This window comes from Vigna umbellata, chromosome 5 (genome assembly GCF_029865625.1).
Source record: "Vigna umbellata cultivar VRB3 chromosome 5, Vumbellata_1.0, whole genome shotgun sequence".
In the NCBI taxonomy this organism is placed as follows: Eukaryota; Viridiplantae; Streptophyta; class Magnoliopsida; order Fabales; family Fabaceae; genus Vigna; species Vigna umbellata.
In genome coordinates this window covers 48,379,847-48,451,935 of record NC_142169.1, presented here as the reverse complement: position 1 = coordinate 48,451,935, position 72,089 = coordinate 48,379,847, and the positions used below count along the sequence as shown (strand labels likewise).

Genomic DNA, 72,089 nt, shown 5'->3' with positions numbered 1-72,089 from the left:
TTCTTGATCTTCAAAGCCATGCGTGGGAGTTTTACGTAACAAGCTTTTATACCTATCCCATGCATGTCCAAGTGATTCTTCCATGCCCTGCTTGAATGAAGATATCTCTTGCTTTCCCTTAGTCACTTTAGATTGTGGGAAGTATTTATTCAAAAACTTTGCAACCACTGCTTCCCACTCCGTGAAACTTTCTTCTGGAAAAGAGTTCAACCAAAGCTTAGCATTGCCTCCCAATGAGAAAGGAAACAAGCTAAGTTTGATAGCTTCGTCTGGCACCCCATTAATCTTGACCGTGTTACAGATCTCATTAAATGTTGTAAGGTGCTCATATGGGCTTTCATGTGATAACCCATTAAATTGATTACTCTTTACCAGTTGAATTAATGCTGGTTTGACCTCCATGTTGGCTGCATTGACTCTAGGTCGAGCTATGCTATTGAAGTGCTGAGGTCCAGCAAGATTAGTGTAATCTGCAAGAGTTCTTCTAGCATTATTATTGTTCTCCATACTCCCTGTGCTATGAACAGAACCTTGTGGTGATGATTGTAGGAGAGTTTCAGGAGAAGGGAAAAGTTCTCTGGACGTTCTGATTCTTCTCCTCCTTCTACTCTCGTCTAGCCCTTCAAGTAGTGGTTCTGTTGTTTTCTTACTTCTAGTTCGAATTGCCTCCTGCATGCACAAGAAAACAAAACCCTAGAAAAGATTTGTTAGCACAAAAAGATATAGAAGAAAATAAAGATTGAAAAGATATAAGAAGATAAAAGATTTAGAAGATAGAATCAAATAAAATAGAATAAAACCTAATCTAAAAAATAAAATCTAATCTAAAAGATAAAATAAAATAAAATCTAACCTAACCTAAAAGATAGAATAAGAATAAAATAAAATCTAACCTAAAAAAAATAAAAAAAATCAAATAAAAACCGAAAAATAAAAAAACAGAAAATAAAAACAGAAAACAGAAAAACAGAAAACAGAAAAATAAAATAAAATAAAAATTCGAAATTAAAATAAAATCTAATCTAAAAAGATAAAAATAAAATCTAACCTAAAGGATAAAAATCAAATCTAAAAAAATAAAAACAGAAAAAATAAAAACAGAAATTCAAAATTAAAGTCAAAGATAATCAATAATCACACAAATTAACCAGTTAAACCACGAGTCCCCGGCAACGGCGCCAAAAACTTGATGGACAAATTTGTAAGCACCAAAATATGATGTCACAAACTTGTTTCACAATCGGCAAGTATGACCGAATCGTTCAAGTAATAAAACTTGGTAAGACCAAGTATCGTTCTTCCCAAAGGACTCACGGCCTAGTTTAGTTATGTGGTTTCTTGATTAACTAAGACTTACAAACGAAATATTTGGGTTTAAAATGCAAGACAGAAAATAAACATGTATGCATGAATTTTGATCAATGGCAAAGACAAAAGATAAACACTTTCAATGGAATATATGAATGAATATGTTGTTGGGGGTCAATTTCATCTCATCCACTCTCATACATTTTAGGAATTCAACATTCAAATCATCATTGTTAATGCCACTCTCTAAAGTACCATTCTAGATGGCTTCTCCCTAATCAAATAGTTCATACAATTCCTAGCATTCCTAATGATTAGTTTATTTTGCGCAGGAGCTTAAGGCAACCAATATAATATTGTCAGTATAATATTGGGAGAAATTCCCCGGATCTAGATTTCCCCGTACGTGTCCGTATCAACAAAACCAATAATCATGCATTAGAATGAGTTAAACAATGCAAGCATTGAGCAAAGAGGAAAAACCCTAACTAATGATGAAAGAAAGCATATGTCTTAATTCAAAGATGTACTCAACAAATCCATATATGAGAGCTTCAAGAGATTACTTTGATTCCCCAACAAACATACAAGGTTTAGTTCACCATATTCATGGTGAACCTAGATGAATTACAATGAAAGTATGAAAGAATAAACCCAATAAAGGTGAAGAGGTAGCCTGAGCATCCAAGATCCTCCTTCAAAGGGGTGAAATAGAGAGTGTTTGCCTCGTTTCTGCCAAAGATACCTAACTATAGGACGTGCAAGCCCTTATATACTAATCTAGAGTTACAAAAGATTACAAAAGTCCAAGCCCAAAAAGTGCCGCTCAGCGGTATTTACCGCTCAGCGGTGATTGCGCGTCTTCTTTCTTCCCCTCAGCGGCCATTTTGCCCCTCAGCGGTTCCAACGTCACCTCTTGAGTGCCGCTCAGCGGTAGTTTGCCGCTGAGCGGTGCCTTCGACTTCTCCTTTTTGCACTCTTTCTTGTCTTTTCTAATGTCCTCTCTCTTATTCTTCACTTCTTTCACCAAATTCACCTCAAAACCTGCACAAGAACACTTAAATCAAGCATAAACCTGTCCAACTCTCTTATTTCTGAAAATATAAACAAAAGGCATGATTTCAAGCTAGTTTCTAAGTCTAAAGGTTGCTTTTAGTATCAACTTTAAGCATGAAAATAACAGTTTTTCAACTGTTATCAACATGTGAATCAAACACGTCGATGCCTTCTTCCCACAACAATTTCAAATCATCAATTAAAGGTGCTAAGTAAACATCAATGTCATTTCCAGGTTGTCTAGGACCCGATATCATCATGGACAACATCACATATTTTCTCTTCATGCACAACGAAGGAGAAAGATTATAAATCATCAACATAACTGGCCACGAACTGTGTTTGCTACTTAAGTTTCCATAAGGATTCATACCATCAGTTGCAAGTGCAAGCCTTAAGTTTCTTGGATCTGCACCAAATTCAGGGAATTTGTTATCAATCTTTTTCCATTGTGGAGAATCAGCAGGGTGTCGACGAAGATTATCGCACTTTCTTTCGTCAGAGTGCCATTTAAGGTTCTTTGCATCTTCTTTAACAGAGAACATACGTTTGAACCTAGGTATTATAGGCAAATACCACATCACCTTAGCAGGTGCACCATCATTACCTTCATTACCAGTGACTCTGTCAGATTTCTTTTTAAAACGGGATAAACCACATGTTGGACAATACTTTAACGAAGCAAACTCCTTTGTGTACAAAACACAATCATTAGGACAAGCATGTATCTTTTGATATTCAAGACCCATTGGACATAAAATTTTTTTAGCCTCGTAATTACGAATAGGTAGAGTATTATTTTTTGGAAGCATCTCCTTCAACAACTCCAACAACTCGGTGAAACTTTTATCGGTCCATCCATTCCTTGCTTTTAAACTAAACAACTTTAAAGTTGAAGACAGACGTGTAAAGTTCGAGCATCCTGGGAACAACGGTTGCTCTGAATCATTAATAAGAGAATCATACAAATTAGCCCTTCCAAAATTATCTTCACCGACATCACGTGTCATGTCCTCTAAATGGTCACTCATCCATTCTTCCACATAATCCGTTCCTCGTGACGTGGTAGGCTGCTCCAGTAGTTCTCCATGCCAAGTCCAAATGGTATAAGTCCTCATTATGCCGTACATGAATAGATGGTCACGCACATTGCCTAAGTCTTGCCGTATTTGATTAAGACAATGCACACAAGGACAAAAATATGTCCCGTTGACAGACTTAGCATTTTGTTCAACGTATTGCAAGAACTTCGAAACACCCTTCTCATATTCTTCACTGATGCGACGTTCCTTCATCCAGCTTCGATCCATACTATGTTCGTAAAATCATCAGTTCAAGTGTTTTAACTCTCACAAGGTTAGGCCCTACCCATTCAAAAAAATTAATTTTCATAATTTGCTCAGCCACGTGCATTGAAGTCTACATCATAAAATTGATAAGATTTCGGCAGCATTTCGCATTGGTCTCCGAAATACACGAAATGAGAGTAGTCAACTATGACCACAATCAAATATGCATCCGGAGAACAACACAAGTACTGAACCGAAATTTTATCAATCTTATCCTTAAACTCCAATTGACATGGTATTGCAAATTATGAAAATTAATTTTCTCAAACTGTCCAATCGGACAATTCAAAATTTAACACAAACGATTAAAAGATTAATCGTTTGCCTTAAATTTCAAACGGGAACTAAGTGTCACTCAATGATTGGATACTTATAATAACACAACTAATACAGATATATTCAAAAGCCAATTACACAGTCACATTTTACAGTAAAAAGCGTGCATTCACAAAACTCAATTACATGCATACAAAAAATTTTCAACCAACAAGCTAACCTGAAAAGTAGATTCGAAATGAAAAGGAGGAAAATGGAGGAGTGAACGGCCTAAAACGCAGTCCAAAAACAGTCAAAGAAGCCGCCCAAGAACACGCAAGAGTCTGCAAAAAAACGGACCGAAAATGATTTTTAATCGGTTCAAATCAAAGGTATTTCATCACAGAGCAATGTAATCGGATTGAAAATCAATTTAAACGGTCCAAAAAAGAGAAAACGCACCTGGAAAATCAATGGCGCAGCAGCGTTTTGCGGAGGAAGACGATGAACAGTGTTTTCGCGTTTCTAAAAGTGAACTGGTCACGGGTTCGCGGGAGCACTATTAATAGTCTTAGACGTCCGGTACGCTGGTGGACGGACGTCTATAATATTATAGACGTCCGGTTCGTCACTAATATGACGTCTTTGAGGATTTAAAAATGATATTCGCGGGTGGGTTTAAACGTCCGTCCTGGGTCGCGCTGGACGTCTATCATATGATAAATGTCCGTTTGGGGGGGGGGCTGATGTCTATTATACTGAACAACTGAACGTTTCAACTCCCCATGGCAGCCACTAAACGTCCGTCCTAGGGGGGCCCGGACGTCTATAATATTATAAACGTCCGGCCCCCTAGATTGGACGTTTAAGGACCTGAAGACAATTAAATGTCCAACCACCCTGTCAGTACATTAATCGTCCAATATGCGGGGCCGGACGTTTATAATATTATAGACGTTCGGGCCCTCCCAGGACGGACGTTTAAGGTCCCTACTTGGGGAATTGAAACGTTAAGTTGTCAGCCTCGTAGACGTCCGTCCCCCTAACACGGACGTTTAAGGGCTGGCATGGGTACTTGAAAAAGTTCAGCCTATTAAACGTCCGTCACCTAGGACGGACGTTCACAACATTATAAACGTCCGTCACCTAGGACGGACGTTCACAACATTATAAACGTCCGTCTCGACCAAGGACGGACGTTCAAAGGCTGACATGGGTTCACTTCTTCAGCCTATTAAACGTCCGTCACCTAGGACGGACGTTCACAACATTATAAACGTCCGTCTCGACATGGGACGGACGTTCAAAGGGCTGACATGTGTTCACTTGTTCAGCCTATTAAACGTCCGTCACCTAGGACGGACGTTCATAACATTATAAACGTTCGTCCCATGTCGAGACGGACGTTCAAAGGGCTGACATCTGTTCACTTGTTCAGCCTATTAAACGTCCATCACCTAGGACGGATGTTCACAACATTATAGACGTCCGTCTCGAGAAGGGACGGACGTTCAAAGGGCTGACATGTGTTCACTTGTTCAGCCTATTAAACGTCCGTCACCTAGGACGGACGTTCATAACATTATAAACGTCTGTCCCTTGTCGAGACGGACGTTCAAAGGGCTGACATGTGTTCACTTGTTCAGCCTATTAAACGTTCGTCTCCTAGGACGGACGTTCACAACATTATAAACGTCCATCTCGACATGGGACGGACGTTCAAAGGGCTGACATGTGTTCACTTGTTCAGCCTATTAAACGTTCGTCTCCTAGGACGGACGTTCACAACATTATAAACGTCCATCTCGACATGGGACGGACGTTCAAAGGGCTGACATGTGTTCACTTGTTCAGCCTATTAAACGTCCGTCACCTAGGATGGACATTCACAACATTATAAACGTCCGTCTCGACATGGGACGGACGTTCAAAGGGCTGACATGTGTTCACTTGTTTAGCCTATTAAACGTCCGTCACCTAGGACGGACATTCATAACATTATAAACGTCCATCTCTTGTCGAGACGGACGTTCAAAGGGCTGACATCTGTTCACTTGTTCAGCCTATTAAACGTTCGTCACTTAGGACGGACGTTCACAACATTATAAACGTCCGTCTCGAGAAGGGACGAACGTTCAAAGGGCTGACATGTGTTCACTTGTTCAGCCTATTAAACGTCGGTCACCTAGGACGGACGTTCACAACATTATAAACGTCCGTCTCGACCAAGGACGGACGTTCAAAGGTTGACAGGGGTTCACTTGTCCAGCCTATTAAACGTCCATCCGCCAAAGCCGGACGTCTATAATATTATACACGTCAGGCTCGACCCAGAACGGACGTCTAGAGTTCCACTTATTTACTAATATGCCACCGGTCAATTATATACGTTGGGGCTTTTGTGGACGGACGTCTATTGGGAGACTTTAAAAGCCAATTATGCACTAGTGATTATACCTGTGGAGTAGCGATGTGCGACATGATCAATGCTCTAGGCCAGGCAATAAATGATCCTATGGCCTCCCCCACAAAGTTAATTTCTGGAGTGGGTACAGGCACCTGAGCCTGGGGATCCCGAACCTCGTCAATGGTCACACGCACATGCTGGGGTAATATGACAACACCATGAATGGTCTGCCCTCCCTCAAGCACTCATCCGACAGCCACAATGCGTGGGGGATCCCCATCAACCAACAGCTCATATTGACCGCTATACTGAGTGGGGTCTATAGTAGAGCATGATCCTCTAGTGCTGACACGAGGTGGTGTGGGAGTTTCATCGGCCCCCATGTTGCCTTGCGTCATGGAATGCAACTTTTCTTCAAGCGCTCTTTGTATTTGTTTTTGTTCTTGTAGCTGCTCCATGAAAATTATGAAAATTAATTTCTCAAACTGTCCAATCGGACAATTCAAAATTTAACACAAACGATTAAAAGATTAATCGTTTGTGTTAAATTTCAAATGGGAACTAAGTGTCAGTCAATGATTTCATACTTATAATAACACAACTAATACATGCATATTCAAAATCCAATAACACATGCACACTTTAGAGTAAAAAACATGCATACACAAAACCCAATTACATGCATACAAAAATTTATCAATAACAACAAGCTAACCTGAAAAGTAGATTCGAAATGAAAGGGAGGGAAATCGAGGAGGGAACGGCCTAACACCTCGCCCAAAAACAGTTAAAGAAGCCGCCCAAGAACACGCAAGAGACTGCACAAAAACGGACCGAAAACAATTTTTAATCGGTTCAAATCAAATATATTTCATCACAGAGCAATGTAATCAGATTGAAAGTCAATTTAAACGGTCCAAAAGAGAGAAAACGCACCTGGAAAATCAATGGCAGACAGCGTTCGTGGGGGGACGACGATGAACAGTGAGCATACTGTTCGCGGGTTCGCGTTTCGCATATTAATACTGTGAGACGTCCGACACTCTAAGGCCCGGACGTCTATAATAGTATAGACGTCCCGCCCGTCACTAATATGACGTCTATGGTAATTTAAAATTGATATTCACAGGGGGTTTTAGACGTCCGTGGCGGGAGGCACGAACGTCTATAATATTATGACGTCCGTGGGAGGGGGGCGGACGTTTAAGGGGCTGAACAACTGAACGTTTCAACTCCCCATGTCAGCCCCTTAAACGTCCATCCTGGGAAGGGGCAGACGTCTATAATATTTTAGACGTCCGCCCCCTCCTAGGACGGACGTTTAAGGGGCTGAACAACTGAACGTTTCAACTCCCCATGTCAGCCCCTTAAACGTCCGTCCTGGGAGGGGACGGACGTCTATAATATTATAGACGTCTGTCCCCCCTCACAACGGACGTCTAGAGTTTCACTTATTTACGAATATGCCACCGGTCAATTATTTACGTTGGGCCTTTTGTGCACGGACGTCTATGGGGGGACGTTAAAAGCCAATTCTGCACTAGTGCTTGTCTACCACTGAAGCTGAATACATTGCTGCTGGAAATTGTTGTGCCCAAATTTTATGGATGAAACAACAACTGGAGGATTTTGATATCTTCCTTGATCACATTCCTCTGAAATGTGATAATACTAGTGCTATCAACCTAACTAAAAACCCCATAATGCACTCAAGAACTAAGCACATTGAAATTAGACATCATTTCTTGAGAGACCACATTCAAAACGGAGATTTCCAAATTGAATACATTGGCACTTTACATCAATTGGCTGATATCTTCACTAAAGCACTACCTAAAGATAGATTCTATGAGCTTAGAAGAGAGTTAGGGGTGTTAGATATGTCTTAAACTCCAAATTTATGAAAATTTCTCAATTCTCGTAAGATCAACCCTTTTAATCGATTATCATAGGATAATAATCGATTATTTTTGGCTTTGGCAAAAGCCTCTTGATGACAAATTTATGAACACCGAAAAACGGCGCCAAAAACTTGTTTAACAATCGGCAAGTGTGACCGAATCGTATCAAGTAATAAAACTCGGTAAGACCAAGTATCGTTCTCCCAAAGGACTCACGACCTAGTTAGTTATAGGATTTGTTGATTATTTAAGACTTGTGAACAATTGATTGTAGATTTAAATGCAAAAGACAGTAATTAAACATGTATGCATGAATTTGATCAATGGAAAAGTGGAATACAAACAGTTTAATGAATTAGATGGATGAGTATGTTGTTGGGGTTATCAATTTCATCTTATCCACTCTCATATACTTTTAGGAATTCATCATTCTTTTCATCAATTGTTAATGCCACTCTCTAAATCACCTTGCAAGAAGGCCTATCCTTAATTACGAGTTCATACAATTCCTAGCATTCCTAATAATTAATTCTGAAGCGCAGAAGCTTATCGGCAACCAACCCTCATATTCCTATGTCTAGGCAATATGCTATTGGGAGAAATTCCCCGGATCTAGATTTCCCCGTACGTTCCCATATCGACAAAATCAATAATCATGGCATTGAATGAGTTAAACAACGTAAGCTTTAAGCAAAGAGGAAAAACCCTAACTAATGATGAGAAAGCATGATCTTAAAATAAGTTGTTAACACAAATTCCATATATGAGAGAGATAGAAAAACAATACAAGGTTTAGTTCACCATATTCATGGTGAAACTAGATGAACAATAATGAAAGAATGAAAGAGATAGAAAAACCCTAGAAAGAGAAGAGGAGAGTCGTCACATCTCCCAATCTACCCTCAAGGGGTGAAAAGTGTGTTTCTGCTTCCTCCCAGCCAAAGATACAAACCCTAGGACGTGCAAGTCATTAAATAGGGCATAAAAATAACATAAAACAAGTCCAAGCCCATAAAAACAAAAGAGAACCGGTCCAAGCCCACTTAGAATGGCGCTCTGTGGTATTTTACCGCTGAGCGGTAATAGCGCATGATCCATTTTGCCCCCAGCTGTTGTTTTTGCCCCTCAGCGGTGATTGTGGCACCCAAAAAGTGTCGCTCAGCGGAACTTTTTCTGTATTCTGGTTGACTTTTCAGCATTCTGGTTGACTGGTTGACTTTTCTGGTTGACTGGTTGACTTTTCAGCATTCCAATCACTCGGTACTTCAATTCTTCTTTCAAATCATTCAATTAGCCTACAAAATCAAGGGAATCTTGCACAAAACCATTAAATTCACTTTCAACTCTCTTATTCATAAAACTAAAGAAAAAATATGAGTTCAAGCTAGTTTCTAAGTCTTAAAGGTTGCTTTTGGTATCAATTTTAAGCATAAAAATAACGGTTTTTCAACCGTTATCACCTCTATACGCAGATAATCGATTATAAAATAGAACAATCGATTATTCATATTCAAACCAAAAACTGGACATTCATGAGAAGATAATCGATTATCTTCATACATAATCGATTATTACACAATTTCAGGAAAGTGACTTATGAGGAGATAATCGATTATCACTTACAATAATCGATTATTACGCGATCTGTATCAAAAATATAGTCGTTGCAGTGAATCCTAACGGCTGGAAACGATCATAAACGGCTAGTTTCTCCATTTTTCTTATAAATAGCCCCCTATAATCGATTAATGCTCACTTATTTGCACCCAGAACACTACTGCACCCAAATCTGAACCTAATCTCTTTATCTTTCTTCTTTCTTTCCAAAGTTTCTCTTTGTCCACTTCTCTCATGGCTGATTCAAGAAGAACCCGAAGGAGGACTGCTAGTGCTTCTTCCTCTCGTTCCCGAAATGTTCGTCCTGCTTCCATCGAAGGCTGGATTTCAAATTAGGAGAAGCATGGTGACTATGTCCATTTCTGGCAAGAACGATGAATCATGGCGGTAAAGTTCATCCGCCTCGACTTTTATCATTTTTATGGCTTTCAATTTCTAGATCTGTTTCATGCTCAAGGACTTACTCATCTCGTGGAGCAAAAGGGGTTCATCTACCCTGATCTCATCTGTGTCTTCTACTTCAATATGCGTTATCGTGACGGCATCATCACAACAAAAGTGAAAGGTGTCCCTATAATTCTGGATGATGACATATGGACGAATGTCGCACAACTCACACTATGGGATGATGCTGTCAAAGTCCATCTTGGAGTTCCGGACTTCAATCGTCTCCTCGCCTTTCAATCCTTTTTGCGCCATCCTGAACAACAAATCAATCGTCGACAGCTGCTTGTGGGTGGATTCAAGGTTGAAGAAAGGATGATTCACTACTTAATTGTGTGGATCCTATGTCCTCGTGCCACTAACCATGCTCAATGCTCGGAGCAAGATCTTCTACTACTATATGGGCTTTTAAATCACATCCACATTGATTTGCCAGCACTCATCTCCGACACCATGGTAAAGGCCAAGAAATATACTTCTTATCATTTTCCATATGCAGTTCTCATCTCTCGAATTTTAGAACACAAAGGTGTAAGTTTAGAAGGCAAACTCACTACTGCCATTCAAGCAATTGGCACTGAAATTGGTGAGACAACGTTTCGCCAAATGGGTTTTGTTGCTCGTGGCCGTGTGATCATTCACAAGGATGATGATCACCACGAAGATGCCAATGACGATATGGAAGCGCATATGGCTAATCCAGTCCCAACTGCTACCTCTGTTGATGCTGGTCCTTCTCACATGCCTTCCTCTTCATCCATGACTATGGAGGAGCATTTTGCAAACCTGTCAAAACAACTGGAGGATATGCATCTCTTTCTACAGACTCACTTTGAACAAATATATGAGTGGCAACAAAATCATGAAGAATTTGTGATCGATCAGTTCAATGACCTTGATAATCGCATTGGAAACATTGAAAATCACTTTAATCTCCAACCTCCAACGAGACCACCAAGTCCTGAATTTTAGATTTAGGATTTTATGTTAGTGCTTTGCCTGGTTTCGTGAATAGGAGAAGCTCGCGTTTCGTATGTCGATAGTCGGAGCGGTTCTCTTCGAGTTGGCAAGGTGGTCATCTTCCGATTCATTCGTCGAAGGAAGGTTTTATCTATCTGTTTTCATTCACTCTTATTGTAATTTGTGAAACTGATTTTAGTCAAAACATTAATCACTTTTTACAGTGATTAATAACTGGACGTAGATTCTTTTGAATCGAACCAGGATAAAAATCCAGTGTGTCAATTTTTCTACTCCGTATACTCTTTACTGTTTTATGCACATCAACTGTTTGACAAATTTTCTCTAAGAAAATTAAATTTCTAAAATAGACCATCTTATTACGAGTTTGGCCGAACACGCTTTCCGCTTTATTAATTTATTCCGTTGCGCGAATCTATAACGGTACCGATTGTTCCGACAACTAGGCCGTGAGTCCTTTGGGAGAACGATACTTGGACTTACCGAGTTTATTACTTGATACGATTCGGTCACACTTGCCGAGGGTTAAACAACTTTTTGGCGCCGTTTTTCGGTGTTCATAAATTTGTCATCAAGTTTTTGGCGCCGTTGTTGGGGACTCGTGGTTTAACTAGTTTATTTGTGTGATTATTGATTATATTTGACTTGTTTTTGAATTTTGAATTTTAAATTTTCAATTTTGAATTTCTGTTTTTATTTTTCTGTTATTATTTTTCTGTTTTCTGTTTTTATTTTTTCGGTTATTATTTTATTTTATTTTATTTTCTGTTTTTATTTTTATTTTATTTTCTGTTTTTATTTTTTTTCAGTTGTTATTTTATTTTATTTTATTTTTCTATTTTTTTTTCTGTTTTTTGTTTTTTTTTTCTGTTTTTATTTTATCTTCTTATCTCTTATTTTATATCTTCTTCTATATCTTTTTGTGCTATCAAATTTTTCTAGGGACTTGTTTTCTTGTGTATGCAGGAAGCAATTTGAACTATAAGCAAGAAAACCTCGGAACCTCTTCTTGAAGGCTTAGACAAAGTAGACGGAGGAGAAGAATCCGTACATCTAGAGAACTTTTCCCTCCTCCGGAAGATCTCTTACAACCTTCACCATAAGGTTCTTACCATAGCACTAAGGAGGTGGAGAATAACAATGCTAGACGGACTCTTGCAGATTACACTAATGTCGTTATCCCTCAGCATTTCAATAGCATAGCAAGACCAAGGGTCAATGCATCTAATATGGAGGTGAAACCAGCATTAATCCAACTGGTTAAGAGTAACCAATTTAATAGGTTATCTCATGAAAGCCCATATGAGCACCTCACAAATTTTAATGAAATTTGCAATATAGTGAAGATAAATGGGGTGCCTGACGAAGCAATCAAACTTAGCTTGTTTCCTTTCTTATTGGGAGGCAATGCTAAGCTTTGGTTGAACTCTTTTCCAGAAGGGAGCTTTACAGAGTGGGAAGCTATGGTGACAAAGTTTTTGAACAAATACTTACCACAATCCAAGGTAAACAAAGGAAAGCAAGAGATCTCATCTTTCAGGCAAGGGATGGAGGAATCACTAGGTCACACATGGGACAGGTAAAAAAGCCTATTAAGAAAGACTCCCACGCATGGATTTGACAAAGTAGAAGTAGTCCTAATCTTCCTTGGAGGTCTTGGTTCACAAACCAAGATGATGCTTGACGCCTCAGTTGGAGGCAATATCAAATGGAAGACTCCAGAGGAAGCCACGAAAAAAATTGAAAACATGGCTACTAATGATAATGAGCTGAACTGTGAAAGAGGAGCTCCTATTCAACAAAAAGGAGTTCTATAGTTGCAATCCAATGATGCCTTGCTAGCTCAGAACAAGATACTAACTCAAGAATTGAAAAATCTCGCAAAAACACTTGCACAACTGCCAAAAGAGTTGAAGACTGTTGCACAAGTTCAACCACAGTTGTGTGAATTATGTGGGGGTGACCATATCAATGGTTAATGCGCTTTTCCAGTAGAAGATTTAGAGGATGTTAACTTCATGGCAAATCAATTTCTATACCGTCAAGGGAATTTCAATCAAGGGTGGAAACCACACCTAAGCATTGGTCAAGGACAAAGTGGGCAAGCTGGGCAAGCTGGACAAGCAACAACCAACCTTATGACAACAGATGTCTATACTTAATGAAAGATCAATAAGGATGGAAGAAACGCTTCAGCAATTCATACAGAAAACTGAATCCCCTCAAAAGAGCACTGAAGCTGCTATTAAGAACTTGGAGATGCAAATGGGTCAAATTACTAAGTAGTTGGAAGAAAGGCCTGACAAAAATTTTGGGGCTAATTAATACTGAGGTTAATTGATAACAGTTGAAAAACTGTTATTTTCATGCTTGAAATTGATACTAAAAGCAACCTTTAACACTTAGAAACTAGCTTGAAATCATACTTTTATTCATATTTTCAGAAATAAGAGAGCTGGACAGGTTTATGCTTGATTTCAGTGTTTTTGTGCAGGTTTTAAGGTGAATTTGGTGAAAGAAGTGAAGAAGGAGAGAGATGAAATAAGAAAAGACATCAAAAAGTGCAAAAGGAGAAGCCGCAACTGCCGCTCAGCGGCAGTTTACCGCTAAGCGGCACTCAGAAGCTCACGGGGGATCCGCTGAGGGGCAAAATGGCCGCTGAGGGGAAGGAACCAACTCACGCACTTACCGTTGAGCGGCACACTTATGGGCTTGGGCCTAAATTTTCTGTAATTTTATGATACAAGAAGGCCTAGCACCATAGGACCCATCACAAGAGGGATGGCCAAAAAGCTCCAAGATGAGTATTCTCCCCAAGGTCAAATACTATTTGCTACTTTTGGATGGAAAATTGGAGAACAAGAAGATGTTACAAATTTGCCAAAACATGGAGAAGGGTAAAGTGGACATTTCCACACAAGAAGGGGTGTGTTTATCCTTCTATGGGGTGGCATTAGTAATTGTTTTCTTCATGTAAAACTCATTTCTCACGTGTTTCATAAGGCTTTCTAGAAGCCACACATTTAGCACATGGTTAGCATTTCAGATCTAAAAAAACGTGTAAAAGGCTTGCTTAAGCTTTGAGATTGATCTATAAAATCTCAGAAGCAAAGCTTGTAGCTCACTTTTGAAGATATTGAGTTTTACTCTGCTGATGCATTTTCTAGCAACCAGAACTCTGCCAAAAGTCACCTCTTAATGAGCTTTCCTTCTCCTTCTAGCTTCCTTCCAGTGAAGGTCGTCTGAGCTAGAGAATCCACTCACCATAGAGCTCTTCCTCCATCTCTGCATCCACTGAATTCACTATTCCGCTGCTGCCAAACCACAATTCATTCCGCTGCCAGCTGCTTCTCGTGAGCCAACTTCGACACTGCTAATGATCCAATTCATCATTTCCCTGCCTTCAACCCACACCTCTTCTGGAGCAACTTCATCATTTTAGAATAGTATATAAGCTTTAGGACGTCCTAGGGTTTGTATCTTTGGTAGAAACGAAGCAAACACTCTCTCTTCCACCCCTTTGAAGGAGGATCTTGGATGCTCAGGCTACCTCTTCACCTTTCTAGGGTTTTATCTTTCATTCTTTCATTATTATTCATCTAGTTTCACCATGAATATGAAAAACTAAACCTTGTATTATTGTTGGGGAATCAATGTAGTCTTGTGAAACTCTCATATATGGAATTAGTGTTTAAACATCTTATTTGAGATACATGCTTTCTTTCATCATTAGTTAGGGTTTTTCCACTTTGCTCAATGCTTGTTTTGTTTAACTCATTCGATGCATGATTATTGATTTTGTCGATACGGGAACGTACGGGGAAGTCTAGATCCGGGGAATTTCTCCCAATAGTATATTGGTTGCCGTTAAGCTCCTGCACTAAAAGAACTAATTATTAGGAATGCTAGGAATCGTATGAACTCGTAATTAGGGATAGGCCTTCTTGCAAGGTAATTTAGAGAGTGGCATTAACAATGATGAAAAGAATGTTGAATTCCTAAAGTATATGAGAGTGGATAAGATGAAATTGATAACCCCAACAACATACTCATCCATATATTCCATTGAAGTGTTTGTATTTTGTTTTAGCCATTGATCACATTCATGCATACATGTTTATTTTCTGTTTTGCATATTAAACTTCACTTATTTCGTTCTTAAGTCTTAAATAATCAACAAATCACATAACTAAACTAGGCCGTGAGTCCTTTGGGAGAACGATACTTGGTCTTACCGAGTTTATTACTTGAAACGATTCGGTCACACTTGCCGATTGTTCAACAAGTTTGTGGCGCCGTATTTCGGTGTTCATAAATTTGTCATCATTAACCCAGGGAACAATGTAAGGTGTTGGTGAGTGTAAATGTTGAAACAGTTGAGTTAGAAAGAGAGAAAGAAAAAGAAGAGAGAAAAAGAAAAAGAAGAGAGAAAAGAGAAAGAAGAGATAAGAGAGATAAAGAGTGAAGATATTCTTCCTTTTCCAACAGATCATGAGAAACAATTTGATTTTACAGAAATATTCAAGATGTTGGATAATGATGTACCTTGGAAGGAGATATTACAGCACATTGCAGTTTATATAAAGCTTGAGGAAGAAGTCTCTACAAAGAAAAGACGTAGAGATGATGAGACAAAGGAGTATAAAGTTGTTAAAAAGAAGCCATTCCCTCCGAAAGCAAAAGATCGAGAAGGCTTCTCCATTCCATGCGCAATAGGGAAGAAAAGGATAAAGAAGGCTTTACTTGATTTAGGATCAAGTGTTAACTTGATGCCTTATTCCTTACTTGAGCAGATTGGTGATCTTGATGTGAAGCCTATAAAGATGAATTTATTAATGGCAGATGGATCCTCAAAGAATCCCTGTGGTATAGCAGAGGATGTTATAGTTTGTGTAGGCAAACTACAGTTCTTGGTGGACTTTGTGGTGATGGAGATGGAGAATGAAAGGATACCCATTATTCTCGAAAGACCGTTTATGAAAACGGCCAAAGCCACCATTGATGTGGATGAAAGCATAGTGGTGTTCTAGGACCGAGAAGAAAGAGTTGTTGTAGATGTCTTCAAAGAAGAGAGGCAGATGCAGGAGGAAGAAGCTAGTCATAAAGCTACATATCAAGTTGTACTAATGACTAGTCCTGAAGATGAAAAGCCAAATGCCAAAGGTAAACATTGTTTTTTGTTTCAAGTACAGGAAGAAGAAAAGATTGGGAAAGGAAGAAAGGTTCATAATGACTGGATGCAAGAACGATTCCAACTTGGTAAACCTGTGAAATTCAAAAACAAGTTGTGGGTTGTGAAATACTACAAGAAAATGAGGTGATAGAGATAGAGTCTCCACATTCCAGAAGAGTCAGAAAAGTGGACCGAAAGCAGTTGATGAGTTGGTGCGATATGAACATCAACCATGAAGATGGAACATGAGCTTTATTGGGTCAAGCTAGTGACGTTAAAAGAGCGCTTGCTGGAAGGCATTCCAGTGATTTGTGGACAATTTTTCTTTTGATTTTATTTTGGTTTTGTAAATTTTTATAAACTTGGACATTACTCCTGTAAATTTTTTTTGGGTATAGCATCTACTGAAGGATGCTAGGTGGTTAAGTATTGATGTGGGCTGTCGCGACCCATACAAATTTGATTGCATATAAGGAATGCAGTATAGCTAGGAATTGACTCCTAGGTCGTCTCTCAAGGACCAATTTTGTGGTTCGAAAATTGAGTCTAACACAAAAAAAAGGAGGGGTTTTGAAAAGGTTTTGCAAAAATTAAAGAACTCAATAAAGACACAGATGCAAACAAACTAATTTAAGCTAGCATGGTAATTAAACTAGCACTATTAAAAGCCTTAGACAACATTCAAACATCAAACACTGTTACAAACTGATTAACAAACACAGTTAAAAATAATTAAATGCAACACTAACTCAAACACATAAACTCAACCTATTAATTAAATTAATTAAAAACCAAAGAAACCAACAAGCCTAATTTAATCCTAGCAAATTGCTTGTCATAATGGCAATTAACAAATGAATTTTAAAGTCCAATTGGCCAAAGAAAGAGCACATGGCCGTGAGTCACCATGCACCCAAGTCAAACTTCAATTTCACCTTAAATAAGCCACAAAATGTGTTGACTTCTTCTCCCATGTGCACCATTTTTCAAGAAATTAAGCATGTGCCTTCCACACTCTCCAAGACCGTCCCCTCTCTCCTTCCATGCAGCAAAGAAATGATTTTATACACCAAAGCACACAATTTACGTGAACCACCAAGTGGAAATTCCGAAGAATGCTTGAAAGACCAATGTGCAAATGGAAGATACCATGGGTGCTCCTACCAATGTGCCAAGTAAGCTAAATCAAATGAAAACAAACTCCAACAACCTCCATATCTCATTATAATTCACGGCTGGAACAAGCAAAGGCCAATTCTCAAAGTGGAAACATTCCTTGGGTCAAACTCCAAACGTGGTAAAAATTAAATGAAGCAATTTCCTCTCTCCTACAAACTCCAAACGGTTTTTCTTCAAGAATTATGCATCCAAAAGCTTTCTTCCACTCTTTAATATAGAGAACAACTTCAAGAAACCAAAGTTAAAGTTGCAAATGAACACAAGAACAATAAACCCAAACTTCTACTCATCAACCCATCTTCAACACTACCATTTCTTCAACTTTCTTTCCAAAAACGAACATAATACTTAGACCATCAATTCCAGTTCTGTCCAGCCTCCATAATATCACCAAGATCTGATCCCAACCTAGTCTCAAGCATCAAAACCGAAAAATGCAAGGAAAGAATTAAACCCATAACACCCACACCTCATCTTAAGCTCTCTTCAACCTAAAACTACATAGAACTTCATTTTTATCATCCAACCATATAGAATGAGATAAAAACCGAGAGGAACAGCAGCAAAGGGAGAGGAAAACGAAATATAAAGTTACTCAAACCCAAAGACAAGCTCCAAAACTCAAACTCCAAGCATCAAGAACAAGCAAATGGAAGTGGAAATGAATAGTTTTTCACCACCAATAAGCTAAGACAACCAAGAGTAAATTAAGAGAAGAAGAAAATCTGCATCTCGCTCATTGAAATGGCCAAAAACGAGACACCCAAGTCAAGCTCTCCATAAGAGTGTTCATACAAGAAACCCTAAGAGAGAAAAGCTCAAAACATGAAAAAATGAAGTGTGTAAGAGTCCCCCTTGTGTGGTTGGCTAAGGCTCTCTAAAATGCCAAGATTTTTTTTCCAAATGGGGTCCACAATCAATTAAAAACCCTAACCAAAAAGGCACATGTCCTACAAATGGGTCTTTTTACAAAATTGCCCCTAAAAGGGTCCAAAACACCTAATTCTAATTAAGGGCTTCTAGAAAACGAAATTACAACTTTAATTAGAATCTAAATGACTAAATGTTGAGCCTTTGAGTGTGTCACGCCATATCCCAATGCTCCAGATGATGTTTCCACAACTTCCCTGCAACTAGAAATGCACTTAATCAGCTCAGAAAATCCAAATTAGCACAATTACGAATTTCTGACCAAATTAAGCAGAATTCGGAAAACGGGGAAATAACAGACAATTAAACACAATTCCCTGGTTTATTTAAGTGCAATAAACTAAATATAGTTCAAGAAATAACAACTCATCAAAATAGACCACACTTAGTCTTTTGCACTCCTGGGCAAAACCAAGACGAAAACCAGGGAACTACTCAAACATCAGGGAGGTGACACAGACTCGACAGACATACAACAAAGACTCCAAAACAGAAACACAATTGCACAATTCTCACAAAATCTGGACAGTAAAAGGTATAGGCAGAATCCCACACAGAGTAAATGAAAGCAAATACTTAAAGAATCATCCAAACAGTTCAGTACAAGGAAAACAGTCAATCAGTTCAAGAGATGAATCAAAAGCAACAGAGCCTCACATATTCACACAATCAGTGTTTCTCTCAAGTGTTTAAGGTAAATCAATGTCACTCAATGCACTCAAGGAAGCAAACACAAATAGACTTGGCAAGCCTCTAATATCAACACTCAAGCACATACGCATGTTCAAATCAAAATGTCTTTTCATGGTTGTAATGGGGACAAGGACAAGGGAGGATATATCTGGATAAGAAGCTACAAACCATAAGGAACAGAGGAGCAATGGGGAACAAGTGTAAACACATTCAAACACACCCACAACCTCTAATTCCATCCTCTTCTTGACTCCATTATTTTTTTTTTTCATTTTTCATTGTTTTTCTGCTCTCTTTTTTTTTTTCATCCTGTCTCTTTTTTTTACTCTATTCAGCACACAATTTCAAGAGACAAGATACACCACATATTTACAAAAACACGATAAGAAGAGGACTCACTAGCCAATTCATCTAAAACTCCCAGGAGACCACACTTATTCCCAAAACAATTCCAAAGCTCCAAAATTCCCTAAGGCTAAGGTAATAATGGTTTTTCACTTAGGGCTGGTGTATGAGCTTCAAAACAAAGAAATGGGGAAAAGCATAGGCTCAAAAGGGTTATCAATGGATCAAAACAGGGTAGGCTCATCTGGCTCTAGAGGCTCAACAACAAAATGCCTTTATCACTTTCAAACATGCGTATCAATCAAGAATCATCAAAAAAGAGTCAAGCCAAGTCATATGTGCAAGCAATCAAGAGACATATCACACACAAGAAAGATCATCAAATGGCTCAAATCTCACACAGGTAATATGGTCACCATCAATTCAACTCTCAAACATCATGATCATCTTCCAAGCAAAGAAAAACAAGGAATCCAACAAATCAGAGTATCAATGAAGTGAAGTAAAACTGACAACCTAATCACAATCCAGAATTCACGAAAAGCATGGAAAACTATACACAAGACACAACAAACTACATAAAAACCGAAACATGAACAAAGAAACAACCTCCCCTAATAGACCACACTTAAACGACACAATGTCCTCAGTGTGTCACAATCAACAGATCAAACAATCAGAGCAGTCATCAGATATCGACAAAGTGCAATAAAAGTGAGGAGGGAAGGAGAAAAGAAACTCCCTGAGTCAGATGGGAGGGTAGGTGGGGTGGACCAAAGACGTCTTCTCCACCACTGCATCCAACAAAGAAGGATTGTTGAGGAAAGGCTTCAGTCTATGCCCGTTCACCTTGAAGCTTTTAGCTGCAAATGGACCTTGGATCTCTACTGCACCATAAGGATAAACATTAGTCACAACAAAAGGTCCACTCCAGTTTGATCTCAACTTACCACCCATGAGGCCGAGTCTAGAGTTATACAACAAAACTTGTTGGCCAACCTCGAAGTCCTTTGTAACAATGGAGCTATCATGGAACCTCTTGGTCCTTTCTTTGTAGAACTTTAAGTTCTCACAGGCCTCCAATCGGATCTCATCCAATTCATTCAGTTGCAACTTCCTTTCCTCTCCAGCTTGGTCATTGGACAAGTTGCAAGTCTTCACAGCCCAATATGCCCGATGCTCAATCTCAACTGGTAAATGACATGCCTTTCCAAAGACAACCCAATAGGGAGACATCCCAATGGGTGCTTTGTAGGCCTTCCTGTGGGCCCAAAGAGCATCGTCCAACCTATTACTCCAATCTTTCCTGTTGGGCTGGACAATCTTCTCCAAAATCCTCTTAATCTCCCTGTTGGAGATCTTAGCCTGCCCATTTGTTTGGGGGTGGTAAGGTGTAGAAACTCTGTGCGTCACCCCATATTTCTTGAGCAAAGCTTGCATGGATCTGTTGCAAAAATGGGTTCCCTGATCACTAACAATTGCTCTAGGCACTCCAAACCTGCAAAAGAGGTGAGATCTAACAAAATCTACAACAACCCGAGCATCATTAGTCCTAGTGGCTCTAGCTTCCACCCATTTTGAAACATAATCCACAACAAGGAGAATATAAGGGAAACCAAAAGAAACAGGAAAAGGACCCATGAAATCTATACCCCATACATCAAACACCTCACAGAACAACATAGGCTGTTGAGGCATCTCTTGTCTCTATGAAATTGATCCTCCTGCTCTCTGACAAGGCTCACAAGTGCTGCAAATCCTCTCCGCATCTTTGAAGATGGAAGGCCAATAGAAACCATAGTCAAGCACCCTGCGAACTGTTCTCTGTATCCCCAAATGACCACCAGGTGAGGAAGCATGACAAAACTGCAGGACCGAGTCAATCTCATCGTCTAGAATGCATCTCCTAGTAACCTGGTCACTGCACAACTTCCACGGATATGGGTCATCCCAAACATAATACTTAGCATTGCTCTTAATTTTAGCAATCTGAGCACGTGATGCTAAGGGAGGAAAAACAGAAGTAACCAAATAATTTACAATGTATGCAAACCAAGGAGTGAGGTGAGAATAAGAAATCATCAACAAACTCTCATCAGGAAAGTCATCCTGGATGGGCAACACATCAGCTTCATTCCCAGCTTTCTCAATCCGGCTGAGGTGGTCTGCAACCAAATTTTGTGCTCCACTCGGGTCTTCAATCTGCAAGTCAAACTCCTTGAGCAGTAGCATCCACCTGATCAATCTAGGCTTTGACTCAGCCTTTTTCAACAGAAACTTTAGAGCTGCATGGTCAGTATACACAACAACAGGTGATCCAAGCAATTATGACCTAAACTTATCAAGGGCAAAAACAATTGCCAACAACTCTTTTTCAGTGGTGGTATAATTTGCTTGGGCAGCATCCAAAGTGCGTGAAGCATAGTAGATCACTCTCGGTAGCTTGTCAATTTTCTGTGTCAAGACAGCCCCCAATGCATAATTAGACGCATCACACATGAGCTCAAATGGGGCTGTCCAATCAGGTGCCTGAATGATAGGGGTGCTGGTCAAAGTGATGAAGTGGCTCCAACTAGACTGACAGATTGAATGCAGCGGGAAGTAAAAATCCAGAGATGGCAGCGGAGATGCAGAGTGAAAATGCAGTGGTATACGTGATGGTAGAGGAGCTGTTTGGAGGGGGGATAACTAGCTCAGGCGGCCTTCCACTGGAAGGAAGCTAGATGGAGAAGGAAAGCTCATTGGGATGACTTTTGGGCAGAGTTTTAGGTGCTGGAAAATGCATCAGCAGATTAAAATTCAATATTCTCAAAAGTATCTTTACAAGGGTGGCTACCATGAATTTATATGTGATCCATGGAGCTGCAACGAGTAAGAAAGGGAATGACCCATGTGTAAAATGTGAAAGATTTATGAAAAATGTGCTTAAAACTAAAGCAGCACGTGAGCTAATGGTGTTGAGGGGCGGAGGTGCTGCTGTGGTGTGCTTAGCAAAGAGTGGTGGTGCAGCTAGCAACTTTGACCATCAGCTAGACAATTTTACTCCTTCTCTTGTTGTCTTCAAATTCCACTTAAATTGAAGGAAAAGAACTTGCCCTGTTGTGTCCATATCTTCAAGCTCTTCTTGAATTCTTCTAGCCATAGTTCTAGTAATGGGTCCCTGCCTTAAGTCATCATCTCCTTCCCCTTGAAGAGGATTTGTCCTCAAATCTGTTGGTTTGTCTTTGTGAGGACTTATTTTTGTAGGATCCATCAAAGTTCCTCCCGGATCAAATATGAATCTGCCATAATCATCAAACATAGCTCGAATTAGATTTATTTGACCCAATAGGATACATAAAAAAATATGTTTAGAAGAAGGTTTCCTAGTTTTGAAAATTTCAATTTCGATACAATAAAGAAACCTTACTTCTTTTGAAATTTTATTTTTGTCTGGAGTTAATTGTAACCACAAAGGTAACAATAACTCAAGTGAATTGGCACATTTTTCAAGTTGTAACATTGTTAAAGATGGAGTGGTAAATTCTTGGAAAGAAAAGTAGAATTTTGAAAACTCAAGGATAGCTGAAAGAAAATTAAAGGATAGAAAACCTCCCCTTAAGAGTCTTGGTTCTATGAGGAGTGTGGACAGAGGTTCTATTTTCCCTTCTTTTCTTCTTTTCTCTTCTCTTTGCTCTTGCTCTCGTTTTTCTTGTTCTCTTTTCTCTTCTTCTTTTCTTTCCTCTTCCTCTCTTTTTCTTCTCTTTATTTCTTCTTTTTCTTGCTCCTTGTTGAGCTTCATTTGTGTTTGATCTTTGGCCACTTGGGTAGGTGACAGAGGATGAAGCACAAATTTCTTATCATTTTTGTGAACAGTTATGGTATTGGTGCGACCATGGTGTGTAGTGTCATTATCAAATTGCCATGGTCTTCCTAATAGGACATGGCAAACTTCCATAGGAACTACATCGCAAATAACATCATCTTTGAAGTTTCCTATGGAAATTGCTAATTTAACTTGATTCTTGACTGTTATATCCCCATCTTCATTTAGCCAATGAAGTTTGTAAGGTTTTGGATGGGGTATCACAGTAAGATTCAATTTTTCAACTAGCCTTGTGCTACAACAGTTACAGCAAGATCCACTATCAATAATGAGAGAACAATATTTTTCTGCAATTTGACATCTTGTGTGAAAGATGTTCTCTCTTTGTGATAAGTGTTCTGGACTTGGTTGACTATTAAGCACCCTTCTCACCATGAGAAGTGGACCCTCACAAGGATATACTTTCTCTTCATTTCCTCTTTCTTGCTCATTCTCACTTTCACTAGGGGTTTCACTTTCACTGCTATATGTGTCACTACCTCTTAAAATGATTGTTCTTTTGGTAGGACATTGAGCAGCTATATGACCCCTACCCAAACATTTAAAACACTTGATCTCACTAGTGCGAGTATGTGAAGAGGATTCCTGTTTGGGGTTTTTCAACTATATTGGCTAGAGGTTTGAGGGGTTCTTTTTCTTGTACAATCTTCTGTTCAAAGGGGGATTGAAATCTTTTAACAGAAGCTTTTCTCAAATTTTGTTGTTCTACCTTTATACACATTTGAACAAGATCATTCAAATCTCTATAAGGTAGTAGTTCAACTGTATCCCTGATATCAAGATTCAACCCACTCAAAAATCTGGCCAAGGTAGTTTCCTCGCCCTCTGTTATTCCTGCCCTCATCATGTATAGCTCCATCTTTTGTCTGTATTCTTCAACAGACATAGATTGTTGTTGCAATCTTTGGAGCTTATCCATGAGTTCTCTTTTGTAGTATGAGGGTATGTGCCTTTTCCGAAGGGCATTTGTAAGCTCATTCCAATATTTTATTGGAGGAAGTCGTTGTCTTAGTCTCTCTTGGACTGTAGCAGTCCACCAGTGCATTGCATACCCTTGAAAACTTAGGGTCGCAAGAGATAATTTTCTTTCTTCTCCTACTTGATGGCAAGCAAAAATTTGCTCAACCTTCATTTCCCAATCTAGGTAAGCCTCAACATTATCTTTTCCATGAAAATGAGGCAATACCACATTAACTTCCTTAGGAGGAGGAGGATTTTCAAATTCCCTCCTGTGTCTTCTTGATGAAGAGGGTTGATGATAATATTCTCCTACTCTTAAGGCCTCTTGTTCATATTGGGACTCTCCACTATAACTTCTCTCCCTATTTTGGACTTGTTCCTCTCTCAAAAGTTTCAATTCATTTTCAACCATGGCACTATGTAGCTCTCTGTGGACTTTTTCTTGACTTATTTTTCTCTCAATCACATTGAGTTGATTGACTAGAGTTTGGAATGAAAATTGATCTTTGGGAGGATCACTAATTCTAGGGGATTGTTGATGGACAAATTTATGAACACCAAATTATGATGTCACAAACTTGTTTTCAATCGGCAAGTATGACCGAATCGTTCAAGTAATAAAACTTGGTAAGACCAAGTATCGTTCTTCCCAAAGGACTCACGGCCTAGTTTAGTTATGTGATTTCTTAATTAACTAAGACTTACAAACGAATTAATTGGGGTTTAAAATGCAAGACAGAAAATAAACATGTATGCATGAATTCTGATCAATGGCAAAAAGCAAAAGATAAACACTTTCAATGAAATTTATGTATGGATATGTTGTTGGGGTTCAATTTCATCTTATCCACTCTCATATATTTTAGGAATTCAACGATCAAATCACCATTGTTAATGCCACTCTCTAATGTACCTTTCCAGAAGGCTTCTCCCTAATCACGAGTTCATACAATTCCTAGCATTCCTAATGATTAGTTCATAAGTACAGGAGCTTAACGACAACCAATATAAAATTGGGAGAAATTCCCCGGATCTAGACTTCCCCGTACGTTCCCGTATCGACAAAACCAATAATCATGCATCGAATGAGTTAAACCATGCAAGCATTAAACAAAGAGGAAAAACCCTAACTAATGATGAAAGAAAGCATAAGTCTTAATTAAAAGATGTAAAAACAGATTCCATATATGAGAGTTTCACAAGACTACATTGATTCCCCAACAAACATAAAGAGGTTAGTTCACCATATTCATGGTGAACCTAGATGAATTACAATGAAAGAATGAAAGAATAAACCCTAAAAAGGTGAAGCGGAAGCCTCAGCATCCAAGATCCTCCTTCAAAGGGGTGGTAGAGAGAGTGTTTGCCTCGTTCCAGCCAGAGATACCTAACCCTAGGAAACCCTAAAGCTTATGTATCATTCGTAAATTACAAAAAGTCAAGTCCAAGCCCATTAAAGTGCCGCTCAGCGGTAAACTACCGCTCAGCGGTGATTGCGTGACTTGTTTTCTCCCCTCAGCGGCCATTTTGCCCCTCAGCGGATCTCCCGTGACTTCCAGAGTACCGCTCAGCGGTAAAATACCGCTCAGCGGTGAGTGCGTGACTTATTTTCTCCCCTCAGCGGCCATTTTGCCCCTCAGCGGACCTCCCTCAAACTCCTGAGTGTCGCTCAGCGGTAAACTGCCGCTGAGCGGTGACTTCGGCTTCTCCTTTTGCACTTTTTATTGTCTTTTCTGATTTCATCTCTCTCCTTCTTCACTTCTTTTACCAAATTCACCTTAAAACCTGCACAAAAACACTGAAATCAAGCATAAACCTGTCCAGCTCTCTTATTTCCAAAAATATACAGAAAAGCATGATTTCAAGCTAGTTTCTAAGTGTAAAGGTTGCTTTTAGTGTCAATTTTAATCATGAAAATAACAGTTTTTCAACTGTTATCAATTGTCTTCCAGACATTTTGATGAACTTAAAAGTTTTCTTGAAGTAAAGACTAGAAGTTTTCACTTGAGGACAATATTCCAGGTAAGAGAGGTGAACCGTATAGGTTGCTTAAATACCAAGTCTTGCCTTGCCAAATATATCCGTAGTTACTTACCAAAAAGTCCTTAAATCAAAATTACCTCTAGATTCATTAAATGTTTAAAGACACACTCAACTCAAAGAAAAAAACTACACCCTAAATGCAGACTTCTAAGACTTGGCCTATGCGCTTGCAAAAATTGAAAGAAGTGAGATCTCCTAAGTGAGGCTTGGAACTTTGTATCCAAGACACACTCACTGTCTACCAATTTTATATGAACAATTAAAAGCAAAGTTTGCAAGTGAAGGAAGAACACTTGTGAATTCTTCCAAGTCACTTGCTTAATGGCCAATTACAAGTATTTTTGCAAGAATAGAAATGAAACAACAAGAGAATGGAAAGTAGAGGTGGTGTGCAGCTCTGGCTTCTCTCAAAGGAAGTGAAATTAGTTGATTCACACTAATCTCACAGCTGCTAAGTGAATTATGCTGCTGTTGCAGCAACCAGTTTGATGCAAATCAGTGAAAAATGTGGTTCTGCTGCACCAAAAATCAACTCCAAAATTGATCTTTCCTTGCTTCAATCCACTGCCTAAGATGCTACCAGTGTTGTAGGACCACCTGAGATGATTATGCACCCAACAAAGAGCTCAAAAGAACCACCATCAATCAGTTATTAAGCCAGAAAAATCAACACTGTTGCTGCCAGAAAACTGTTAAACCAGAATGCACAACTGTAGTTTTATCAAACAGCTTATGTGTAGGATTTTCAAACAACTTAAATCAATCAATTAATCGGTTTCCAATGAATGGTGGCTCTCAAAATGAACTTAGGAAAGGATCTAGAGTGGATTTGAAAGGCAAGAAACAAAGATAAGTTGCAGCTATGATCAATTCGAAACCAAATTTAAACTAGTCAAAGTGTTTGACAAAATGCCTAGGAGAATGAATGAAAATTGTGCATCAGAATTGTACAATTTGTTGAGTACAAGTTCAAACAACTTTTTACAGTGCATTTTATGGTGAGATTTGAATTGTGCACTTCTTTTAATTCAAATGAACCAAGCTTTTGCTACCAATCTAACATTGAATCTGATGCATTAATCATACCAAACTCTTAATTTTCGAAATCTGCAACTTATATCAGAAAAATTGTTGAAAATTTGGTGGTTTGAATGGCAATTTTACACAAACACGTTTGCACACTTAATTTTATGATTTGAGCAACTTTGTTTAACCAAATGTGACTTGTTCAAACTGCCAACAGAGGCTAAAAACTTGGAATTCCGATTTTCACTACTTAAGTTGCTATTTAGCACCAAAATTAAACCAAATCACCAACCAAACTTCAGCAGAGGATTCAAACGAAACTGTAAACATCTTTTATGACTCCAAGACAGCAAATTAAACTTGAAAAAGACTCTAGAAATTCATTAAGAGATGTTCAGAAGTGAGTTCTAATCTGGACAGATTCAAAATCAGGAAAAAAACTCAATCAAAGTGTCTTCAGCTCGGTCCAATTGCTCTAGCAATGAATTCTGGATTCTGCTGACTGATGCAACCAGTTTTTATTGTCTTAGACAATACAATGTTCATATGGTATGCACACAACGCAGTCCAAGAATTCAAACACAACCAGAAAGCAAATTTCCACACGGTGTAGTTCAGAAAATTTAAAGCAGATTCAAAAACTACATTAATTGGCACTGCACTATGATGGAATTCAAGATGCACTTGAGCTCTTTAATCATTGCTCTTGTGATGTGCATCTATTGAAAACCACATCCAGTTTCACAGATTTATCCAAGCACCAAAATTACTCAGGATTTTTTTTGACAAAATTCAAACAAATCACATGACTGGACAAAACAATGCAGATTTTAAAAAAAAAATAACAGACTCAAATCAATGAATTGATCTGATTAAAATGATGACACTAAAGCAATTAAAAGCTGGACAAACAAATCAACACAATGGAATCTACTGGAATTGAAAAAAACTTAAGGAAACAGTGCACAGATTCAAGAAAAACACAAATGAAGTGTTGATGACAGTATGGAATGGGAAGAACACTTAGATGGAGCGTGATGCAGAACCTAGGCTCTGAATACCACTTGATGAGTTTGCTCCCAGCTGGTGACTGATATACAACAGCAAATGGAGGAAGGAATTGTGAGCAGAGATGAACTGTGCTCGCTGGATTCAATTGGCAGCGGAAGAAAATGTTGTTCAGTGACGTTGATGATGGAGGAAGAGCTCTATGGTGAGTGGATTCTCTAGCTCAGGCGGCCTTCACTGGAAGGAAGCTAGATGGAGAAGGAAAGCTCAATAAGAGGTGACTTTTGGGCAGAGTTCTGGTTGTTGGAAAAATGCATCAGCAGAATAAAACTCAATATTCTTGAAAAGTGTCTTTACAAGGGTAGCTACCATGAATTTATATGTGATCCATGGAGCTGCAGCTATGATGTAAAGCGTGACCCATGTGTAAAATGTGAAGAAATATGAAAACGTGTTAAAAGCTAAAGCAACACATGAGCTGGTGGAGTGGAAGTGCTGCAGTGGTGTGTTTAGCAAAGACTGGTGGTACAACTAGCAACTTTGACCAACAACTGGACAGTTTTACCCTTCTCTTGGTGTCTTCAAATTCCACTTAAATTGAAGGAAAAGAACGCGCCCTGTTGTGTCCATATCTTTAAGCTCTTCTTGAATTCTTCTAGCCATACTTCTAGTAATGGGTCCATGCCCTAAGTCATCATAGCCTGAGCATCCAACATCTTCCTTCAAAGGGGTGGAAGAGAGAGTGTTTGCTTCGTTTCTGCCAAAGACACAAACCTTAGGACGTCCTAAAGCTTATATACTATTCTAAAATTACAGAAAATTTAGGCCCAAGCCCAAAAGTGTGCCGCTCAGCGGTAAAGTACCGCTCAGCGGTAAGTGCGTGAGTTGGTTTCTTCCCCTCAGCGGCCATTTTGCCCCTCAGCGGATACCCCGTGAGCTTCTGACTGCCGCACAGCGGTAAACTGCCGCTGAGCGGCAGTTGCGGCTTCTCCTTTTGCACTTTTTGATGTCTTTTCTGATTTCATCTCTCTCCTTCTTCACTTCTTTCACCAAATTCACCTTAAAACCTGCACAAAAACACTGAAATCAAGCATAAACCTGTCCAGCTCTCTTATTTATGAAAATATGAATAAAAGCATGATTTCAAGCTAGTTTCTAAGTGTTAAAGGTTGCTTTTAGTATCAATTTCAAGCATGAAAATAACAGTTTTTCAACTGTTATCACAACCCCAAACTTAGAACTTTGCTTGTCCTCAAGCAAAGAAGATGTAACTCAATCTTCTACCAATTCATATGATGGTTCACTTATTCAAAAATTTCTTTTCAAGATAAGCAAAGACTTCAATCAAACTTTTGACCAAGATTTCAATCAAGATGTGCACATGCTTTAGTGTTCACAAAGTCAGTTAATATCAAACAAATGCTATTTTTCATGAATGATCAATCAATTAAGCATGGATGTTCATGTGCTCATGGAATACTTCCTCACCAGGTAAAGTGTTTCACTCACACACAAGTGTATAAGAGGTAATCACTCATTCACTCCACTACCACAATGTCACATGAATCAACTTTGCCTTTCATTTAACCACAATCAAAACATTTACAAGCATGCATCATCACAAGGACTTTTCAATGGCTTATAACGTGGCTGGGATCATGTGCGCCCCTCACCACAATGGCGTCATTCCTGGTGCTAAACTGCTGGGAGTTGGAGGCCATCTTCTCAATCAATTGCCTGGCCTCAGCAGGTGTGGTGTCTCCAAGAGCTCCACCACTGGCAGCATCAATCATACCCCGATCCATGTTATTCAAACCCTCATAGAAATACTGGTTAAGGAGTTGTTCAGGTCTCTGATGGTGGGACAACTAGCACAAAGTGTCTTGAATCTCTTCCAATACTTATACAAGCTCTCTCCACCAAGCTGCCTAATCCCAGTTATGTCTTTTCTGATAGCTGTGGTCCGGGATGCTGGGAAAAATTTCTCCAAGAACAGCCTCTTCAGATCATCCCAGCTAGTGACGGATCTAGGCACCAAACCATACAACCAATCCTTAGCAACACTTTCCAATGAATAAGGGAATGCCTTCAAGAAGATGTGCTCTTCAGGAACATCATGTGGTTTCATAGTGGAACAGACAATGTGGAATTCCTTCAAATTCTTATGTGGACTCTCACCTACAAGACCATGAAACTTGGGCAACAAATGGATCAGTCCAGTCTTGAGAACAAATGGAACGTCCTCATCAGGATATTGGATGCACAAGCTTTCAATATCGAAATCAGGTGCAACCATCTCCCTGAAAGTCCTCTCACGAGGTGGAGGTTGTGCCATATTGTTCTCAGTGTGAAAAACAACAGAATCAGAATCAGAATCAAGTGCAGATGCAACAGATGCAACAGATGTAGTAGATGCAGTATGCACAAAGTACTCAGTAGTGGGATGCACAGTATCTAATGGAACAGACTCAAAAACAGACTCTAAAGACAAATTCCTAGAATGCCTAATTAACCTATGAAACGTCCTATCAATCTCAGGATCAAAGGGTGGTATGAATCCATGATTTCCTCTAGTCATGCACTAAATCACAATACCCTATCATCATGAAACAATAGCACAAAAAAATTCAAACCACAGAAATCAACACAAGATAGCAAAATGACACTATCACAAACACAACACAACACAAATCACACAACACAGACACAAGACTCAAAACTGAACCGTTGGTCCCCGGCAACGGCGCCAAAATTTGATGTGGGCTGTCGCGACCCATACAAATTTGATTGCATATAAGGAATGCAGTATAGCTAGGAATTGACTCCTAGGTCGTCTCTCAAGGACCAATTTTGCGGTTCGAAAATTGAGTCTAACACAAAAAAAGGGGGGGTTTTGAAAAGGTTTTGCAAAAATTAAAGAACTCAATAAAGACACAGATGCAAACAAACTAATTTAAGCTAGCATGGTAATTAAACTAGCACTATTAAAAGCCTTAGACAACATTCAAACATCAAACACTGTTACAAACTGATTAACAAACACAGTTAAAAATAATTAAATGCAACACTAACTCAAACACATAAACTCAAGCTATTAATTAAATTAATTAAAAACCAAAGAAACCAACAAGCCTAATTTAATCCTAGAAAATTACTTGTCATAATGGCAATTAACAAATGAATTTAAATGTCCAATTGGCCAAAGAAAGAGCACATGGCCGTGAGTCACCATGCACTGACTTGAATCCTCTTGCAAAGTATTGGATGGCATTTTCTCATGCCAACATTCAGCCATGTTCTCATGTTTCAGACATCACTCTTAGCAGGGCACTCCTCCTTTACTGTGTGATCAGGAATTTGAATGTCAATATTGGACAGGTAATAGCTAATGAGATAAGGATGTGTGCTAACACAACAAATAGCAAAGCACCCTTAGGACATCCTTCTTTGATCACACACTTGTGCAAGATAGCTGGGGTGGACACTTCTGCTCCATCATTTGAGAGGCCAAGGAAAGCAATTGATGAGGCCTATTACAGACAATATTGTGGAGGTGAGGAGGCAGCTCAGCCAATTCCACCACGTCGTACTCGCAGAGAAAGAGGATAAGCACAGAGTCAGGCATCTGTCGAGACACATGAAGCAGAGCCTTTCCACATGTCCCTTATAGGTGCACAGTTGCAATCTATCCACAGAGGGCAGGTGGCCACACCTGAGATGATTGTTGGAATGTATGATACACCTCCAGCACACAGGTGGACTATGGATGAATTCCATAATGTGGTAGCTTGGCCAGATGAGCAGGCCCAAGGCGACAGAGCTGGAGCAGTTGAAGCTTCAGCCATAGATGAAGATGATGCTGATGATGCTGATGATGCTGAGGATGACACATTTGAGGATGTTGAAGATGAGGAAGAAGAGGAGGATACAAATGATAGCACAGACTGATGAGGAACTGAGATAGCATTTACTGATGGATCCTATCAGCACTAGAGCAGGATTTGTTTTTATCTTCTGTTTTGTTCTGAACTTATTTGCTTCTATTTTTAGAATAGGGTTTGATGTACTCAATTGGAAACTTTTTCTATTATGATGATTTGCTTATGATTGTTGTTTAATACGTAATGCTTGATGATGCTTTGATATTGATTGATGTTGAGATTGTATACAGGTGATTCACAAGCTTTGTGAACAAATGTATGATGTTGTGATTGTGATTATGATACTAAGCAGGATGTGTATATGTGGAATGTGAATGAGCTTATATGTGCGATTTTAAGCTCTAGAGTTTTTGTGATTGAATATTATTACTTTGAAAGCATGAATGATTTTGCCCAAGTTTTCTATGATTGAATCAATTGCTTGTTTGCATCCTATGATCAAGGCTATTTGTTGGTAACCCTTTTATTAGCCAAATGCATGATTTTAGCCCACAAAATAGAGCACTTTGTGTTCTATCCTTTGAACCCTTAGCCTTGAACATAATTTGAAAACCCTTTGTGAAAAGCTTTACCTTGAGTTAAGTAGAAAATATATTGTGGTATTGATAAATGTTCAAGTTTGGGGTTGTTGGGAAGTTATGCAAGGGAAATTGAAAGCATTGAGCTAAGAGCTAAGATCTAAGAATGTGAAAAGAAAAAGGAAAAGAAAAAGGAAAAGAAAAAAAAAGAGAAAGAAAAGAGAAGAAAAAGCAAAGCTGAATCCAAAGGAAAGTTGGGAATAAATAAGAAAGATTGTGTCCATATGATTCTCTTAACTCAAGGGTTTTGTTATCTAGAAAAACCAATTTTCTTATTAGCCCAGCCACATTATAACCCATTGAAAAGTCCTTGTGATGATGCATGCTTGTGAATGTTTTTGATTGTGGTTAAATGAAAGGCAAAGTCAATTCATGTGACATTGTGATAGTAGAGTGATTGAGTGATTACCTCTTATACACTTGTGTTGGAGTGAAACACTTTATCTAATGAGGAAAGATTCCACGAGCACATGAACATCCATACTTAGTTGATTGATCATTCATGAAAAGAAGCATTTGTTGGATACTAGGTGATTGTGTGAACAATAAAGCATGTGCATGTCTTGATTGAAGTTGTTGTCATGAGCTTAATTGAAGTACTTACTTATCTTAAAATGAGGATTTTTGAATGGAGTGAACCATTGTATTGATTGGTAGAAGATTGAGTTACATCTTGTTTGCTTGAGGACAAGCAAAGTTCTAAGTTTGGGATTGTGATAACAGTTGAAAAACTGTTATTTTCATGCTTAAAATTGATACTAAAAGCAACCTTTAACACTTAGAAACTAGCTTGAAATCATGCTTTTGTTTATATTTTTGGAAATAAGAGAGCTGGACAGGTTTATGCTTCATTTCAGTGTTTTATGCAGGTTTTAAGATGAATTTCATGAAAAAAGTGAAGAAGGATAGAGATGGCATTAGAAAAGAACTCAAAAAGTGCAAAAGAAGAGAAGCCACAAGTATCGCTCAACGCCACTTTACCGCTGAGCGGCACTCAAGAACACCCGTTGGTTCCGTTGAGGGGTGAAAGTGCAGCTGAGGAGAAAATTGACGACGCGCTGGTACCGCTGAGCGGTGGTCTTTTGGGCTTAGGCCCACTTTTTTGTAATATTTCGAATAGTATATAAGCTTTAGGACTTCCTAGGGTTTGTATCTTTGGCAGAGTACGAAGCAAACACTCACCTTTCCACCCCTTGGAGGAAGATCTTGGATGCTAAGGCTACCTACTCAACCTTCTAGGGTTCTATCTTTCACTCTTTCATTGTATTTCATCTAGTTTCACCATGCATATGGTGAACTAAAATCTTCTTGTTGTTGGGGAATCAATGTAATCTTTTGAAGCTCTCATATATGGAATTTGTGTTTAAACATCTTATTTGAGATACATGCTTTCTTTCATCATTAGTTAGGGTTTTTCCTCTTTGCTCAAAGCATGCATTGTTTAACTCATTTGATGTCATGATTATTGATTTTGTCGATATGGGAACATACGGGGAAATCTAGATCCGGGGCAATTCTCCCAATAGCATATTGCCTAGACATAGGGATATCAGGGTTGGTTGCCTTTAAGCTTCTGTGCTTCAGAATTAATTATTAGGGATGCTAGGAATTGTATGAACTCGTAATTAAGGATATGCTTTCTTGCAAGGTGATTTAGAGAGTGACATTAACATTGATGAAAAGAATGATGAATTCCTAAAGTATATGAGAGTGGATAAGATGAAATTGATTACCCCAACAACATACTCATCCATCTAATTCGTTCAAGTGTTTATGTTCCTCTTTTCCATTGATCAAAACTCATGCATACATCTTTACTTATTGTCTTTTGCATTTGAAATCTCAAGAATTTGTTCACAAGTCTTAAATAATCAAGAACTCGTATAACTAACTAGCCTGTGAGTCCTTTGGGAGAACGATACTTGGTCTTACCGAGTTTATTACTTGATACGATTCGGTCACACTTGCCGAGGGTTAAACAAGTTTTTGGCGCCGTTTTTCGGTGTTCATAAATTTGTCATCAGGGTGTGATAACATTTGAAAAACTGTTATTTTCATGCTTAAAATTGACACAAAAAGCAACCTTTACACTTAGAAACTAGCTTGAAATCATGCTTTTATCCATATTTTCAGAAATAAGAGAGCTGGACAGGTTTATGCTTGATTTCAGTGTTTTTGTGCAGGTTTTAAGGTGAATTTAGTGAAAGAAGTGAAGAAGGAGAGAGATGGAATCAGAAAAGTCAACCAGAAAAGTCAACCAGTCAACCAGTCAACCAGAATACGGAAAAAGTCAACCATACGAGTTTTGGGCTAGTTTTCTGCGATTTTATGATCTGTTTGGGCTTGGACCCGTTTTCTATTATTTTTATGTCCTATTTAAAGACCTAGATGCCTTAGGGTTTGGCATCTTTGGCAGAAACAAAGCAAACACTCTCTCTTCCACCCCTAGGGGTAGATTGGGAGATGGTGACAGCTCTCCTCTTCTCTTTCTCGGGTTTTTCTATCACTTTCATTCTTTCATTATTGTTCATCTAGGTTCACCATGAATATGGTGAACTAAACCTTGTAAGTTTGTTGGGGAATCAATGTAATCTTTTGAAGCTCTCATATATGGAATTTGTGCTTGCATCTTAATCTAAGATTTATGCTTTCCTTCATCATTAGTTAGGGTTTTTCCTCTTTGCCTAATGCTTGCTTTGTTTAACTCATTCAATGCATGATTATTGGTTTTGTCGATACGGGAACGTACGGGGAAGTCTAGATCCGGGGAATTTCTCCCAATAGTATATTGGTTACCTTAAGCTCCTGTGCTAAAAAAACTAATTATTAGGAATGCTAGGAATCGTATGAACTCGTAATTAGGGAGAAGCCTTCTTGAAAGGTAATTTAGAGAGTGGCATTAACAATGATGACTTGAATGTTGAATTCCTAAAATATATGAGAGTGGATGATGAGTCGTTATTTCTTGAATTATATTTAGCTTATTGCACTTAAATAAACCAGGGAATTGTGTTTAATTGTTTGTTATTTCCCCGTTTTCCGAATTTTGCTTAATTTGGTCGGAAATTTGTAATTGTGCTAATTTGGGTTTTCTGAGCTAATTAAGTGCATTTTTGAAGTGCAGGAAAATTTCGGAAATACATTTTGGGACATCAGGAAGAATGCCAAATAAATTCAAGACTCTCCACACAGACATTTTAGAAATTAATTAAATTGTAATTCAGTAGTTTAGAATTTCTGTATCAACTCTTATATTTTGGGTCAATTTTTGGTAAATTAGATTAGACCCAAAATTAGAAATTAATGACTTGGCACCCTAGGGTTTTATTTTGTGTGGACCCTACCCTAAAAAAGGGACACACGTCCTTAGAAAGGTCACAGCCGCCACACATTTCAGACACACACGTTCTCGGTCTCGGCTTGTGTTCTTGGGGGGTCTCTCTCGGTTTTGAGCTTTTGGGGGATTACTTCTTTGTTTTTTTGGGGCTCTCGGTCTTGGAACATGAGGAGAGTTGAACGTGGACTGGAATGAATGAACAGTTGTAATTCCTTTTTGATTAATTCTAATTGAATTTTCCGTTTGGTTTTGGTGCATTTTTATTCAATCTTCTCTCGGCTTGTGTTCTTAGAATAGGGGAGTGATGTTTAAGCTGTTTTCTGGGGATGATGATGATGAATGAAAGAAGAGGTTTCACTTTTCTACTTTGCTGATTACACATGGCCCTTTTTATTTTCTTTGGTTCAAACATTTCAATTGGGAAGAGAAGCACACAGGTGTCACGGCCTTGGAGCAGTGTGTGTGCACGGTTTCTTCCATTCTGAAAATCACGCGTGTTGAGCTGTGCACGGGAAGTGGATGCAGAGGCGTGTTGCGCTGGAACGTGCTGGAAGCAGTCCTGGAGTGCTCCTTCCGTGAATGAGTTTTCTTTCTTTTCATTTTGAGGATGCGGTGATTGATGGGAGTATGTGGTGTGCTGAAACGTGGAGAATAGAAGCACTTTACAGTTGGTTTGCTTTGATTCATGAAGAAGTTGATTCACGTGAAGGAAGAGGTGGCCCACGGCCATTGATACATTTCTTTTATCTTTTAAGAATGAATGGATAACTTAGATAGGAGTGCAGGGGTGTTACAGCTGGAATGAAGAAGGGCATGATGCTTTCATTTAGCCTTGGAATAAGTGGCACACACGGACACATCATGGGAAGAAGTCACGGCTGCAGAGAAAGCACCGACTAATACTTGGAGGATAAAGGTTAGGAGATGGGACGTTGGCAGCAATTGTATGAGAATGAAGAAGTAGACTAGGGAAAGAATGGTGTGCACGGGATTGGAGGAAAGAGTAGTTGTCTCGTCAGGGAATAGCACTAAAATAACTTTGGTTTCCTTACTGTTCAAGTGTGTTTTCTTTGCACAATTTCCATGATTAATTGCATTTAATGTTTAGCTTAATGTTGCATCTTCAATTGATTCAAGGACTCTTTCGGTTTTTTTGCATTTAATATATGTTTCCAAACATTTTTTTTCAACGCTGCATTTTAATTTGATTAAAGCACTTTTCATTTTAGTGTTGTCTATTTTGCTTGGTTGTGATACTTTAGTTATAATGTTAGTAGTGACCAATCAATTTAATTTTTATTTTTAATTGAAACCATTTTTATATTTCTGTTTGCATTCAAAATTCTTCACAAACCCCCCCCCCCACTGCGTGTTTGTCCTAAGACTCGAACCACATTTGGTCCTTGAGAGACGACCTAGGAGTCACTTCCTAGCTTATACTGCATTAATTTATGCACAACTTTTGTGGGAGGTGCGACCCTCTTATCAAAATGGCGCCGCTGCCGGGGACCAACGGTTCAGTCTTAGGTCTTTTTGTTGTGTTTGTGTGTGTTGTGTTTTGTCTTGTGTTGTGATGTGATGTTCTGTTTTGTGTGTGCGTGTTGCATGTATAAATGTGTTGTGTTTTATTTGTTTCGTGATTTTTAGTATTCTTCTTTTTCCATGTCTACCTATTTTGATTTCGTGAATACTGCTTGTTTTGCTAGTGCCTCTGATTATGATTCTCATTCTGCATGTTACTCTGATTGTAATTCATATTCTGCTGATTTCTATGTTGAGAACAATATGACTCATCCTCTAATTTCTGAGAGTGCTCTTTGTGAGCCGGTTTCACTTAAGGAGGATGATCTTCATTGCGATCTCACCTCTGGACTGATACATTTGCTGCCTAAGTTTCATGGTTTTGCAAGAGAATGCCCACACAGACATTTGGAGGAGCTCCACATCATGTGCTCTTCAATGAAGCCTCCAGATGTCCCTCTTGATTACATTTTCTTGAGCGCATTTCCGCATTCATTACAAGGAGCAGCTAAGGATTGGAAAGACTCTCTTCCTCTGAGATCCGTTACTGATGGACAAATTTATGAACACCAAATTATGATGTCACAAACTTGTTTTCAATCGGCAAGTATGACCGAATCGTTCAAGTAATAAACTTGGTTAGACCAAGTATCGTTCTTCCCAAAGGACTCACGGCCTAGTTTAGTTATGTGGTTTCTTGATTAACTAAGACTTACAAACGAAATATTTGGAGTTTAATATGCAAGACAGAAAATAAACATGTATGCATGAATTTTGATCAATGGCAAAAAGCAAAAGATAAACACTTTCAATGAAATTAATGTATGAATATGTTGTTGGGGGTCAATTTCATCTTATCCACTCTCATATATTTTAGGAATTCAACATTCAAATCATCATTGTTAATGCCACTCTCTAATGTACCTTTCCAGAAGGCTTCTCCCTAATCACGAGTTCATACAATTCCTAGCATTCCTAATGATCAGTTCATAAGTGCAGGAGCTTAACGACAACCAATATAAAATTGGGAGAAATTCCCCGGATCTAGACTTCCCCGTACGTGCCCGTATCGACAAAACCAATAATCATGCATCGAATGAGTTAAACAATGCAAGCATTAAGCAAAGAGGAAAAACCCTAACTAATGATGAAAAGAAAGCATAAGTCTTAATTAAAAGATGTAAAAACAGATTCCATATATGAGAGTTTCACAAGATTACATTGATTCCCCAACAAACATACAGAGTTTAGTTCACCATATTCATGGCGAACCTAGATGAATTACAATGAAAGAATGAAAGAATAAACCCTAAAAAGGTGAAGAGGAAGCCTCAGCATCCAAGATCCTCCTTCAAAGGGGTGGAAGAGAGAGTGTTTGCTTCGTTCCAGCCAGAGATGCCTAACCCTAGGAAACCCTAAAGCTTATATATCATTCGTAAATTACAAAAAGTCAAGTCCAAGCCCATTAAAGTGCCGCTCAGCGGTAAAATACCGCTCAACGGTGAGTGCGTGACTTGTTTGCTCCCCTCAGCGGCCATTTTGCCCCTCAGCGGACCTCCCGCAAGCTCCTGAGTGCCGCTCAGCGGTAAACTGCCGCTGAGCGGTGACTTCGGCTTCTCCTTTTGCACTTTTTATTGTCTTTTCTGATTTCATCTCTCTCCTTCTTCACTTCTTTCACCAAATTCACCTTAAAACCTGCACAAAAACACTGAAATCAAGCATAAACCTGTCCAGCTCTCTTATTTCTAAAAATATGAAGAAAAGCATGATTTCAAGCTAGTTTCTAAGTGTAAAGGTTGCTTTTAGTGTCAATTTTAATCATGAAAATAACAGTTTTTCAACTGTTATCACAACCCCAAACTTAGAACTTTGCTTGTCCTCAAGCAAACAAGATGTAACTCTATCTTCAACCAATTCATATGATGGTTCACTCATTCTAAAAATCTTCTTTCAAGATAAGTAAAAACTTCAATTAAACTTATGACCAATATTTCAATCAAGATGTGCACATGTTTTAGTGTTCACAAAGTCATTTAAATTCCAACAAATGCTATTCTCATGAATGATCAATCAATTAAGCATGGATGTTCATGTGTTCATGTAATATTTCCTCACTAAGTCAAGTGTTTCACTCACACTCAAGTGTATAAGAGATGATCACTCATTCACTCTACTATCACAATGTCACATGAATCAAATTTGCCTTTCATTTTACCACAATCAAAAACATTCACTAGCATGCATCATCACAAGGACTTTTCTATGGCTTATAATGTGGCTGGGCTAACAAGAAAATTGGTTTTTCTAGATCACAAAACCCTTGAGTTAAGAGAATCATACAACACAATCATCTTATTCTTTCCCAACTTTCTTTTGCCTTTGCATTGAGCTTTACTTCTTTTTCTTTTCTTTTTCTTTGCATATTCTTACTTTTTAGCTCTTAGCTCAATGCTTTTCATGTTTTCCCAACAACCCCAAACTTGAACATTTAACAATACCACACAAGATCTTCTACTTAACTCAAGGTAAAGATTTTCAATCAAGGGTTTTCAGTGTATATTCAAGGCTAAGGGTTCAAAGGGATTGAACACACAGTGTTCTCTTTTAGTGAGCTAATTTTATGAATTTGGCCAATAAAAAGGTTTTCAACAAATGGCCTTGATCATGTGATGCAAAACAAGCAATTGATTCAATCATAGAAAACCTGGGCAAAACCATTCATGCTTTCAAAGTAATAGCATTCAACAATAACAACTCTAGAGCTCAAAATCTCACATATAAGCTCATTCACATTTGACATACACATCCTGCTTAATTTCACAATCACAATCATGATATCATGCATTTGTTCACAAAGCTTGTGAATCACCTGTATAAGCATTTTAATGTGCACATCATCTCAACATCAATTAATCATAAGCATCATTCAGTATTACTTATCACACAATCACAGTTAATAGCAAACCATCACAAGAAACCAGGTTTCAAATAGAGTACATCAAACCCTAATCTAAAAACAAAAACAAATAAGTTCAGAAAACTTAAACCACAAAAGCATAATCATATGATAGCATTTATCAGTAAATGCTATCTCAGCTCCTCATCAGTCTGAGCTGTCCTCTGTATCTTCCTCTTCCTCCTCCTCTTCAGCATCTTCAAATGCATCATCATCATCAACTTCATCTTCTTCCATCTCTCTAGCTGAAGCTTCAGCTGCTCCAGCTCCTCCTCCATGCACTGGCTCCTCTGGCCAAGCTACCACATTATGGAATTCATCCATAGTCCACCTGTGGGCTGGAGGTGTATCATACATCCCCACAATCATCTCAGTAGTGGCCACCTGCCCTCTGTGAATGGACTGCAACTGAGCACCTATAAGAGACATATACATGTCCCTCATCTGGAATGGCTCTGCTTCATGTGTCTCAGCAGATGTCTGGCTCTGTGCTGGCCCTCTCTCTCTACGAGCACGGCGTGGTGGAACTGGCTGAGCTGCATCATCACCTCCACAGTACCGTCTATAGTAGGCCTCATCAATAGCTTTTCTTGGCCTCTCAAATGGTGGAGCAGAAGTGTCCACCCCAGCTATCTTGCAAAGGTGTGTGATCAAAGAAGGATGTCCCAATGGTGCTTTGTTGTTTGAAGTATTGGCGCACACACTAATCTCATCAGCTATCACCTGCCCAATATTAACATTCAAGTTTCTGATAGCACAGTAGATGAAGAATGCCCTGCTGAGAGTAATATCTGACACATGTGAACATGGCTGAATGTTGGCATGAGAAAACGCCATCCAATACTTTGCAAGAGGATTCAAATCTGTCCTCCTAATGTTAACCACTGAGCCAGATCGATTCCTTTGGAAGTGTCCTCCAGGTATACATAGTACTCTCTCCACATCCTCATAATCAGCACCTTCCTCCATGCAAAGAGCAAACTGGCACTGCTCACCAGCCCATACAGTGTCCAGAAAGTTATTAATTGAATCAGGATCATATCTGATAGCATGGCCTCTAACATAGCCCAAATAATTCTCAGCTGGATAATCACCAATCTTCTTTGCATTGGTGTAAAATTCCTTAACCACAGCTATGTTGGCAGGTGAAGGATAGGTGGCTAGCTTTCCCCAGTCATTCCCTAACACTTGCTCTCCAAATTGAGGAGCAAAGTTAGGTATCATTCCAACCTTTCTCTCCATCAAAAGTCTTCTGTCCTGAACCACCCTAAAGTGTTTCTCATGTTCGTAGAGAGGAACCTGCTAGAGTGAGGTTGCTCTGGTTCCTTTTCCTTTCTCTTGGTTGCCATGGTTTTCAATCTCTTTCCTGAAGAGGATGCCATTCCTACATTCAAACGTAATTACAAAACCACAGAACATGATGTTAAACATTAGTAAAACATAGAACATAACTCCTTTCGAAGCTAAACCACCGCTGAGGGCCAGAATTTCCCCTCAGCGCCACCAGTACCACATTCCAGATCACACAAAACCAGAAAAATCAAATCTGGCAGAGTGCCGCTCAGCGGCAGTTTACCCCTTAGCGGTAACTCTGCAGATTTTTGAAAAACCTATTTTAAAGCTTTCCTAACTCCACCCAAATGCAATTTTCAGTTTTCCAGTTCATAATCATGCAGTTTAATCGGTTCAAACATCAAATATATCATCAAATCATGCCAAGAAATCAAAACCCCTAAATCTTCATGCTTTGACCATCATATTCAAAATCAAAACCCTAGAATGAACAAAATGCATTTTACTTACTTGGGTGGAGATACTAGATGCAATGAGAATGCTTCCAAGCTAGAATGCTCTCTTCCAACCCCAAACTTTGATGGCACACTAGTGAAAAAGTGAGTGGAAGAGAAATTTTCTTAAGAGGGAAGAGTGAAAAGATGTGGAAAACCTTGGAGAAGGTATGTGGGAGTGTTTGTGCAGAGAAAAATCTGAAAGTGTGAAAGAATACGCAGCTTAGGGTTTAAAAATACCCTAATGGGCTCGGGTCCCGCTAAGGGGAACTAAAACCCTATTCTGCGAGAGTACCGCTCAGCGGTAAAGTACCGCTCAGCGGCACTTTCGTGAAGTGCTCTTCTCCTTCTTTTCTTAACCTACGTGCCTCCCATATGTGCCCCTCACTGGTTCCCTGCAATTCAATGTTCAAAATGCTTATGCAAACCCTTAAAAATAAACAAACAGAAATATTCAATCAACTGGGTTGCCTCCCAGGTAGCGCTTGTTTAACGTCACGAGCCTGACCAAAATCCACCAACACCCTTCAGTAGGTGTTAAATTTTCTTACCAACACCCATCAGTAGGTGTTACAGCCATAGTATCCTTCAGTAGATACTTAACCACCTAGCATCCTTCAGTAGATGCTATCTTCAACAAAATAATTACAAAACTAATGTTCACAAATTAAAAATTACAAAACCAAATCAAAAGTTCACTGGGTTGCCTCCCAACAAGCGCTCTTTTAATGTCATTAGCTTGACCCAATAAAATTCAAGTTCCATCTTCTTTATAGTTGATGTTGTCATTCCACCAACTCCTCAGCTGTTTCCTTTGAACTGTTTTGGTTCTTCTAGAATATGGAGACTCTATCTCTATCATCTCCTTCTCTTTAAAGCCCTTCACAACCCACAACTTGTTCTTGATTCTAACAGGTGTGCCAAGTTGGAGTCTTCTTTTCTTCCAGTCTCTAGGAATTTCTTCTCCTCTTCTAATCTCTTCTTCCTTGGGTACCTGAAACAACAAACAATGGTTACCTGAAACCTCAAGATTTTCTTCTTTACGGCTAGTCATGGGTGCATCTCGAAATGCAGCTTTATAACTAGCTTCTTCCTCCTTTGCTTGCATCTCATCTTTGAAGACATCTACCACCACTCTCTCCTCTCTGTCCTGGAGCACCACTATACCTTCATTTACATCTATGATAGCCCTGGCCGTTTTCATAAACGGTCTTCCAAGTATGATAGGTATCTTCTCGGTCTCCATCTTCATCACCACAAAGTCTGCCAAGAACTGAAGTTTGCCAACACAAACTATAATGTCCTCTACAATCCCACATGGCTCCTTTGAAGATCCATCGGCCATTACTATTTTAACCTTTGCAGGTTTCACTTTAACATTGCCGATTTGCTCCAGTAAAGAATAAGGCATCAAGTTAACACTTGAACCTAAATCAAGGAGAGCTTTACCTTTTTCTTCCCTATAGTACAAGGGATAGAAAAACTGCCTGGATCTGATGCTTTAGGAGGGAATGACTCTTTCTTAACAGTTATACACTCTTTTGCCTCATCATCTCTACGTCTCTTCTTTGTAGAGATTTCTTCATCAGATTTTGTGTAAACTGCAATTTTCTGTAGAATTTGTTCCCAAGGTGCTTCATTATCCACCATTCTGAATAATTCTGTGAAGTCCATTTGTTTCTCTTGATTTATTGGAAAAGGAAAATTGTTTTTGCTCTCTATTTCTCTTCTTTCTTCTGTTTCTCCTTCTTCTAACTCAATTATCTCTTCATTCACACTCTTTACCACTTTGCACTCTTCTCTAGGGTTAACCTCAGTATTAGCCCCAAAATTTCTATTTGGCCTTTCTTCCAATTGCTTGGTAATCTGACCCATTTGAATCTCCAAATTCTTTATAGCAGCTTCAGTGCTCTTTTGAGAAGATTCAGTTTTCTGTATGAATTGCTGAAGAGTTTCTTCCAACCTTTTTGATCTTTCATTAAGCATAGATAACTGTTGCCAAAAGGTTGGTTGCTGCTGCTGCTTATTATATTGATTTGTTTGCCCAGTTTGTCCTTGACCAATGCTTGGATGTGGTTTCCACCCTTGATTGTAATTCCCTTGACGGTATGGAAATTGATTAGCCATGAAATTAACATCCTCCAAGGCTTCCACTGGAAAAGCACATTGACCATTGATATGATCACCTCCACATAATTCGCACAACTGAGTTTGTACCTGTGCAGCAGTTTTCAACTCTTTAGGTAATTGTGCAAGAGTTTTAGTCAGAGTCTCCAGCTGTTGAGTTAGAATTTTATTTTGAGCTAGCAAGGCATCATGTGTCTGTAATTGGAGAACCCCTTTTTGTTGCATAGGAGCTCCTCTTTCACTGTTGAGCTCATTATCACTAGTAGCCATGTTGTCAATGATTTCTATAGCTTCCTCTGGAGTTTTCCATTTAATATTGCCTCCTGCTGAGGCATCAAGCATCATCTTGGTTTGTGAACCAAGCCCTCCAAGGAAAGTTAAGACTACTTCCTGTTCTTCAAAGCCATGCGTGGGTGTTTTTCTTAGCAGACTTTTGTATCTATCCCATGCATGCCCCAGTGATTCTTCCATGCCCTGCTTAAATGAAGATATCTCTTGCTTGCCTTTTGTCACCTTTGATTGTGGAAAGTACTTGTTCAAAAACTTTGTTACCACTGCTTCCCACTCTGTGAAACTTCCTTCTGGAAAAGAGTTCAACCAAAGCTTAGCATTGCTGCCTAAGTTTCATGGTTTTGCAGGAGAATGCCCACACAGACATTTGGAGGAGCTCCACATCATGTGCTCTTCAATGAAGCCTCCAGATGTCCCTCTTGATTACATTTTCTTGAGCGCATTTCCGCATTCATTACAAGGAGCAGCTAAGGATTGGAAAGACTCTCTTCCTCTGAGATCCGTTACTGATGGACAAATTTATGAACACCAAATTATGATGTCACAAACTTGTTTTCAATCGGCAAGTATGACCGAATCGTTCAAGTAATAAACTTGGTTAGACCAAGTATCGTTCTTCCCAAAGGACTCACGGCCTAGTTTAGTTATGTGGTTTCTTGATTAACTAAGACTTACAAACGAAATATTTGGAGTTTAATATGCAAGACAGAAAATAAACATGTATGCATGAATTTTGATCAATGGCAAAAAGCAAAAGATAAACACTTTCAATGAAATTAATGTATGAATATGTTGTTGGGGGTCAATTTCATCTTATCCACTCTCATATATTTTAGGAATTCAACATTCAAATCATCATTGTTAATGCCACTCTCTAATGTACCTTTCCAGAAGGCTTCTCCCTAATCACGAGTTCATACAATTCCTAGCATTCCTAATGATCAGTTCATAAGTGCAGGAGCTTAACGACAACCAATATAAAATTGGGAGAAATTCCCCGGATCTAGACTTCCCCGTACGTGCCCGTATCGACAAAACCAATAATCATGCATCGAATGAGTTAAACAATGCAAGCATTAAGCAAAGAGGAAAAACCCTAACTAATGATGAAAAGAAAGCATAAGTCTTAATTAAAAGATGTAAAAACAGATTCCATATATGAGAGTTTCACAAGATTACATTGATTCCCCAACAAACATACAGAGTTTAGTTCACCATATTCATGGCGAACCTAGATGAATTACAATGAAAGAATGAAAGAATAAACCCTAAAAAGGTGAAGAGGAAGCCTCAGCATCCAAGATCCTCCTTCAAAGGGGTGGAAGAGAGAGTGTTTGCTTCGTTCCAGCCAGAGATGCCTAACCCTAGGAAACCCTAAAGCTTATATATCATTCGTAAATTACAAAAAGTCAAGTCCAAGCCCATTAAAGTGCCGCTCAGCGGTAAAATACCGCTCAGCGGTGAGTGCGTGACTTGTTTGCTCCCCTCAGCGGCCATTTTGCCCCTCAGCGGACCTCCCGCAAGCTCCTGAGTGCCGCTCAGCGGTAAACTGCCGCTGAGCGGTGACTTCGGCTTCTCCTTTTGCACTTTTTATTGTCTTTTCTGATTTCATCTCTCTCCTTCTTCACTTCTTTCACCAAATTCACCTTAAAACCTGCACAAAAACACTGAAATCAAGCATAAACCTGTCCAGCTCTCTTATTTCTAAAAATATGAAGAAAAGCATGATTTCAAGCTAGTTTCTAAGTTTAAAGGTTGCTTTTAGTGTCAATTTTAATCATGAAAATAACAGTTTTTCAACTGTTATCAGTTACCGATTGGGGATATCTTGAGCATCAATTTCTGAGCAAATTTTCCCTTGTGCAATATGTTTACAGCAACGGTCTTGGATGGAATGACCCTACCTTGGAATGGTATAATGCTCCACAACATCATTATCAAGAACCACCATTCCAGAGTACTTGTTTGCCTCCCCCAGTCTAGCAATACCAAAGTCAGCAATATGATGCTCCTGCCCAAATAGCTCCTCAGCCTTCTACTTCTGAGCCTACATTGCAGGAGTTGTTGGAGTAGATGACCATGCAGAACCTTCAGTTTCAGCAAGAGAACATGCAGTTCCAACAAGAAATAGGAGCTGTCATTCAGAGTATGACTGATCAGATAGGGCAAATGGCCACTCAACTCACTGAGGAATAGTCTCAAGATTCAGAGTTACCATTTCAGACTGTTCAGATTCCAGATGATGATGATAGTGGCATCAACATAGAAGATGGGGAGAAGAGTCATGAGCTTACTACTGCGCCACATACTTTCCCACCTTCAGATGGTCCCACTCTTGCACCTGAGGAGACCGAGAAAGATTTTGAGGACCAGGCATATATGAGCAACATTTTTGAGAAAGGTAGACCATCATCAGCTTCCACCACTCTTCCAATCTTCAGGGAAGTGGAGGTAAGCATACCTCAGTATGATTATGTCAGTGATGATTATATTGATGATTATGTTGTTGAGAGGTATGCTGATGATTATATTGTTGTTGAGTCTGATTTTAATTTTCCCTCTATGCATGATGAGAACCAATTTTTGCTGTCGCATCCGAATGTTTATTCTCCATGCATTGAACATGAATCTGAGTCTGTAGTTGATATTGCTTGTGATTTTGAAATTGATTCATGTTCTGAGGATGTATCTGAGGTTCAGTCTGATAAATTGGGATTGGGTGTTATACCTCTGCACGTCATTTCTTTGGAGCCACATTGCACTAACCATGTTGCAGGAGGTACACATGAATTTGACCAACATGCACCCACAGTGGAAGGAAAAGGTGCTTACATACACACTAGTTTCAACAGCAATAGGCACCAGCTGAACCCGCTCATCAACAATCCTTGCTTCTTAGATCCTGCTGTGGATGATATCTCCCTGCTAGATCAAATCTGGAGGATGAAGCAATTCTTCCTCAAAACTTTCTTGCTGGATACTGTGGTGGAAGACATCTCCCTGCAAGTCCAAAATTGGCAATTGCCACCATGATCAGGGGAGTTTTCCTTTTCTCTTCTCCCCCTTTCCTTACTTTTATTGCACTTGTCCATGATCTGTTGACTGTTATGATTTCTGATCTTATGCTTATGACACATTGAGGACACTGTGTAGTTTAAGTGTGGTCTATTTGGGGGAGATTTTTATTTTTCTTTGTTAGTTTTTGTTTTCTTGGTTAAATTTTTTCTTTTCTAGGTAGTTTTTGTCGTGTCTTGGGTACAGTTTTACATGTTTCTCTTGATTTCTGGACTTTGTTTAGGTTGTAGATGTGTCTTTCACTTCATTGATACTCTGAGTTGTTTGAAATCCTTGCTTTTCTCTGCTTGGAAGATGATCATGATGTTTGAGAGTTGAATTGATTGTGACACAAATGCCCTGTGTGAGAATTTGAGCCACTTTATGTTCTTTCTTGTGTGTGATATGTCTCTTGATTGCTTGCACATATGCCTTGGCTTGACTCTTGTTGATAGTTCTTGATTGATATGCATGTTTGGAAGTGATAAAGGCAATTTTGTTCTTGAGCCTCTCTAGCCAAATAAGCTTACCTTGTTCTAATCCTTTGAAAACCATTTTTGAGCCTATACTTTCCCCCATTTCTTTGTTTTGAATGCTCATACACTAGCCCTAAGTGAAAAACCATGATTACCTTAACCTTAGGGAATTTTGGAGCTTTGGAAGTGTCTTGGGAACAAGTGTGGTCTCCCTGGGGATTCTGATAAATTGGTTAGTTGGTTCCTCTTCTTGTTTTGTTTTTAGAAATATGATTTATATCTTATCTCTTATAGTTGTGTGCTAAAGAGAGAAAAGAAAAGAGATAGGATGAAAAAAAAAATGAGAAAAATAAAAAAAAAATTGTGAATAATGGAGTCAAGAAGAGGATTGAATTAGAGGGTGTGGGTGTGTTTGAATGTGTTTACACTTGTTCCCCATTGCTCCTCTATTTCTTTTGGTTTGTAGCTTCTCATCCATAATTATCCTCCCTTGTCCTTGGCCCCATTTCATCCATAAAAGACCTTTTGATTTGAACATGCATATGTTTTGAGTGTTGATATTAGAGGCTTGCCAAGTTTGTTGTTGCTTGTTTTCTTGAGTGCATTGAGTTGAAATTCTTTACCTTAAAAACTTGAGAGAAACACTGATAGTGCATCTGTGAGGATTTGTTACTTTTGATTCACCTCTTGAGCTGATTAATCATTTTGCCATGTCTTGAATTGCTTGGATGATTTCATGAGTATATGCTTTCTCTGATTGATTCTGTGTTGGATATTGTCTACTCCCTTTCTTGGTCCAGATTCCTGGAGAACTGTGTAATTCTGTTTCTGTTCTTGTTTTGGGGTCTTTGTTGTCTGTCTGTCGAGTCTGTGTCACCTCCCTGATGTTTGAGTAGTTCCCTGGTTTTCGTCTTGGTTTTGCCCAGGAGTGCAAAAGACTAAGTGTGGTCTATTTTGATGAGTCGTTATTTCTTGAATTATATTTAGCTTATTGCACTTAAATAAACCAGGGAATTGTGTTTAATTGTTTGTTATTTCCCCATTTTCCGAATTTTGCTTAATTTGGTCGGAAATTTGTAATTGTGCTAATTTAGGTTTTCTGAGCTGATTAAGTGCATTTTTGAAGTGCAGGAAAATTTCGGAAATACATTTTGGGACATCAGGAAGAATGCCAAATAAATTCAAGACTCTCCAAACAGACATTTTAGAAATTAATTAAATTGTAATTCAGTAGTTTAGAATTTCTGTATCAACTCTTATATTTTGGGTCAATTTTTGGTAAATTAGATTAGACCCAAAATTAGAAATTAATGACTTGGCACCCTAGGGTTTTATTTTGTGTGGACCCTACCCTAAAAAAGGGACACACGTCCTTAGAAAGGTCACAGCCGCCACACATTTCAGACACACACGTTCTCGGTCTCGGCTTGTGTTCTTGGGGGGTCTCTCTCGGTTTTGAGCTTTTGGGGGATTACTTCTTTGTTTTTTTGGGGCTCTCGGTCTTGGAACATGAGGAGAGTTGAACGTGGACTGGAATGAATGAACAGTTGTAATTCCTTTTTGATTAATTCTAATTGAATTTTCCGTTTGGTTTTGGTGCATTTTTATTCAATCTTCTCTCGGCTTGTGTTCTTAGAATAGGGGAGTGATGTTTAAGCTGTTTTCTGGGGATGCTGATGATGAATGAAAGAAGAGGTTTCACTTTTCTACTTTGCTGATTACACATGGCCCTTTTTATTTTCTTTGGTTCAAACATTTCAATTGCGAAGAGAAGCACACAGGTGTCACGGCCTTGGAGCAGTGTGTGTGCACGGTTTCTTCCATTCTGAAAATCACGCGTGTTGAGCTGTGCACGGGAAGTGGATGCAGAGTGATGAGTCGTTATTTCTTGAATTATATTTAGTTTATTGCACTTAAATAAACCAGGGAATTGTGTTTAATTGTTTGTTATTTCCCTGTTTTCCGAATTCCGCTTAATTGGGTCGAAAATTTGTAATTGTGCTAATTTGGATTTTCTGAGCTGATTAAGTACATTTTTTGAAATGCAGGAAAATTTCAGAAATACATTTTGGGACATCAGGAAGAATGCCAAATAAATTCAAGACTCTCCAGACAGACATTTTTGAATTAATTAAATTGTAATTCAGTAGTTTAGAATTTCTGTATCAACTCTTACATTTTGGGTCAATTTTTGGTAAACTAGTTTAGACCCAAAAATTAGAAGTTAGTGACTTAGACCCTAGGGTTTTAGTGTGTGGACCCTACCCTAAAAAAAGGGACACACGGCCTTAAGACAAAAGTGCCCAGCCGCCACACATTTTTTTGGAGAGGGCACTTTTACACTCTCGGTTCTTGTTTTTGAGAGGCTCCGGTTTTTTTTTGAATTGCTGGCATTGGAAACACTGTTTTGATAATGAATGAAGAACACAATTCTCTTCAGTTTGGAGTATGAAAATGGTGATTCATTGTGTGTGTGATGGGTGATTTCATCTTCAAGTAAAAAACGCTGGCTGGAAGGAGAAATCACCACACATTTTTAAATTCTTTTTTTCTTTCTTTGAAGCATTCGGTGCCTTGGGAAGCTCTCGTTTTTTTTGTTTCATTCCAGAAGCTTCCTTCCTTTCACGGGTTTTGAACGGATGCACACGGCCTTTTTCATTTTTGCTGGAGGAGCTTTATACTCGGAGCTGGAAGCATTGATTGACACATGAGGTGTCACAGCTGGCTAGTGTGCACGAGGAGAATGGTCCAGCGCTGCACTGTACGGAGTAAGTAAAACTCAAGGCACGGAGAAGAGAAAAGTGACGGGATGGAGATTGGCTGGGCTGAATGCAGAAGCGGTGTGCACTGGAATGTAAACTGGAAGCATTTATTTTTCATTACCTTTGTTGGAAGAAGGAGCATGTTGATTGGCTGGAGTGGTGTTCACGTCCCATCATAGGGGTTCGGTCACATGGAAGCATTTATTCCACTTTGAAAAGCAATATTTAATCTTTTAGATGGAGAAAAGGGTGTGCACGGGGACAATTATCTAGAGGCAGTAGCACCATTTAATTGGGAGAGAAGAATGAATTTATTTTCTTCTGAAAGCACACACACATGAACAGTGGAAGAAACATTCCAGCAGGTTGTTTGTCAAGCGTATTCACGGGGGAAACTGTAGTAGGTGTCACGGCTTGGTGCAGCTGCCACGTGAAACATTGCATTTTATTTCTCTGAGCATTTTTCATTTGATGGGAGTAGGTGTGTGTCACGGTCTATAGTAGAGAAAAATTTATTTTCTATTACTTTGTTTGGTTAAAATATTTTATATCATGTTGAGTTGATTTTCTTCTCTTTGGTTGTGAATGCGTAGGATAAATGACAACATTGTGTATTTAATGTTTTAGTGTAACCGTTGCATGTTTACAGCTTGAATTGTGTTTGGGTATTTATCTGTTGTAATTTCCATTTTAATGTTTTTATTCATGTTCGGTTGTGTTTAATTCCCAGTTTTAATTTAGTTTATTTCCAATCCCAAGAACACTTTCAAACCCCCCCACTACGTGTTTGATCTGAGACTGAACCACAATTTGGTCCTTGAGAGACGAACTAGGAGTCACTTCCTAGTCTATACTGCATTCTTTTATGCACAACTTTTGTTGGGAGGTGCGACCCTCTCATCAAAATGGCGCCGTTGCCGGGGACCAACGGTTCAGTTTTAGGTCTTTTGTGTTGATAATGTGTTGTTTGTGTGTTGTGTTTTGTCTTGTATGTTTGAGTGTGTGTGATTTGTTTGTTTAGGTTGTTTTGTGTGTTCAAAATTTTTTGTGATATCGTTTCATGATTTTAGGGTGTTGTGACTTAGTGCATGACTAGGGGAAATCCTGGGCCTATACCACCCTTTGATCCTGAGATTGATAGAACTTTTCATAGGTTAGCTAGGCATTCTAGAAATTTATCTTTAGAGTCTGTTTTTGAGTCTGTTCCATTGGATACTGTGCATCCCACTGCTGAGTACTTTGTGCATACTGCATCTAATGCATCTGTTGCATCTGCACGTGATTCTGATTCTGATTCTGTTGTTTTTCACACTGAGAACAATATGGCACAACCTCCACCTCGTGGGAGGACTTTTAGGGAGATGGCTGCACCTGATTTCGATATCGAAAGCTTGTGCATCCAATATCCTGATGAGGACGTTCCATTTGTTCTCAAGACTGGACTGATCCATTTGTTGCCCAAGTTTCATGGTCTTGCAGGTGAGAGTCCTCATAAGCATTTGAAGGAATTCCACATTGTCTGTTCTAGTATGAAACCACATGATGTTCCTGAAGAGCACCTCTTCTTGAAGGCATTCCCTCATTCATTGGAAAATGTTGCTAAGGATTGGTTTTATGGTTTGGCGCCTAGATCCGTCACTAGCTGGGATGATCTGAAGAGGCTGTTCTTAGATAAATTTTTTCCAGCAGCCCGGACCACAGCTATCAGAAAAGACATAACTGGGATTAGGCAGCTTGGTGGAGAAAACTTATATGAGTATTGGGAGAGATTCAAGACACTTTGTGCTAATTGTCCCCACCATCAGATACCTGAGCATCTCCTTGTCCAGTATTTCTATGAGGGTTTGAACAACATGGACCGTGGTATGATTGATGCTGCCAGTGGTGGAGCTATTGGAGACACCACACCTGCTGAGGCCAGGCAATTGATTGAGAAGATGGCCTCCAACTCCCAGCAGTTTAGCACTAGGAATGATGCCATTGTGGTGAGGGGCGTACATGATGTTGTTGCCCAGTCTTTATCAGCTGTTGAAAGCAAGTTGGAAGGAAAGATTGACTCTCTTACGAAAATGGTGACACAGTTGACTACCAACCAGAGATCTGCAGCTCCATCTGCATCTGTTGCACGACTATGTGCTATTTGTCCTTCCAGTGACCACTATACAGATGCTTGTCCTTCTTTGCAGCACTCTGCTGCCTCTGATGCGCCTCAGGCTTATGCTACGAACATCTACAACAACAGGCAGCAACAACAGCAAAATCATGACTTATCCAGCAACAGGTACAACCCAGGGTGGAGGAATCACCCCAATCTGAGATGGAACAATGCGCCACAACATCAACAGCAGGCACCATCTTTCCAGAATGCTGGAGCACCTAACAGATATGTGCCTCCACCTATGCAACAACACCAGAGGCAACAACAACAACAGCAGCAAGAGGCACCTGCCCAACCAGCTACCCACCCTTCCACTTCGTCTGAACCTTCATTAGAAGAGTTAGTGAGACAGATGACTATGCAAAACCTACAGTTTCAGAAAGATAACATGCAATTTCAGCAGGAGACTAGAGCTTCCATACAGAGTCTCACTAACCAGATGGGTCAGATGGCTACTCAGATAAATCAGGCGCAGTCTCAGAATTCTGATAAGTTGCCATCCCAGACTGTGCAGAATCCAAGGAATGTGAGTGCCATAACCCTTAGATCAGGGAAGCAGATTGTTGTGCCTTCAGAGCCCGCTTCTACACCTACACCTGTGCCTGCTACTTGTCCTAGAAAGAACGACCATGACGGTCCGAGCAAGGCATTTGAGGTGGGTGAATCTTCTTCTCCAGCTGGTGGTTCTTCTTCAAGTGGATCTTCTCCCTCTTCCACCACCACTGTTGCCGCACCTTCTCCATTGGTTGACCGACCTATCCCTCTACCATTTCCTTCACGGGCACTTCCTAGCAAAAAGATGGAAGAGGTGGATAGGGAAATTCTGGAGACCTTCAGGAAGGTAGAGGTGAACATACCTCTACTCGATGCCATCAAGCAGATACCGAAGTATGCCAAATTCTTGAAGGAGCTGTGCACACACAAGAGGAAGATGAAGGGAAATGAGAGAATTAGCATGGGAAGGAATGTATCTGCGCTTATTGGTAAGTCGGTCCCGCACATCCCTGAAAAGTGCAAGGACCCAGGTATATTTTGCATTCCTTGTGTGATTGGAAACAATAAATTTGAAAATGCCATGCTTGATTTGGGTGCTTCTGTTAATGTCATGCCTTTGTCTATATATGCATCTTTATCTCTTGGTCCTTTGCAAACCACGGGTGTGGTCATTCAGTTGGCCAATAGGAGTGTTACCCACCCAGCAGGTTTCATAGAGGATGTCTTGGTTAGGGTTGGTGAATTGATTTTTCCTGCTGACTTTTATGTTTTGGAAATGGAGGAGGGATTCTCTCATGGATCTGCTCCCATTATCTTAGGCAGGCCATTCTTGAAAACTGCCCGAACTAAGATTGATGTGTATGCTGGAACTTTGTCTATGGAATTTGCTGATATTGTTGTTCATTTTAATATCCTTGATGCAATGAAATTTCCAGCTGAGGACCATTCTCTGTTTAGGATCGATGCATTGGATGACATTATCTATAAATATGTTGTTGATGATTTTGATTCTTTGCATAAGAAAGAGCATTCTTTTCTATCTTCTCTACATACATGCATTGAATCTGAATTTGAGAATGATGTTGATTTTGAAGAGAATTTTGATATCCATGATGTTGATTATGTTTTTGATATGGATGATGTTGATAATGTAATTGTCATGGATATGGATTTGGAGCTTGATGAGATAGGTGTTCCGCCTTTACCTGTGAATTCTTTGGAGTCAGAATGCACTAACCACTTTGTAGGAAGTGCAAATGAATCTGACTTGCAGGCACCTACTCTTGAGTTGAAACAGCTCCCAGATAACCTCAAGTACGTGTACTTGGAGGATGATGAGAAGAAACCGGTGATCATTTCCACCTCCCTTGATTCTGTTCAAGAGGAGAAGTTGCTTGGTGTGCTGAGGAAGCACAAGAAGGCCATTGGTTGGAGTTTGGCTGACATACCTGGTATTAGCCCATCCACATGCATGCATAGAATTCTTTTGGAAGATGGGGCAAGGCCAGTGAGACAGCCACAAAGAAGGCAAAACCCCGTGATCATGGACGTCATCAAGAAGGAGGTGACCAAGCTTTTGCAAGCTGGGATCATCTACCCTATTTCAGACAGTCAGTGGGTTAGCCCCATCCATGTTGTGCCCAAGAAAACTGGCCTCACTGTGGTGAAGAATGAGAGGGATGAGCTTATCCCAGCTAGAGTGCAGAACAGTTGGAGAGTCTGCATTGACTATAGGAGGCTCAACCAAGCAACCAGGAAAGATCATTTCCCCCTGCCATTCATTGATCAGATGTTGGAGTGCCTGGCAGGTAAATCTCATTATTGTTTTCTTGATGGTTTTTCTGGTTACTTTCAAATAAATATTGCGCCTGAGGATCAAGAAAAAACCACATTCACCTGCCCCTTTGGCACTTTTGCCTATAGGAGGATGCCCTTTGGTCTATGCAACGCCCCTGGTACCTTCCAGCGGTGCATGCTTAGCATTTTTAGCGACTTTCTTGAGAATTGCATAGAGGTGTTTATGGATGATTTTACTGTGTATGGATCCTCCTTTGATGCATGTTTAGACAGTCTGGAAAAAGTTTTGAAAAGATGCATAGAAACAAACCTTGTTCTCAATTTTGAGAAATGTCACTTCATGGTTGGACAAGGTTTGGTTCTAGGGCATATCATTTCTAAAAAGGGAATAGAGGTAGACCCTGCTAAGATATCTGTGATTTCGCAGTTGCCTTACCCCTCTTGCGTGCGAGAGGTGCGATCTTTTCTTGGACATGCAGGTTTCTACAGGCGCTTCATCAAAGATTTCAGCAAGAAGGCGCTTCCCTTGTCCAGACTGCTGCAGAAAGATATTGACTTTTCTTTTGATGACAGATGCAAGCAGGCGTTTGACTGCCTGAAGGAAGCTTTGACCACCGCCCCTATCATTCAGGCACCGGATTGGACAGCCCCATTTGAGCTCATGTGTGATGCGTCTAATTATGCATTAGGGGCTGTCTTGACACATAAAATTGACAAGCTGCCGAGAGTGATCTACTATGCTTCACGCACTTTGGATGTCGCCCAGGCAAATTATACCACCACTGAAAAAGAGTTGTTGGCAATTGTTTTTGCCCTTGACAAGTTTAGGTCATATTTGCTTGGATCACCTATTATTGTGTATACTGACCATGCAGCTCTAAAGTTTCTATTGAAAAAGGCGGAGTCAAAGCCTAGATTGATCAGGTGGATGCTACTGCTCCAGGAGTTTGACTTGCAAATTGAAGACCGGAGTGGAGCACGAAATTTGGTTGCAGACCACCTAAGCCGGATTGAAAAAGCTGGGAATGAAGCTGATGTGTTGCCCATACAGGATACCTTTCCTGACGAGAGTTTGTTGATGATTTCTTACTCTCAACCCACTCCTTGGTTTGCACACATTGTAAATTATTTGGTTGCTTCTGTTTTTCCTCCCTTAGCATCACGTGCTCAGATTGCTAAAATTAAGAGTGATGCTAAGTATTATGTTTGGGATGACCCATATCTGTGGAAGTTGTGCAGTGACCAGGTTACTAGGAGATGCATTCCGGACCATGAGATTGACTCGGTCCTGCAGTTCTGTCATGCCTCCTCACCTGGTGGTCATTTGGGGATACAGAGAACAGCTCGCAGAGTGCTTGACTGTGGTTTCTATTGGCCTTCCATCTTCAAAGATGCGGAGAAGATTTGCAGCACTTGTGAACCTTGTCAGAGAGCAGGAGGATCAATTTCACAGAGACAAGAGATGCCTCAACAACCTATGTTGGTCTGTGAGGTGTTTGATGTATGGGGTATAGATTTCATGGGTCCCTTTCCTGTTTCTTTTGGTTTCTGTTATATTCTCCTTGCTGTGGATTATGTTTCAAAATGGGTGGAAGCTAGAGCCACCAGGACTAATGATGCTCGGGTTGTTGTAGATTTTGTTAGATCTCACCTCTTTTGCAGGTTTGGAGTACCTAGAGCAATTGTTAGTGATCAAGGAACCCATTTTTGCAACAGATCCATGCAAGCTTTGCTTAAGAAATATGGGGTGACGCACAGAATTTCTACACCATACCACCCCCAAACAAATGGGCAGGCTGAGATCTCCAACAGGGAGATTAAGAGGATTTTGGAGAAGATTGTCCAGCCCAACAGGAAAGATTGGAGAAATAGGTTAGACGATGCTCTTTGGGCTCACAGGACAGCTTACAAAGCACCGATAGGGATGTCTCCCTACCGGGTTGTCTTCGGAAAAGCATGTCACCTACCGGTCGAGATTGAGCATCGGGCATATTGGGCTGTGAAGATTTGCAACTTCTCCATGGACCAAGCTGGAGAAGAAAGAAAGTTGCAACTGAATGAATTGGATGAGATCCGATTGGAGGCATATGAGAACTCGAAGTTCTACAAGGAAAGGACAAAGAAGTTCCATGATAGTTCTATTGTTAGAAAGGACTTCGAGGTTGGCCAACAGCTTTTGTTGTATAACTCTAGACTCGGCCTCATGGGTGGTAAGTTGAGATCAAAATGGACTGGACCTTTTGTTGTGACTAATGTTTATCCTTATGGTGCAGTAGAGATCCAAGGTCCATCTACAGCTAAAAGCTTCAAGGTGAACAGGCATAGACTGAAGCCTTTCCTCAGCAACCCTTCTTTAGTGGATGTAGTGGTGGAGGAGACGTCTTTGGTTCACCCCACCTATCCTCCCATCTAACTCGGGGAGTTTCTTTTCTCCTTCCCTCCTCACTTTTATTGCACTTTGTCGATATCTGATGATTGTTCTGATTGTTTGATCTACTGATTGTGACACACTGAGGACATTGTGTCGTTTAAGTGTGGTCTATTAGGGGAGGTTGTTTCTTTGTTCATGTTTCAGTTTTTATGTAGTTTGTTGTGTCTTGTGTACAGTTTTGCACACTTTTCGTAAATTCTGGATTGTGGTTAGGTTGTCAATTTTCCTTCACTTCATTGATACTCTGAGATGTTGGATTCCTTGCTTTTCTTTGCTTGGAAGATGATCATGATGTTTGAGAGTTGAATTGATTGTGACAGAATTACACTGTGTGAGATTTGAGCCACTTTATGTTCTTTCTTGTGTGTGATATGTCTCTTGATTGCTTGCGCATATGCCTTGGCTTGACTCTTGTTGATAGTTCTTGATTGATATGCATGTTTGGAAGTGATAAAGGCAATTTTGTTCGTGAGCCTCTCTAACCAAATAAGCTTACCTTGTTTTAATTCTTTGATAACCCATTTTGAGCCTATACTTTCCCTCATTTCCTTGTTTTGAAGCTCATACACTAGCCCTCAGTGAAAAACAATGATTACCTTAACCCTAGGGAATTTTGGAGCTTTGGAAGTGTTTTGGGAACAAGTGTGGTCTCTTGGGGGTTTCTGATGAGTTGGCTAGTTGGTTCCTCTTCTTGTTTTGTTTTGGTAAATATATGTGTATCTTGTCTTTTACAGTTTTGTTTTGAAAAGAGAGAAAAGAAAAGAGACAGGATGAAAAAAAAAGAAAGCAGAAAAATAGTGAAAAAAAAAATGTGAATAATTGTGAATAATGGAGTCAAGAAGAGGATGGAATTAGAGGTTGTGGGTGTGTTTGAATGTGTTTACACTTGTTCCCCATTGCTCCTCTATTCCTTATGGTTTGTAGCTTCTTATCCAGATATATCCTCCCTTGTCCTTGGCCCCATTACAACCATGAAAAGACCTTTTGATTTGAACATGCGTATGTGCTTGAGTGTTGATATTAGAGGCTTGCCAAGTCTGTTGTTGTTTGCTTTCTTGAGTGCATTGAGTGACATTGATTTACCTTAAACACTTGAGAGAAACACTAATTGTGTGCATCTGTGAGGCTCTGTTGCTTTTGATTCATCTCTTGAACTGATTGGTTGTTTTCCTTGTACTGAACTGTTTGGATGATTCTTTGAGTATTTGCTTTCATTGACTCTGTGTGGGATTCTGCCTATACCTTTTACCGTCCAGATTTTGTTAGAATTGTGCAACTGTGTTTCTATTTTGGAGCCTTTGTTGTCTGTCTGTTGAGTCTGTATCAGCTCCTTGATGTTTGAGTGTTCCCTGGTTTTCGTTTTGGTTTTGCCCAGGAGTGCAAAAGACTAAGTGTGGTCTATTTTGATGAGTCGTTATTTCTTGAATTATATTTAGTTTATTGCACTTAAATAAACCAGGGAATTGTGTTTAATTGTTTGTTATTTCCCTGTTTTCCGAATTCCGCTTAATTGGGTCAGAAATTTGTAATTGTGCTAATTTGGATTTTCTGAGCTGATTAAGTACATTTTTTGAAATGCAGGAAAATTTCGGAAATACATTTTGGGACATCAGGAAGAATGCCAAATAAATTCAAGACTCTCCAGACAGACATTTTTGAATTAATTAAATTGTAATTCAGTAGTTTAGAATTTCTGTATCAACTCTTACATTTTGGGTCAATTTTTGGTAAACTAGTTTAGACCCAAAAATTAGAAGTTAGTGACTTAGACCCTAGGGTTTTAGTGTGTGGACCCTACCCTAAAAAAAGGGACACACGGCCTTAAGACAAAAGTGCCCAGCCGCCACACATTTTTTTGGAGAGGGCACTTTTACACTCTCGGTTCTTGTTTTTGAGAGGCTCCGTTTTTTTTTTGAATTGCTGGCATTGGAAACACTGTTTTGATAATGAATGAAGAACACAATTCTCTTCGGTTTGGAGTATGAAAACGGTGATTCATTGTGTGTGTGATGGGTGATTTCATCTTCAAGTAAAAAACGCTGGCTGGAAGGAGAAATCACCACACATTTTTAAATTCTTTTTTTCTTTCTTTGAAGCATTCGGTGCCTTGGGAAGCTCTCGTTTTTTTTGTTTCATTCCAGAAGCTTCCTTCCTTTCACGGGTTTTGAACGGATGCACACGGCCTTTTTCATTTTTGCTGGAGGAGCTTTATACTTGGAGCTGGAAGCATTGATTGACACATGAGGTGTCACGGCTGGCTGGTGTGCACGAGGAGAATGGTCCAGCGCTGCACTGTACGGAGTAAGTAAAACTCAAGGCACGGAGAAGAGAAAAGTGACGGGATGGAGATTGGCTGGGCTGAATGCAGAAGCGGTGTGCACTGGAATGTAAATTGGAAGCATTTATTTTTCATTACCTTTGCTGGAAGAAGGAGCATGTTGATTGGCTAGAGTGGTGTTCACGTCCCATCATAGGGGTTCGGTCACATGGAAGCATTTATTCCACTTTGAAAAGCAATATTTAATCTTTTAGATGGAGAAAAGGGTGTGCACGGGGACAATTATCTAGAGGCAGTAGCACCATTTAATTGGGAGAGAAGAATGAATTTGTTTTCTTCTGAAAGCACACACACATGAACAGTGGAAGAAACATTCCAGCAGGTTGTTTGTCAAGCGTATTCACGGGGGAAACTGTAGTAGGTGTCACGGCTTGGTGCAGTTGCCACGTGAAGCATTGCATTTTATTTCTCTGAGCATTTTTCATTTGATGGGAGTAGGTGTGTGTCACGGTCTATAGTAGAGAAAAATTTATTTTCTATTACTTTGTTTGGTTAAAATATTTTATATCATGTTGAGTTGATTTTCTTCTCTTTGGTTGTGAATGCGTAGGATAAATGACAACATTGTGTATTTAATGTTTTAGTGTAACCGTTGCATGTTTACAGCTTGAATTGTGTTTGGGTATTTATCTGTTGTAATTTCCATTTTAATGTTTTTATTCATGTTCGGTTGTGTTTAATTCCCAGTTTTAATTTAGTTTATTTCCAATCCCAATAACACTTTCAAACCACCCCCACTACGTGTTTGATCTGAGACTGAACCACAATTTGGTCCTTGAGAGACGACCTAGGAGTCACTTCCTAGTCTATACTGCATTCTTTTATGCACAACTTTTGTTGGGAGGTGCGACCCTCTCATCATAGAGGCGTGTTGCGCTGGAACGTGCTGGAAGCAGTCCTGGAGTGCTCCTTCCGTGAATGAGTTTTCTTTCTTTTCATTTTGAGGATGCGGTGATTGATGGGAGTATGTGGTGTGCTGAAACGTGGAGAATAGAAGCACTTTACAGCTGGTTTGCTTTGATTCATGAAGAAGTTGATTCACGTGAAGGAAGAGGTGGCCCACGGCCATTGATACATTTCTTTTATCTTTTAAGAATGAATGGATAACTTAGATAGGAGTGCAGGGGTGTTACGGCTGGAATGAAGAAGGGCATGATGCTTTCATTTAGCCTTGGAATAAGTGGCACACATGGACACATCATGGGAAGAAGTCACGGCTGCAGAGAAAGCACCGACTAATACTTGGAGGATAAAGGTTAGGAGATGGGATGTTGGCAGCAATTGTATGAGAATGAAGAAGTAGACTAGGGAAAGAATGGTGTGCACGGGATTGGAGGAAAGAGTAGTTGTCTCGTCAGGGAATAGCACTAAAATAACTTTGGTTTCCTTACTGTTCAAGTGTGTTTTCTTTGCACAATTGCCATGATTAATTGCATTTAATGTTTAGCTTAATGTTGCATCTTCAATTGATTCAAGGACTCTTTCGGTTTTTTTGCATTTAATATATGTTTCCAAACATTTTTTTTCAACGCTGCATTTTAATTTGATTAAAGCACTTTTCATTTTAGTGTTGTCTATTTTGCTTGGTTGTGATACTTTAGTTATAATGTTAGTAGTGACCAATCAATTTAATTTTTATTTTTAATTGAAACCATTTTTATATTTCTGTTTGCATTCAAAATTCTTCACAACCCCCCCCCCCACTGCGTGTTTGTCCTAAGACTCGAACCACATTTGGTCCTTGAGAGACGACCTAGGAGTCACTTCCTAGCTTATACTGCATTAATTTATGCACAACTTTTGTGGGAGGTGCGACCCTCTTATCAGTGGATAAGATGAAATTGACCCCCAACAACATATTCATCAATATATTTCATTGAAAGTGTCTGTCTTTTGTTTTAGCCATTGATCAACCTCATGCATACATGTTTATTTTCGTCTTTTGCATAGTAAAATCCAATTATTTTGTTCTTAAGTCTTAGCTAATCAACAAATCACATAACTAAATGATGGACAAATTTGTAAGCACCAAAATATGATGTCACAAACTTGTTTCACAATCGGCAAGTATGACCGAATCGTTTCAAGTAATAAACTTGGTAAGACCAAGTATCGTTCTCCCAAAGGACTCACGGCCTAGTTTAGTTATGTGATTTGTTGATTAGCTAAGACTTAAGAACACAATAATTGAAGTTTAATATGCAAAGACGAAAATTAAATATGTATGCATGAATTGATCAATGACAAAGACAAAAGATAAACACTTTCAAGGAATATATGAATGAATATGTTGTTGGGGGTCAATTTCATCTCATCCACTCTCATATATTTTAGGAATTCAACATTCAAATCATCATTGTTAATGCCACTCTCTAATGTACCATTCTAGATGGCTTCTCCCTAATCAAATAGTTCATACAATTCCTAGCATTCCTAATGATTAGTTCATGAGTGCAGGAGCTTAAAGGCAACCAATATAATATTGTCAGTATAATATTGGGAGAAATTCCCCGGATCTAGATTTCCCCGTACGTGTCCGTATCAACAAAACCAATAATCATGCATTAGAATGAGTTAAACAATGCAAGCATTGAGCAAAGAGGAAAAACCCTAACTAATGATGAAAGAAAGCATATGTCTTAATTCTAAGATGTACTCAACAAATCCATATATGAGAGCTTCAAGAGATTACTTTGATTCCCCAACAAACATACAAGGTTTAGTTCACCATATTCATGGTGAACCTAGATGAATTACAATGAAAGTATGAAAGAATAAACCCAATAAAGGTGAAGAGGTAGCCTGAGCATCCAAGATCCTCCTTCAAAGGGGTGAAAGAGAGAGTGTTTGCCTCGTTTCTGCCAAAGATGCCTAACTATAGGACGTGCAAGCCCTTATATACTAATCTAGAGTTACAAAAGATTACAAAAGTCCAAGCCCAAAAAGTGCGCTCAGCGGTATTTACCGCTCAGCGGTGATTGCGCGTCTTCTTTCTTCCCCTCAGCGGCCATTTTGCCCCTCAGCGGTTCCAACGTCACCTCTTGAGTGCCGCTCAGCGGTAGTTTGCCGCTGAGCGGTGCCTTCGACTTCTCCTTTTTGCACTCTTTCTTGTCTTTTCTAATGTCCTCTCTCTTATTCTTCACTTCTTTCACCAAATTCACCTCAAAACCTGCACAAAAACACTTAAATCAAGCATAAACCTGTCCAGCTCTCTTATTTCTGAAAATATAAACAAAAGGCATGATTTCAAGCTAGTTTCTAAGTCTAAAGGTTGCTTTTAGTATCAACTTTAAGCATTAAAATAACAGTTTTTCAACTGTTATCACAACCCCAAACTTAGAACTTTGCTTGTCCTCAAGCAAACAAAATGTAACTCCATCTCCAACCAATTCATATGATGGTTCACTCATTCAAAATCCTCTCTTTCAAGATAAGTAACAACTTCACTCAAACTTATGACCAAGAGTTCAATCAAGATGTGCACATGCTTTAGTGTTCACAAGGTCATTTAAATTCCAACAAATGCTATTTTTCATGAATGATCAATCAATTAAGCATGGATGTTATGTGCTTATGGAATATTTCCTCACTAGGTAAAGTGTTTCACTCAACACACAAGTGTATAAGAGGTAAAGTGTTTCACTCATTCACTCCACTATCACAATGTCACATGAATCAACTTTGCCTTTCATTTAACCACAATCAAATACATTCACAAGCATGCATCATCACAAGGACTTTTCAATGGCTTATAATGTGGCTGGGCTAACAAGAAAATTGGTTTTTATGGATCACAAAATCCTTGAGTTAAGAGAATCATAACAACACAATCTTCTTATTCATTCCCAACTTTCTTTTGCCTTTGCTTTTGCATTTGCATTGAGCTTTGCTTCTTTTTCTTTTCTTTTCTTTGCATATTCTTACTTTTTAGCTGTTAGCTCAATGCTTTTTCCTTTTTCATGTTTCCCCAATAACCCCAAACTTGAACATTTAACAATACCACACAAGATCTTCTACTTAACTCAAGGTAAAGATTTTCAATCAAGGGTGTTCAGTGTATATTTAAGGCTAAGGGTTCAAAGGATAGAACACAACGTGTTTTCTTTTAGAAGGCTAACTTTATGAATTTGGCCAATAAAAAGGGTTTCAAAAACACGGCCTTTGATCATATGATGCAAAACAAGCAATTGATTCAATCATAGAAAACCTGGGCAAAGTCATTCATGCTTTCAAAGTAATAGCATTCAACAATAACAACTCTGGAGCTCAAAACCTCACATATAAACTCATTCACATTTGACATGCACATCCTGCTTAATTTCACAATCACAATCATGATATCATGCATTTGTTCACAAAGCTTGTGAATCACCTATATAAGCATTTTAATGTGCACATCATCTCAACATCAATTAATCATAAGCATCATTCAGCATTACTTATCACACAATCACAGTTAATAGCAAACCATCACAAAAAACCAGGTTTCAAATAGAGTACATCAAACCCTAATCTAAAAACAAAAACAAATAAGTTCAGAAAACTTAAACCACAAGAGCATAATCATATGATAGCATTCATCAGTAAATGCTATCTCAGCTCCTCATCATTCCGAGCTGTCCTCTGTATCTTCCTCTTCTTCCTCATCATCATCTTCATCAAACGCATCCTCCTCCTCAGCTTCATCTTCATCCATGTCTCGGGCTGAAGCTTCAGCTGCTTCAGCTCTTCCATGCCATGGTTCTTCTGGCCAAGCTACCACATTATGGAATTCATCCACAGTCCACCTGTGTGCTGGAGGGGTATCATACATCCCCACTATCATCTCAGCCGTGGCCACCTGCCCTCTGTGGATGGACTGCAACTGAGCACCTATAAGAGACATATACATGTCCCTCATCTGGAATGGTTCTGCCTCATGAGTATCAGCAGAAGTCCTGCTCTGTGCTGGCCTTCTCTCTCTACGAGCCTGGCGTGGTGGCACTGGCTGGGCTGCCTCCTCACCTCCACAGTACTGTCTGTAATAGGCCTCATCTATAGCTTTTCTTGGCCTCTCAAATGGTGGAACAGAAGTGTCCACCCCAGCTAGCTTGCAAAGGTGAGTGATCAAAGAAGGATGTCCCAGTGGTGCTTTGTTGTTTGAGGTGTTAGCACACACACTAATCTCATCAGCTATCACCTGCCCAATATTAACATTCAAGTTTCTGATAGCACAGTAGATGAAGAGTGCCCTGCTGAGAGTAATATCTGACACATGTGAACATGGCTGAATGTTGGCATGAGAAAATGCCATCCAATACTTTGCAAGAGGAGTCAAATCTGTCCTCCTAATATTAACCACTGAGCCAGATCTATTCCTTTGGAAGTGTCCTCCAGGTATGCACAATACTCTCTCAACATCCTCAAAGTCAGCACCTTCCTCCATGCTAAGAGCAAACTGGCATTGCTCACCAGCCCACACAGTATCCAGAAAGTTATTGATGGAGTCAGGATCATACCTGATAGCATGGCCTCTAACATAGCCCAAATAATTCTCAGCTGGATAATCACCAATCTTCTTTGCATTGGTGTAGAATTCTTTCACCACAGCTATGTTGGCAGGTGATGGATAAGTGGCTAGCTTCCCCAATCATTCCCTAACACTTGCTCTCCAAATTGAGGAGCAAAGTTAGGTATCATTCCAACCTTTCTCTCCATTAGAAGTCTCCTGTCCTGAACCACCCTAAAGTGCTTCTCATGTTTCCTAGAGAGGAACCTGCCATTATGGGGCTGCTCTGGTTCCTTTTCCTTTCTCTTGGTTGCCATGGTTTTCAATCTCTTTCCTGAAGAGGATGCCATTCCTGCATTCAAACATAAATCCAAAACCACAGAACATGATGTTAATCATTAGTAAACACAAAACAAAACTCCTTTTGAAGCTAAACCACCGCTGAGGGCCAGAATTTCCCCTCAGCGCCACCAGTGCCACATTCAAACACGCAACAAACCAGAAAAAGCAAATCTGGCAGAGTGCCGCTCAGCGGTAAATGCCGCTCAGCGGTGATCTGCAGATTTTTGCAAATCTCGTTTTTAAACTGTCCTAACTCCACCCAAATGCAATTTTCAGTTTTCCAGTTCATAATCAAGCAGTTTAATCGGTTCAAACATCAAATATATCATCAAATCATGCATAGAAATCAAAACCCCTAAATATTCATGCTTTGACAATCACAGTCAATTTCAAGAACCCTAGAATGAACAAAATGCATTTTACTTACTTGGGTGGAGATGCTAGATGATATGAGAATGCTTCCAAACTAGAATGCTCTCTTCCAACCCCAAACTTTGATAGCACACTAGTGTAAAAGTGAGTGGAAGAGAAATTTTTCTAAAGAGGGAAGAGTAAAAAGATGTGGGAAACCTAAGAGGAGATATGTGGGTAGTCTTAGTGCAGAGAAGAGCTTGAAAGAATATAAAAACGCGCAGCTTAGGGTTTAAAATACCCCAATGGGCTCGGGTTCCGCTAAGGGGAACTTAAGCCCATCTGCGATAGTACCGCTCAGCGGTAATTGCCGCTCAGCGGCACTTTCTTGATGTGCCCTTCTCCTTCTTTTCTTGACCTACGTGCCTTCCTAGCATACCCCTCATAGGTTCCCTGCAATTCAATGTTAAAAATGCTTATGCAAATCCTAAAATAAACAAACAGAAAACAATCAATCAACTGGGTTGCCTCCCAGGTAGCGCTTGTTTAACGTCACGAGCCTGACCCAAAATCCACCAACACCCAGCAGTAGGTGTTTCAAACTTACCAGCACCCATCAGTAGGTGTTACAGCCATTGTATCCTTCAGTAGATACTTAACCACCTAGCATCCTTCAGTAGATGCTATATCCAACAAAATAAATACAAAAATAATGTTCACAAATTAAAAATTACAAAACCAAATCAAAAGTTTTTAAATTCACTGGGTTGCCTCCCAGCAAGCGCTCTTTTAACGTCATTAGCTTGACCCAATAAAGCTCAAGTTCCTTCTTCTTTTTCTTCTTTCTACTGAACTTCTTCAGAAATTTGATCAAACCAGGAACCTGTTGCAGTGTCTCAATCATAGGAACTTTAATCTCCAATTTCTTGAAGATTTTCCATAAAGCACTTAAATTTCTTTTCCTTCCTATGATTCTTCTTTAGATGAGGATGTGATTTTTCATGTGATTTCTTCTTCTTTCCTCTCATCTTCTTTTTCTTCCTTTTTCTCTCCCTAAATTTTCTCTTTTTCTCTTCTTTTATTTTTTTCTTCCTTTCTCTTTTTCTCCTCAACTTCTTTATCTTCACACAAATTTTCTTTCTCTCTTCTCTCTCAACCACTTCTTTTTCTTTTTCTTCATCTTTATCTTTCTCACTCAACTCTTCTTTCTCTTTTCTCTCTACCCTTTCCTCATCTCCCTCTAATTTTTCCTCATCAAGAATCTTGTCACTTTCAGTGATAATGACTTGCCCTTCCTCCTTAAGGTTAACTTCAAGTATTAACATCATCATTTAATCTCTGACTAATGTGACGAAGTTGCTATCTCCATTCTTTTACATGATTCTTCAATGCTTTTCTGAGTAGAGTCGGAATTTTTCAAAAATCGTTGAAGGGTGTCCTCCAACCTATCCAAACTTCCTGATAGAAAGGGTTGTTGCTGCCATTGTTGTTGTGGTTGGTTCTCAAATTGTCCAGCAGCTTGCCAAAATTGGCTTTGATCCATGCTTGAGTGAGGTTCCCACCATTGGTTGAGATTACTTTGGTAGAATTGAGTGCCCCTATAGTTAAACTCTTGACCAAATTGCATTCTGCAGACATTAGGCACAAAACCCTAAAAAACAATTGTTAGCACAAAAAGATAGAGAAAAGAAAAAAATCAAAGGATATAATTGAAAAGATAAGAAGATAGGAAATAAAAACAGGAAAATAAAAAACAGAAAAATAAAATAAAATAAAATAAAATACAAACAGAAAATAAATAAAATAAAATAAAATCTAATCTAATCAAATAAAATAAAATCAAATAAAAACCGAAAAATAAAAACAGAAAACAGAAAAACAAAAAAACAAAAAAAAAAATAAAATAAAATCAAATAAAATACAAACTGAAAAATATAAACAGAAAAATAAAATAAAATAAAAATTCGAAATTAAAATAAAATCTAATCTAAAAAGATAAAAATAAAAACAGAAATTCAAAATTAAAGTCAAAGATAATCAATAATCACACAAATTAACCAGTTAAACCACGAATCCCCGGCAACGGCGCCAAAAACTTGATGGACAAATTTGTAAGCACCAAAATATGATGTCACAAACTTGTTTCACAATCGGCAAGTATGACCGAATCGTTTCAAGTAATAAACTTGGTAAGACCAAGTATCGTTCTCCCAAAGGACTCACGGCCTAGTTTAGTTATGTGATTTGTTGATTAGCTAAGACTTAAGAACACAATAATTGAAGTTTAATATGCAAAGACGAAAATTAAATATGTATGCATGAATTGATCAATGACAAAGACAAAAGATAAACACTTTCAAGGAAATATATGAATGAATATGTTGTTGGGGGTCAATTTCATCTCATCCACTCTCATATATTTTAGGAATTCAACATTCAAATCATCATTGTTAATGCCACTCTCTAATGTACCATTCTAGATGGCTTCTCCCTAATCAAATAGTTCATACAATTCCTAGCATTCCTAATGATTAGTTCATGAGTGCAGGAGCTTAAAGGCAACCAATATAATATTGTCAGTATAATATTGGGAGAAATTCCCCGGATCTAGATTTCCCCGTACGTGTCCGTATCAACAAAACCAATAATCATGCATTAGAATGAGTTAAACAATGCAAGCATTGAGCAAAGAGGAAAAACCCTAACTAATGATGAAAGAAAGCATATGTCTTAATTCTAAGATGTACTCAACAAATCCATATATGAGCTTCAAGAGATTACTTTGATTCCCCAACAAACATACAAGGTTTAGTTCACCATATTCATGGTGAACCTAGATGAATTACAATGAAAGTATGAAAGAATAAACCCAATAAAGTGAAGAGGTAGCCTGAGCATCCAAGATCCTCCTTCAAAGGGGTGAAAGAGAGAGTGTTTGCCTCGTTTCTGCCAAAGATGCCTAACTATAGGACGTTGCAAGCCCTTATATACTAATCTAGAGTTACAAAAGATTACAAAAGTCCAAGCCCAAAAAGTGCCGCTCAGCGGTATTTACCGCTCAGCGGTGATTGCGCGTCTTCTTTCTTCCCCTCAGCGGCCATTTTGCCCCTCAGCGGTTCCAACGTCACCTCTTGAGTGCCGCTCAGCGGTAGTTTGCCGCTGAGCGTGCCTTCGACTTCTCCTTTTTGCACTCTTTCTTGTCTTTTCTAATGTCCTCTCTCTTATTCTTCACTCTTCACCAATTCACCTCAAAACCTGCACAAAAACACTTAAATCAAGCATAAACCTGTCCAGCTCTCTTATTTCTGAAATATAAACAAAAGGCATGATTTCAAGCTAGTTTCTAAGTCTAAAGGTTGCTTTTAGTATCAACTTTAAGCATTAAAATAACAGTTTTTCAACTGTTATCACTAAACTAGGCCGTGAGTCCTTTGGGAGAACGATACTTGGTCTTACCGAGTTTATTACTTGAAACGATTCGGTCATACTTGCCGATTGTTAAACAGTTTGTGACATCATATTTTGGTGATCATAAATTTGTCCATCAGGGTGCGACCTCCATCAAATTTTGGCACCATTTAATTATGTTGTGTTTTTTTTGTTTCATAATTTTGAGCATTTCCTTTCTTCCTTCCCCCTTCTTTTTCCATGTCTACCTATTTTGATTATGTAAATACTGTTTTTTCTGCCAAGGCCTCTAATTATCTTTTTTTCCTCTGTATGTGCCTCTGATTACGATTCTCATTCTGCATCCAATGCTCCATATTTTCTTCATACTACATCTGGTGCATCTAACTCTGATTATGGTTCTCATGTATATTCTTCTAATTTTTATGTTGAGGACAATATGACTCATCATCCAACTAATGAGAGTGCTCTTTGGGAGCCGGCTACACATAATGAGGATGATGATCATTGCGTTTTCACCACTGGACTGATACATTTGCTGCCTAAGTTTCATGGTTTTGCAGGTGAATGCCCACATAAACATTTGGCGGAGTTCCATCTCATTTGCTCTGCAATGAAACCTCCACATGTCCCGGATTATCGCATTTTCTTAAGGGCATTTCTGCATTCAGTACAAGGAGTAGCTTTGGATTGGCTTTATTATCTTCCTCTAGGATCCAAAGCTAGTTGGGAAGATCTTAAGTCCAGCAATACCAGAGTCAACAATATGATGCTCCTACCCAAATAACTCCTTAGCCTTCTACTTCTGAGCCTACATTGGAGGAGTTATTGAAGCAGATGACCATGTAGAACATCAGTTCATTCAGGAGACCAGATCGTCAATTTAGAGCTTGAGCAATCAGATAGGGCAGATGGCCACTCAGCTCACTGAGGAACAATCTCAAGTTTAAGAGGAATCACCATTTTAGACTGTGCAGATTCCTGATGATGTCAGTGCCACCCACATAGGAGATGGGAAGCAGAGTCATGTGCTTACTACTATGCTACCTACTTTCCCACCTTCCTATTACCCTACTCTTGCACCCAAGGAGACTGATGAAAATTTATAGGACCAGGCAGATATGAGCAACACTTTTGAGCTAGGTAAACCATCATCATCTTCCACTACTTTAACCACCTTCAAGGAAATGGAGGTAAACATACCTGAATTTTATTATGTTGTTGATGATTATGCTTTTAATGATTATGATGTTGATAGGTATGTTGATGATTATATTGTTGATGAGCATGCTTTTCATTCTCCCTCTCTACATGATGATAACCACTTTTTGCTATCCCATCTAAATGTTTATTCTCCATGCATTGAACATGAATCTGAGTCTATTGTTGATACTGCTTCTAAATTTGAGATTGATTCATGTTCTGAGAGTATATCTGATTTTCAACCTGTTACATTGGGATTGGATGTTATACCTGTTAACCCTCGACAAGTGTACCGAACCGTATCAAGTAATAATAAAATGGTAAGACCAAGTATCGTTTCCCAAAGGACTCACGGCCTAAACAGTTATGTGATTTGTTGATTAAATTAGACTTGTGAACAAATTCTTGTAGGTTTAAATGCAAATACTGAAAATTAAATATGAATGCATGTGTTGATCAATTGGATCGAAAGAAACAAAGGTGATTGATGTGAAATTTGGAATGATAATGTTGTTGGGGTTTCCAATTCATCCTATCCACTCTCATGTATTCAAGAATTCATCTTTCTTCATTAATGTTAATGCCACTTTCTAATTTACCTTAAACCCGATGTCTCGGTGAAGAAAGCCTACTCCTAATCACTAGTTTACAGTGTCTTGTCTCCCTAGCAATTATTCATGCATTACATTCGCACAGAAGCTTAAAGGA

At 39.2% G+C, this 72,089-nt stretch overlaps 1 protein-coding gene, 1 non-coding gene and 1 pseudogene across 2 annotated transcripts; 1 reads left to right on the top strand and 2 right to left on the bottom strand.

The window, feature by feature from the left end:
* Window positions 1-14,621: 14,621 nt before the first annotated feature.
* On the bottom strand, window positions 14,622-24,635 carry LOC148198509 (uncharacterized; annotated as a pseudogene).
* A 27,805-nt stretch (window positions 24,636-52,440) lies between these two features.
* On the top strand, window positions 52,441-70,965 carry LOC148198507 (uncharacterized). Its single transcript, XM_088115833.1, has 2 exons — window positions 52,441-55,831; window positions 70,742-70,965. The coding sequence occupies exons 1-2, from the start codon at window positions 52,459-52,461 to the stop codon at window positions 70,963-70,965; spliced, it is 3,597 nt and encodes a 1,198-aa protein (XP_087971959.1). The 5' UTR covers window positions 52,441-52,458.
* Window positions 53,070-53,177, bottom strand: LOC148198508 (small nucleolar RNA R71). Its single transcript, XR_015780015.1, has one exon. It is a non-coding gene; the product is annotated as a small nucleolar RNA R71 (small nucleolar RNA).
* Window positions 70,966-72,089: the final 1,124 nt, after the last annotated feature.

Excerpts from the sequence above, each read along its gene's own strand:
- LOC148198507 (XM_088115833.1), top strand. The coding sequence starts at position 52,459 with ATGACTAGGGGAAATCCTGGGCCTATACCACCCTTTGATCCTGAGATT. Across the intron at positions 55,832-70,741 it reads GATGTTGGAGTGCCTGGCAG|GTGAATGCCCACATAAACAT; the intron begins GTAAATCTCATT and ends ATGGTTTTGCAG.